The 70,453-nt window shown below is 40.6% G+C and overlaps 6 protein-coding genes and 2 pseudogenes across 13 annotated transcripts; 3 read left to right on the top strand and 5 right to left on the bottom strand.

Annotated features, from left to right (window-relative positions):
- Positions 1-17,830: 17,830 nt before the first annotated feature.
- Positions 17,831-19,988, bottom strand: LOC127762227 (leucine-rich repeat receptor-like kinase protein CLV1B). The gene is given in 4 exon segments (XM_052286658.1): positions 17,831-18,174; positions 18,177-18,413; positions 18,512-18,753; positions 18,755-19,988. Coding segments are annotated over 4 exon segments (1,704 nt in total). The 5' UTR covers positions 19,846-19,988; the 3' UTR covers positions 17,831-18,040.
- A 112-nt stretch (positions 19,989-20,100) lies between these two features.
- Positions 20,101-21,731, bottom strand: LOC127761810 (receptor-like protein 52; annotated as a pseudogene).
- Positions 21,732-30,244: 8,513 nt separating this feature from the next.
- On the top strand, positions 30,245-33,698 carry LOC127762229 (receptor-like serine/threonine-protein kinase At1g78530; annotated as a pseudogene).
- A 3,808-nt stretch (positions 33,699-37,506) lies between these two features.
- On the bottom strand, positions 37,507-43,473 carry LOC127762225 (nuclear poly(A) polymerase 4-like). 4 transcript variants are annotated; one of them, XR_008015450.1, is made up of 12 exons: positions 42,880-43,473; positions 42,685-42,762; positions 42,104-42,211; positions 40,900-40,962; positions 40,658-40,819; positions 40,121-40,234; positions 39,980-40,042; positions 39,535-39,867; positions 39,292-39,456; positions 38,297-39,143; positions 38,137-38,188; positions 37,507-37,964 (listed from the first exon to the last, which is right to left on the bottom strand). XR_008015450.1 is itself a non-coding variant. In XM_052286654.1 (10 exons), exons 1-10 carry the CDS (start codon positions 43,015-43,017, stop codon positions 38,316-38,318), a joined length of 2,052 nt encoding a protein of 683 aa, XP_052142614.1. In that variant the 5' UTR covers positions 43,018-43,473; the 3' UTR covers positions 37,507-38,315. The 4 variants fall into 4 exon arrangements, 2 of the variants coding, with proteins under 2 accessions (XP_052142614.1, XP_052142615.1); XR_008015451.1 differs by having other exon boundaries at positions 37,507-37,605; positions 37,737-39,143; XM_052286654.1 differs by having other exon boundaries at positions 37,507-39,143.
- Positions 43,474-45,804: 2,331 nt separating this feature from the next.
- LOC127762231 (uncharacterized) lies at positions 45,805-48,417 on the top strand. The gene is made up of 4 exons (XM_052286662.1): positions 45,805-46,051; positions 46,550-46,611; positions 46,919-46,994; positions 48,037-48,417. Exons 1-4 carry the CDS (start codon positions 45,820-45,822, stop codon positions 48,126-48,128), a joined length of 462 nt encoding a protein of 153 aa, XP_052142622.1. The 5' UTR covers positions 45,805-45,819; the 3' UTR covers positions 48,129-48,417.
- Positions 48,418-50,178: 1,761 nt separating this feature from the next.
- LOC127762230 (protein OXIDATIVE STRESS 3-like) lies at positions 50,179-51,566 on the top strand. Its single transcript, XM_052286661.1, has 2 exons — positions 50,179-50,564; positions 51,107-51,566. Exons 1-2 carry the CDS (start codon positions 50,179-50,181, stop codon positions 51,426-51,428), a joined length of 708 nt encoding a protein of 235 aa, XP_052142621.1. The 3' UTR covers positions 51,429-51,566.
- Position 51,567: 1 nt separating this feature from the next.
- Positions 51,568-56,848, bottom strand: LOC127762228 (endoribonuclease YBEY, chloroplastic-like). Its single transcript, XM_052286660.1, has 13 exons — positions 56,420-56,848; positions 56,007-56,258; positions 55,823-55,918; positions 55,497-55,671; positions 55,321-55,401; positions 55,136-55,233; positions 54,764-54,856; positions 54,006-54,077; positions 53,567-53,686; positions 53,424-53,474; positions 52,476-52,658; positions 52,045-52,333; positions 51,568-51,919 (listed from the first exon to the last, which is right to left on the bottom strand). The coding sequence occupies exons 1-12, from the start codon at positions 56,768-56,770 to the stop codon at positions 52,277-52,279; spliced, it is 1,629 nt and encodes a 542-aa protein (XP_052142620.1). The 5' UTR covers positions 56,771-56,848; the 3' UTR covers positions 51,568-51,919; positions 52,045-52,276.
- Positions 56,849-57,092: 244 nt separating this feature from the next.
- LOC127762226 (nudix hydrolase 8-like) lies at positions 57,093-67,879 on the bottom strand. Of its 5 annotated transcripts, none has more exons than XM_052286656.1 (9): positions 59,704-59,902; positions 59,124-59,356; positions 58,990-59,055; positions 58,546-58,683; positions 58,350-58,427; positions 58,105-58,155; positions 57,981-58,015; positions 57,769-57,877; positions 57,093-57,661 (listed from the first exon to the last, which is right to left on the bottom strand). In XM_052286656.1, the coding sequence occupies exons 1-9, from the start codon at positions 59,801-59,803 to the stop codon at positions 57,446-57,448; spliced, it is 1,026 nt and encodes a 341-aa protein (XP_052142616.1). In that variant the 5' UTR covers positions 59,804-59,902; the 3' UTR covers positions 57,093-57,445. The 5 variants fall into 5 exon arrangements, 2 of the variants coding, with proteins under 2 accessions (XP_052142616.1, XP_052142617.1); XM_052286657.1 differs by lacking the exon at positions 59,704-59,902 and adding an exon at positions 59,909-60,003 and having other exon boundaries at positions 57,094-57,661; XR_008015453.1 differs by lacking the exons at positions 57,093-57,661; positions 57,769-57,877; positions 57,981-58,015; ... (3 more) ...; positions 58,990-59,055; positions 59,704-59,902 and adding exons at positions 59,990-60,063; positions 64,251-65,845; positions 67,027-67,879 and having other exon boundaries at positions 59,239-59,356.
- Positions 67,880-70,453: the final 2,574 nt, after the last annotated feature.

The following is a 70,453-nucleotide window of genomic DNA, read 5'->3' as shown; positions in this document are numbered from 1 at the left end:
AATCCATATGTAATAGGCCGGAGCAATGGTGAGAGAGAAGAAGATCAACATACCAGCAGGGCCGCTATGTGCAGAGCACTCACTTCTGCCGCCGATCGGCTGCAAGGACTGCTGGTGTTGCGAGGTCGGCGATGGATGCTACCCGACTCTCGAGGAGTGCCAGGCCAACTGCCCGCTGCCATCGCCACCGTGATCACATCACATCACATCGATCGATTACTTTGATGCATCGTTAATTTGCATGATAATTAACCTGATCAATATATATATATCAATCTCGAATAAAAAGAAATAAGGCTTTGGTTAATTTTAAGTATCGTGTGCTCTGTTTGTTCTGGGAATAAAAACGCTGATGCGATCAACGGATGCATGTCTGCCATGGATGTAGTGCGAGTTATTATTCTTTTTTAGTTATGGCCGGCCGGTTGATATATAGTGCCTTGATTACTTGAGATCAAGGGAAGATCTTTTTTTTTATCAGTAGTGTGGCATTAAGTTTAAGACGATTTCTATTATCATGGTTATCTCGGTTAGAAAGGATGACACGCACAAAATAAATTATACTTATATAGACTTTTCTTTAACGAGACAAATGGTCAAGCCCTATGTGAAAAATCAGTAATGTCATATATTTAAAAATAAAAGTAGTACTTCTTTCCAATATTAATTATTATTGAAGAATCGTAAAAATATGCACTACATTATCTGTATATGGTGATGCTCACGCAGTTTCAACCCACAGATCACAAGCTTAACTCCAGACCCTTGCCAAACAATTTTCAAATTTGAGTTTCCATGGTTTTTAATTTTTATTTCTTCCCTGACCTCATCTTGAAAACGACCGAGAAAAGAATTGTTTTTCTTCCGCGTATAATTTGATGAAGATTCAGGCACCAGCTTTTATTCAACTTTCCCTCTCCTGAAAAAAAAATCAAATACAAGTATGTGACAATGCATTCTGTGTATAAAATATAAGAAAGACAACAAAGGAGGTGGTGGCCTATGAATCTGGCCAAATGGAAGCCGATCCCGTCGGTTCGTGTTTGGTCGTTGGCTATTTCCGACTAAACGACGAATGACGACGGTTGAGAGTGGGCTAACAAGCAGCGTGTGGCGTCAGTTCACCTGAAACGGATGAAGATGGCACCAATGGAGGTTTGCATCGACGGCGTACTAGGGGCGGCGGCGATAGGACGACCTCCACTCGTCAAATCTGGCCGTTTCAGGAGAATATGGCGGGACATAGAGAAGTAGGGATGTGCCGAGGTCGTTTGGTTTTCTTTTCGTTTTTGGTTGTGTTACTCCTTGTTGAGATGTGAGTCTAAGTATTCTTGTAGATCCTTTGGATCTGTATATCCTTTGTGGATATAGAGGCCGGATTAATAAAAATCCATTATTAAAAAAGAAAGACAACAAAGGAACATTTTAAAAGTGGTCTCCGACTTTTTCTTTTTACCAGACCTCCCACCCACCTATGGTTTATTTTTTTCTCTTTTTCTCAAAGTCCCCTCTTCTCTTGTTTCTCTTTACCGTTTTGCATTCATTTTTAACTAGTTATATGTTTATGGACAAATCTTCCCATGTGTAGCGTTGATTACCATTCAAGACTTGAAGTTATAATACATGTTATTTTTTTGGGAGTTATAATAGGTGTTAGGATAGTAGAGTCGGACTCCGTTATAGGTTCTCTTAAATAGATCTTAAATAAAGGGGTACACCTATCGTAACCGCATGATAACATTAACATAGACATGACTGGCTAGCTGGTTAAGGGTTGTGGTCTCGTAGATACCTAGATACACTGCAATATGTTGGATTGGGATGAGTGATTACAGGATGAGTGCCTGTAATCAATGCTCCGGAGGTTGACATGAACCAGAACAACCAGGGGTAAAACAACCCTTCCAAGCCTCAACTCTTTCCTCAACAGGTGAAATATAACAAAAGAAAAGGTGCGGTGTCCAGTAGCAAAGAACCAACTTTTGGGAGTGTGTTTTTCAAAAATTTCACTTTTGCAGTGTTCTACTATTAAAATCTTGAAATCTTGAAGACAGCATATCCTACAACAAATTTTGCCCAATCGGAAAATAAAATATGTAAACCTGCAAGTGATCTGCTGCATATAATTATTTAGAACGTGGTTACTTGGACTACAAAGTACATAATTAATCTTACATTGTTTCTACCATTTAATTTGTCTATTTACTATATTTATTTATACTAATATAAAAAGGAGGAGTCTCCTTGCAATTCTACAGGTGAAATCAATCTCTCCATCCTATCCCATAGCCGTCAGATTCCTCAATCCAACGGCTCAAAACATTACTAGCAATGCGACAGTGAAATCACAGGATCCCACAAAGCCACGCGCGAAACGCAAATGTCGCTCGCCCCTATCGCCTTTTCCTTACCCAAATCGCGCACCCCGAGCATTACACCGCACCCACGCTCCGCCTCCCATCGTCATTCCCCCCTTACCTGCATGAAGGGAAGGCGTCATCCGCTCCACTGGCACCAGAGCCTCGCCCCACTACTGCTCTCGCCAGAGCCGACTTCTTCTCCAACTGCCGTCGAGCTGAGGTCGTCCCCTTCCACTGCTGCGGACCACGCCGACTTCTTTTCCAGCCGTCGTAGGATCCTACTTCTTCCCCGTCCGCGGCGGCCGGAGCCGAGGTTGGCCCCTTCTGCCGCCACAGCCACCGCGCACTCCACCGCTGCCCACACCGGAGACGAGGTCGTCCCCAGCCACCGTCGGAGCCGTGATCTTAACTCATACTTAGGATGTGCACTAGATTCACACTTTCATCTTAAGCATGAAAATACATAGCAAAATACATCCAAGAAGAAAGTGAGCTAAAATTTACAACTACTTTATAGATACAAGGGCCGACCGGCCAAATAAATATATATAACAACAGAAGCTTCACTACCCAATCCTCAAGCACACCGACTAGGGGTTAAGTTCAAGTCCTAGAAGAAGTTTTCCCGCATCAATCAAAGACTGAATCTAAAACTTGCAAGCAAAAGGTTAATTCAACAGCAAGAGTTAGTACATTATTAGAAATAATGTACTGGCAAGCACCAAGATAAGCCTAACACTTTACTTGCAAGGCATATAATCAAGGAAGGCATAATATGGTTCTTTTTAGCATAAAGCAAGTTTTATTTGCATAAAACATTTCCAAAATCATATTTGCTTTCAAATAAATTTCAGCAAGCTAGTACTTGACATATTGGGCATCAAAGTAGTCATTAATCATGTATCAATATACACCTCATTGCCATCCATGGCAGCAAGAACATCATTCTCAAATCTCAATATAATTTGAAGGTAAATTTCAGCATTTAGAAGAATAAACACAGGTCTATACTCAATGCATATCCCCACGCCGCTCATGACCGCGAGCACGGCTAATCGATTAGTTTTTACTCTGCAGAGTCACTTTACCCATATGATACAAAATAATAATCATGCAAGAGCATGGCATGCGATACATAAGTATCCGATTTATTACCCACATCAAAGCTATTTCAAAATTCATGATTTAGCCTTACACCAACACGATACGTGTCTCTCCATCCTAAGCCATACACGTTATATGACCTAGAACCGTTAAGTGGCGGGCCCACGCCTTAAACTTAATGCCGTGGTGGCGAACACAACGGGAACCCACCACGTGGCATAATACCGTTGTATTGGACACGCTTAGTCACCTAAACTACCATATCGGGGTAAATAGGAAGCTCATCTGAATTATTCGAACTCATACACACCGGCCTACCAGAATGTAAGGCTAAACCATAAATAATTTACTAAGTTTGGGCTATCCCATACTAGCACATGTGGTTGTACTGTATACGAAATGAACTGACATTGAGTGAAGTCCTTAGGTCGGTTTGGGCACACTCTCCCTCTATCGGTACACAACTAATCACCATATGTGCACCACTTGAGGCCCAAACCTAAAATCCAAGTTTTTCATCATTTTATTTGTCAAATACTTTATTTATTCATCTCTGTCCAGAATCTTAATAAAATCATTCTTCATGTTAATATGAGTCCAAGTGATAAGTAAAACCATTCTAAGCATGGCTAAGCAATATAGTAAACTAGTGACAATGTAACTCATATTCCAAGTATTAATAGGATATGATTCCTAAGGTTAGAAATGAGGGATATGGATATATGTGGGGTTAAGGTGATAATGCAAGTAATAGGAGTTTGTCTAACAAGTTTAACAAAATTTTAATGTATTAGTGTACAATCGACATGCAAGATTTGCAAACATTTTCAATAACCTCCAAAGCATAGGTTCAAAGTGATCAAAGAAAGAGGGAGGTGGGACTTTCCTTGCAACTGGAAAATGTCAGCACCTAATCACTTCTTCACCGTTTAAGCAATCATCTATATAAAGTACACGTTATGCAATCAAACACCGAAATATGCGAAAAATCTAAAATGCTCTAAAATGCGTGATTTGTGCACAGTGGATATGTACTGGTCTAAAATGAATTTAGGTGAAAGAATTTCTATTTTATCTCTTTTTATTTGTGAGTTATGAATTTTAGAAGTTTGCTTCGGTATAGGATAGTATTTACTTAGGTAGTGTTATAAAATATTTTTATAAAGTGATGTTTATTAAGTTTGAATTCAGAGGTGTAGAGAAGTGTTTTCTAAGACTAACACATTTGGTTTCACAATTTTTGGAGTTAATATGAATTCTTTATGTATTTTACAAGTTCTAACGTGTTCTAAGCGTATAGTGTTTTATATGCACATGCCTTTGGTATTTGAAGTCCAGAACTTATTCTACTTTGATTGTGATGAATGAAGCAAATAATTTTGTTAAATAATCTACCCTTATTTCACAAGTTTAGGACCTTTATGATTTTAGTTCATATCTTTATAAACTAGAGGGGTCCTGTGTGAATAACTCTATAAATATCACCCTAGGAATTATTATATGTGTAAAGTGTACTAAGTTTTGGTGGAAGGGGATGGATCTATGCCTTCACTGGTCTAACAAGTTTTATTTGGGTTTCATTATAGCTAGAGCGTATTTCTATATACATTTATATATACGTATTGCTTAATCAATACTATGTGATTTAGCACCTATCGTATAAATTTAAAGTTTAGAGCTATAATCTGCACAGAAGGTGCCATATTTCATTTTACTATGTTGAAGCCCACTATTTGCTGGTCCTATAGAAACTTGATTCACTTTGATTGAGCTAAGATTGAATTTTCTACAAATTTTTCAAATTGAAGTATACACTAAGTTGTTTAATCCTTATATAAATATTTAGAGGCTTTTATTGTACTGTAAGCATATAAATTTTATTTTATAACTTGGAAGTATATGTTTTGGCGATTCTACATAACTTGGGTTTACTCAAAAAGGATCTAAGATGAATTTTATATAAACTTCTAAAGTTCAGCCTACAGAAAACTAATTATTTTGATTATACTAGTTTTAGAGACATTAGATACAAAATAAGTATATTATTTTATTTCACTTTACCAAAGAGTGTAAATTGGTGTATCTGTGGAATGTGAGTTTTACCCCAAAATAAGTTTAAATGAATCTTCCATATATTTTATAAGTTTGTGCATGCTTTATGTATAATTTTTCTTAGATGAATTTTAGAGAAACAATTTGTACTGTGAGTGCAAGTTTTTATGCAATAACACTAAAGTTCATGATTTGATGAGTTAACAGAAATTTGATTCACTCTAAAATGATTTGTTTTCAATTTGTTATGGATTTTACAAGTTTACATGTTTTTCTGTTGAAAATATAAAGCTTTAGGCCTTTCATTTAGATTTTTTTTTCCAGAATTTAAATATATTTGGGTCCACAGGTCAGTGACTGAGACTAATATACAAAAAGGTCCCTGAGGTTTCTAGAAATCAACCCACGGTCCTAGGCCCATATGTCATTGAGTGGAAAAGTTACATATTGAACCTTATAGTTGTTTAAATTCTCAGAATGAGGTCCTTGTAAAGTTGGGGATATGCCTTTCACTTATTTAGGGCTGCCAATGCATGTGGACAAAGTTGGGATGAGGGAGTTGTGTACCATCTATCAAAAGGTGGAAAAAAGATTGCAATCTTGGAAGTGTGGCTACCTGACTTATGGAGGAAGGGAAATTAAGATTAATTCTTGTCTGTCAAGTATTCCAATGTACTCCATGGGGTTCTACATGCTCCCTGAGGGGTTTCATCTCAAAATGGATGCAGTCAGAAGTAGGTTTTATTGGCAGGGTTTGTGAGAGAAAAAAAAGTATCACATGATAAAATGGGAGGCACTGTGCAGACCTAAGGAGTATGGGGGGCTTGGTTTTCTAGATACTAGGGTGATGAATATGTGCCTTTTGAGTAAATGGATTATGAGACTGGAACAAGGTGGTACAGATATGTGTTTGCAGGTCCTTAGGAAGAAATACCTTCATAATGGCAGTTTCTTTCGATCTAGTCCTGATGGAGGTTCTCGGTTTTGGAAGGGCCTCCATAACTGCAAAAAATGGTTAGAACCTCTGATTGAAAAAGAGGTCCATGATGGGAGGGGCACTCTATTTTGGAGAGATGTTTGGTGTCACAGGGTTCCCCTTAAGGTTCCTTTCCCTGATTTGTATGAAATCAGTTATGATCAGGGGGCTACTGTGAAAGATTTGTATGAGGAAGGTGGTTGGAAACTGGAGTTTAGAAGAAATCTTAATACTGCAAGGGGGATTGAGCTTAATACTTTGAAATCTCTTCTCAGTGGGTGTCATCTGGATGGTGAGAGGGATAGTTTGATCTGGCCTCATAACAAGAAGAGACTTTTCTCAACTAAATTTATGTATAGGACTCTGAAATGTGGGAGATTTGGAAGAGCAAGCTCCCCCTGAAAATTAAGCATTTTCTATATCTTGTGGGGAGAGGGAGACTTCCCTGTGCAGAACAGCTGGTCAAAAGAAAATGGAGAGGGGGGATGTTCTGTGTAAAATGTGTGGTAAAACTGAAACAACCAATCATATTCTGTTTAAGTGCCCTTTAGCTGTGCTTGTGTGGTGTGTTATCAGGGATGCTTTAAATCTTGGTTCTATTCCTTCTAATTTCTGGGAGTGTGTGGGTTTGATGAAGATCAAAGGGAATTCTAAAACTTGGTTCACTTTAATTGGTGGGGTCTGTTGGGCTGTGTGGCTAGTTAGGAATGATTGGGTTTTTGAGCATAATCTTGTTAAGTCACCTCTGCAAGTGGTTTATAAATCTTTGTCCTTTATACAGAAGTGGCGTCCTTTGCTCAGGGAGGGAGATCAGGAGCAGCTGGGAAGATGGTGTGAGGCTATCAGGATGCAGTTGATTCAAGTCAGGCCACAAGCTTTACCAGTGTCTCTGTAGTGTTAGGCCTCTCACAGTGCACCGAGCTGGCGCGGATCCTAGTTGCGCCAGCTCGGATTTTCGCTGATGTGGAGTGAGCGACCGCGCCTTAGCTAGGTTTCTCGGCACCTAACTGAGCAACGCAGAACCTCGCCAGGACCAAGGCGCTCAGCGAGGAGAAGACGTGGGACGCGCGCGCTGTGGGCAGCGTAGCCTCGCGCTCGCGTGCCCCTAGCGCCCAAAATCCCCGATTCACCCTCCCAAAATCCCCTCCCGCCACAGCATAATTTCTCCCGCCACAGATCGGATTGGAAGAGAAAAGAAGAGAAGAACAGATCGGATTCAACAAGATGAAAAAGAAAACAAAAGCAAAATCATCACAACAAGATTCAACGGATCGGACTCCTCCTGCAACACCACCCCCGCCTACTCCGATTCCGATGACGAGGACGACGATGACGAGGTGGGGAGTGACGCTGACGGCGGAGGACTCGTCGCTCCCGCCGCCGGCGGAGGACTCGAGGAGGACTTGCTGCCGCCCTCCAAGAACCGGTATGGGAGGCGAGGAGGAGGACCAGCTCACTGGTGCTCCAGATCCTGCCGCCGCCACCAAGAACCGCCTGCTGCCCACCGCCAAGAACCTCCACACCACCCCCGCTGCTCCCACCGTCGGGAAAGGCACGATGGCGGACCGGGAGGAGGCGCTACGGCGGACTCGGAGAGGAGCGGCGTCGGAGAGGTGTCGGAGAGGAGCGGCGTGGGAGGCGAAAGTGGGAGGCGAGGCCTCGCCGCCGTCCGCTCCCGCACTTCTCCCGAGCACGCTTCCTCCTTGGCACGAGTGAGGGAGGAGAAGCAGAGCGTGGGATATAGAGGGAGGGGAAAGGCTCGCCGGTGCGTGCGGTTTATTGCGACGAGGCGGCGTTGACGTGGGAGGCGAGGAGGCGCCGCAGCGTGGCAGGAGAGGAGAAGGCGCGGCGGTGCGGGAGAGAGGAGGAGCCGAGGAGGCGGTCGCGCCGAGGAGGGGAGGGGAAAGGGTGGTGCGAGTAGTAGGCGAGGGTAGTTGAGAGAAATAAATGTGGGGTAACGCGCCTGGGGTCACGCCCACTGTGGGCTTGGTACCCTTTACCAGTGTCTCCATTCAATTAAGCTACACAACTAGAGGTGCTTGCATTGTGGGATGGGTGTCTCTGGGCCAATATTTTGGGCTAGGGGTACGGGCCCTATGGCTTGTATTGTGAGAGGCCTTAGTAGTATGTGTCTCTGATGTTGGGGTTGTTCTTTTCTGTCATGTCAATACTGGATCGTAAAGCTGGTTGTCCCAGCTGTTTGTTTCGTTTGTTTCTGTCTTTTGTTTCTGTATAAGACTCTGTTCCCATTTTGGCTTTGTTTAAAAGCCGGGTCAATATATTGATCTGCTCTCAAAAAAAAAAGAAGGAGGTCCTTGTCTTCTTCTCCAGTTGAACAGAGACAGAGCAGAGCCATGGCTGAGCTCGATCTCTAGCTCGCCGGCGGCAAACGGCGGCTCGGTTGGGGTTGAGGTTAAAATACAAAATGAAGAGCATGTTCTCACGATTTCATTCCTCTAGTTTTCTTGGTCAGTGGAGATCGGAGTAGCGCCGATGGCGAGTCCGAGCGAAAGATGGTTTCGGGTGGTGGTGCATGTGGTTTTGGGGGGCCAGATCTAGATGAATAAAGTGCATGCATGCGACACTAAAGCCCCAAGGATGCTCACCGTGAGTCTAGCGAAGGTTGCCGAGGTCTTGGCGGCAGCGGTGGCTTGCAGAACGGCTTGGCGACATCGCTCTACTCCGGTTGAACGGAGTCGGCTCGATTCCTTCAATGGACTGCCATGCATGTATGTCTGGCATGTTAGAGAGATCCTAGGGAGGCTATAGGTGCAAGGAATCGATGCGGGGCTCACCGAGGCTTGGACGAGGTACGGGTAGGCCTGGACAGCGATGACGATGCAGAGGATGTCCCGGCGGCGGTGCGCAGCTCCGGGAAACGGCGACGGCTCGATCCACTCATCGAAGTGACATGCATGTGTCTATGAGGTTAATGAGGTCACATGGATGGTGTACGAGCAAAGAATCGATCAATGGCTCACCAGAGAAGGCAGAATCGACGATGGCGATGGCGGCGGTTTCAGATCGGCGCTGAGGACGAAGGAGCGTGTTCTTCGTGCTTCGTCGATCTCTGCTTGCTGTTCTTGAGGGTCTTGAAGAGAAGGTCGAGGAAAGCTTCGTGGCGCGCCGGCTTGCTCCGGGATGGACGGGAATGGCCGGACGACGATGATGCCGAAGCGGCGGCGCTCCGGAGCGAGCTCCAGGAAGACAATGGCACGACAGCGTTCCAATCTCTGTGGTGAACAAAATGCGACGGGGTCAAAAGAGAAATGGTTCGGCATAGAAAAGAGATAATGGAACGTGAAAGAGATGGGGATGACCGTGGCTTATTGACGAGGACGACGGTCGTCTTCTTCACGGCCGGCAACGAAGAAGAGATGGAAGAAAAGAGCTGGAGCTCTCCCCCTCGGTTTCTTCGGCTCAGGGGTGGACAGTGAAGTTTGGCGACGCGTCAGGGAGAGGAGTAGAGGAGGAGCTCGGTGTTTTGAGGGCGTCGACATGTCGCTCCCACGCGTCGAGCACTGCCCAGCGCCTTCGATCTCTCTCTCTCTCTCTGTCAGCTGGTTGTTTTGGAGGAGTTGAACAAGGGGTGGAGCAAACCAAAGAGGCTGCCATGTGGGCCCAGGGCGAAGGGAATAAGGCTGGAGTGAGAGAGGTGGGCAGAAGATTGGGTGTTGATTGATTTTGGACAAATTTCAGATTAACTAGCTGGGTGGCCCACGCAATTGCGCGGCTAGCAACCAAACAATATTTTTCAGTATAATTTTATAGCTATCTCATTGTCTTAAGACTTTGAAAAACCAAACATTATCATCCCCGTATTTCTAATTATATAATTTTTAAAAGTCGCACCAGCTGCTACCCCTTACTTCTATCATATCCTTCTTTATTTTGCTTGCTCGATCTACCACTATTTTTATCCATTTTCTTTGAAACCTTTAGAAATTGGATCTTAGTTTTTAGAGGTTATTGTCTCACTGGGTTTCGTTTTTATAATTTCTAGAAGTCCCGCCAAACGCTGCCATTATACTTCTCTATGGCCCGTCCACTGTCTTTTCTCTTTATTATCATTGGGATTTTAAAAATCAAACATAACTATCATTCGAGTTCATTTTTTACTTTCTAAAAGTCCCACCAAACCGTCAGCGGCTTTGCCATTGTACTCCTTTATGGCTCACCTATTGTCTCCCTTCTTTATTGTCATTGAGATTTTAAAATTGAACATGATTATCATTAGTTTTTTTTTACTTTTTAGAAGTTCTGAACCTTAATTGGACCTTGTAGTTTTTAGAGTTTATTGTCTTGTTAGGTTTCATTTTTTGTAACTTTTAGAAGTCCCGTCAAACGATGCCAGTATACTCCTCTACGGCTCATCCGCCACCTACTCTTTATTATCATTGGGATTCTACAAATCGAACATAACTATCGCTGGAATTCATTTTTTTATTTTCTAGAAGTCCCGCTAACCGTCGGCGGCTCTGCAACTATACTCTTATACACCCCGCCCGCTGCTTCTCATTTTTATTGTTATTGAGATTTTAAAAATCGAATATGATTATAAATGGGGTTTATTTTTTTACTTTCTAGAAGTCCCGGCAATCGCCTTGCTCGTTTACTTCACGTTCTGCCTGTCGTCCCTCCTTTTAATCGTCATTAGGATTCTATTTGGTGTTTTATTAACAATTTTTATATGTAGTATCAACCGCTACCACTCTATTTCTTTATAGGCTTGTTACTTAATTTATCTCGTTATGTGTTTTAGATGGTCTTTTCTTTCAAGGGTTAAGTCCGACTTACCCCCGTAAACTCTTGCGAAAGTACGTTGTACCCCCTAAACTATAATACCAGACATAATACCCCCTTAAACTATTTAATCCGGACACTTAACCCCCCGTGACCAATTTCGGCTGGTTTTACCCGTTTGATCCGACATGGCACATCCACGTGGCAAATGATGTGGCAGTAACAAAAAAAAATACCCCTCCCCTCCCACACACACACACTCTCTCTCCCTCTCTCCCGTCAAAAATTCCCCAACCCAAACCCCTAACCCTAGCGGTAGAGGCGGAGCTTGGCGGCGTGGCGGCGTGGTGAACGGCGGCGCAAGCGAGGCTCTACGGCGCTGCAGCGCAGCACACACGCGGCTGTGCAGCAAACAGTGCTCGCGCGACGGCGTAGCGGCGCGAAGCTCACATGGTGGAGCGGCGCTCGCAGGGCGGTGCGGCACACACGCGGCGGTGAGGCACACTCGCAGAGCTTCGATCTGCACTTACTGATGCAAAGGTGCAGATGGAGGCCAATGCTGCTAGGCACAAGGAACATATGGGAGTAATGGGAAGCAAAAGGATACTGGAAATGCTAATCTAGTTAATACATTAGAGAATGAAAGATGTGTGGTTATGTATGCATTAGTAGCATGCGTGACTACTTCTCCACAAAACACATCATCGAGATCAGCAACTTGACCATCCTTCAGCTTCTTCTGAAACTCCTTAAATGATTTCATGATCTCATTTGCTTCCTCATCCTCCTTCGAAGAGCAGCTGTCCCCACCTAAATAATCACTATCAGAATCAGAATCACTTTCAGCACTATAAGGAACCAACTGATCACTTTGTGCTACCACTTGTGCCTCTTCCTTGTCCTTCTTAGCAAGATTATGGCACTGTCTCAGTGACTCAATTTGTCCCTGAGTCTTATCTGGTATTGATGTTACTATCATAACAGGCTTCTTCCCTTTAGTATCCACTTCAAAAATTTCAGCAGCCTCGTCATCTGAAGAAATTTCTTCAATTTCATCTTCAAAATCACTGTCATTATCACTTCCTACATCTTCTGCATCTGAACTGTCTTCTTGTGCAACTTGTGTCTCGACATATATATCTGCAACCTCTGCTTCACTAGTACAGTTTGACATCAGTTGGCAAACCTTGTCGTCCAACAAAACACGAAGACCATCCTTCAGCTCTTTCATTGGGAACAACCAAAGCAAAAGCATTGGTTCCTCAACTGCACAATGGTCCTTCAAATGGCCCTTAACCTCTGGCAACGAAACTGTCACAGTCAATGTCTGATATTGCTTCAAATCCACCACAGTAATGCTTTTGCCTACCATCGTATATGAACTCTCCATTATAGTGGAACCGTACAACCAAAAAATTCAGAACATCCATCGCAAAGACTCTACAACCAGAAAAAGCAAACCACTAATCATCCATCCACAATTAAATACTCAGAAATCGATAAAGTAAGCTCAACATCCCACTGGGCAGCCATAAACAAATCAACAAATGAGAGAATCATACGAGCATCCCAATCTCACTGTCCTAAATTGACAAATAAATAAGCAGCTCACAACTGAAGGCCGTGCCACGCCGCCGCACGAGCGCTGTTTGCTGCACAGCCGCGTGTTTGCCGCGCAGCCGCGCGAGCGTCGTGGCTCCGCCTCCACCGCTAGGGTTAGGGGTTTGGGTTGGGGAATTTTTGATGGGAAAAAGGGAGAGAGAGAGAGTGTGTGTGTGGGAAGGGAGGGGTATTTTTATGTTACTGCCACATCATTTGCCACGTGGATGTGCCACGTCGGATCAAACGGGTAATGTCGAGGGATGACCCTCTATAGCGGGAGGTCGTGAGACCCCCTTTCGTGAGTTCGGCCGGGGGAAGAAGCTCGCCTCCAGAAACCACGTATCCGTCCCTAAGGCCCCTGGCTGACTCGCACACAATCAAATTATACAGGTTCGGGCCGCTGAGAAGTGTAATACCCTACTCCTGTGTTTGGGATTATGGTTGAGTGTTACAAGGGTTCCTAAACTCCGGAGAGCACTCTCGCTCTTCTTCTCCTAGAGTTCAGGCCTACTGAGTCTCTTCTCTCTCGGTGAGCAAGGTCCTCCTATTATATCTCAAGGGGACACCACATGCACCGCCTCTACCTACCCTTCTTTCGGGTGGAGACCCACCCTATCTTGACCGGACTCGACCCGTGCCTTCGCCTGGAAGCTAAGCCACAGCTTGTCCTTGAGTGGGGCCCAGCGCCGTCCCTCGCCTGACACGGGGGACAGCCCTGTCATTCCCTCATTAATGGGTGAAGACTTGTGGTGGCCGCCGTCCGAATGACCCTCCGATGGGACGGGTCATACCTACCTCCACTCCGCCGGAAGCAGACGCGAGTGGGAGCACGGTTGTCAGTCCAGTCAGACGTGACCGGCGTCAGGCCGGTCACAGACCGGTCATTCTTGACTATGGCGCGTCAGTTTAGTACGCCGCACGTCTGCCTTACTACATTAAATGCGACAGGGGGCAGTTGGGGCGTTGCGCGCATTAAAGGAGGCTCAGCCTGGGCCCCCTCCTCGCTCGCTCCCCCCGCCAAATGGCGGCTGGGCGAGGGCCTCGGGGCAAAGCGGTGCAAGGGCCTGAGGGGCATGATGTGGCACCCCGAGGCCCCGACCCCCCCGGCCACTCCTGCGGTTCACGGACTGCGGGGGCAGGACCAGGCTGTAGGAACACACGGCAGGATGGGAAGGTAGATTCCCCACACTTCGCATATCCTCGGGCCCATATCTCCGACAGGTAAAACCAGCCGAAATTGGTCGCGGGGGGTTAAGTGTCCGAATTAAATAGTTTAAGGGGGTATTATGTCTGGTATTATAGTTTAGGGGGTACAGCGTACTTTCGCAAGAGTTTAGGGGGTAAATCGGACTTAACCCTTCTTTCAATAGTCTTTATTTTTATCACCAATTTTAGTTATTTATAAATTGTATTCCTAATTAAAATCTTTTTTCTTTTTATAATTTCAGAATTTATTTTTTAAAAATCTTTTTTCTTTTAATATTTTAATATTTTTATTTTTGAATTTCAGGTGTTTCAAAATTGTATTCCTACTTTGAACTCTCTTTTAATTTTCTAATTTTGGATATTATTTTATTTTTTATTCTGAATTTTAATTAATCTTGTATTGGGTTCTTATATGGATTCTTCTTTCAATATTTCTTATTTTTAATTCCGAATTTCAGTTAATTTTAGACTGTATTCCTACTTGAACTCTTTTTTTCTTTTCGCTGATTTCAGATTTTATTTTTATTTTTATTCCGAATATTAATTAATCTCGTATTGGGTTCTTATATGGATTCTTCTCTCAATATTCCTTATTTTTTATTCCGAATTTCGGTTATTTTAAATTGTATTCCTACTTGGACTCTCCTTTTCTTTTCTAATTTCAGATTTTATTTTATTTTTATTTTAGATTTTGATTAATCTCGTATTAGGTTCTTATACGGACTCTTCTTTCCATATTGCTTATTTTTAATTCTGAATTTCAGCTATTTTTAAACTGTATTTCTATTTGGACTCGCCTTTTCTTTTTTCCGATTAATGTGAGAATTTCTAGCCCCTACAACGAACGTGGTGCCTCCTTTCAAAGCTGTTTTAATAATATAATAGATTCTCTCCCTCTATCTTTACATCTCAATATTTTAATGTGTGGAGCATATAAATTAGTGTGGATTTTTCTAGAAGTAGATGAATATACCTAGTTTCCATTTTATTTGGTTGCACTCAAAAATTATGAATAGATTGCTCACAGAAAATTGGAGAAGATGGGCTTATTGGAAACTAGTTTGAATTTTTAGGAGATCTAAACAGAGGAAATAAATTCTGTAAAAAAATATATTTATTCCTGATAATTAACATATTATTTGAATAAATTATTTCCCCTATACACCTCCATGCAGTTTACTGCACATTTGGTGAGGGTAGGTTTTAGGCGATTAAGGATTATAATTAACCTACAATTTGATTGGTTTGACTGATTTATTTTAGGTATCAAATTTAGTTATTAAATTATACCAAAATTAAAGTGAGTTGCATGTATTAAGTAGATACTACATGAATTTTCCCATGATTTTACCTTGCACAAATTATTTTAGATATTTAGCAAGACTTATCTTGTGTTTTCCTCCTTATAAATGCATCTAGCTATTTTAAAAAAATATATATTTGGACTCTCTCGACCTAAGGTGATACTGTTTAACCTCATTTTCATGTCTTTATAATTATTGCTCAAGTGGGGTTATAGGTTTGCTTAGTGAAACCTTATCTTTTATTTATGCTCATAAGTCCTAATATGCAATGCCAACCAAAAATCCAAAAGCACAAAGAAGACTCAAGTCAAAACATGTTTTATGCAAGTTTGCATGCTTTTACTTGTGTTTGCATTTTTGTCCTAGGTTATAAATGAAAAGGTTTTAATTTGCCCTCAAATTTTATTCATGCAAGAGTTTGATCAACTTCACCTAGGTTTAAAACGAAAATTTTTGGTTCACAAAATTGAAGAACTTTCCTTTCAACTAGTTTTGATGGAAATTCCTTAATCCTAGAATTCGGGTATGTTACATACTTGATTATGTATACCATATTAAATTATAACTTAAAATGTTAGCCACTTAAAGATATAAACATATTTATTAGATATTTAGATTTCAATAAAAAGTGCACTGCCGCATTCTTTTTTAATGATGTATTGGTATACTAAATTTGTTCTTAAATAGATAACGTTTTGATTCTCCCTTATTAATAAAGTCTATGAATTAAGGTGTTTGTTAGGATAACTGCAGCTAGCGCTCTCCGTGAGGAAGGACTACTGCTCGCATTGATTAAAGGCCCTGTTGTTTCTTTCGGCTTAAGATTATTATAATCTAGATTATTGAGTCAGATTACTATAAGCTAGATTGTTATAATCTATAGTAGAATAAGCGGCTAGTTGTTTCTTCCCTAGATTATTGGGTTTGCAAGTCTAAAGAGGGAGTGGGGTGGCATAGTGGGTAATTTTTCACCCAATAATCTGGAAAAAGCTAAACTAAATGAGCTTATCAGATTATAATAAGCTACTTCAATAAATTGTCTGTTTCTTTCAGCTTACTCCCAATAATCCGAATTATAATAATCCCAAGCTAAAAGAAACAGGGCCTGAGTAGTTGGATAGAAGTTAATCAAGGTTAGTTAAGAGCAGGTAATCAGGGTTAGTTAAGCAAATGGGGCTATGTTAATTAAGCAAATGAGGAGGTTATATGGGGGGTGGGTAGGGCACTGGCCAGGCCTCCCTGGCTTCGCCCCTAGTTTCAAGTTATTTTTTTATGGATATAACAGGTTGCATTAGATAAAATATAAATACAGTGACATCCAAAATCCTTGTAATGTTTTAACAGCTGCAGATGCTCATTTTCTAGACAAGTTTTTTTTTACCATTTTTATATATCACAGTTTTAAGTTATATTTTGATGGCTATAACAGGTTGGATTAAACAAAATATAAATGTAGTGACATTTAAAACCACAAGCATAGTGTCTAATTTTTAAATAAAAATAAAACATGCAAATGTTGTGTTTGGTTTACCGATTGAAATACCAAGTCTGATAACTGTTTCACAAGATTCGCCACCACCTCTCTTTTCTCCGGCCAGCATCGCACTCACCCTTATTTTCCTCCGTCCTTTATGGAGAAATCGCCGAGCCTTACGTAAGACATGTGGCAGGGAGCTAAAAGGTCGGATTAGGTAATCCGCGTTGTGACGCTTTCTTGAATGAATTAGGAATCTCATCAGTAGAATCTCATCAGTGTCTTTCAATCTCACGCAAGTTGTTTAAATTCTTAGCTGGCGCAGCTAATTGGTGATGCTTTTAAGGTGGATACTGTTATTTTTTTTTAAGTTTGTTTTTAGCATGGCCAATTTCGTTGCAATCGGGCGTTATCGCAATGTGCAAAACCCATTTTCCCTTGTGACTGTAAACCAATCTCTTTTACATTTGACTTACTAACAATCTTATTACTTGGTAGAGTGCTGGCGAAGTTGTTAATATAAATCTTGACAGTAGTGAGCAACTGGTTGCCGGCGAGGTTCAACATGGTGAGGTTGGCGAGCCTAGACATGTCAGTTGGCAGTTCACCGGAGAACTGGTTGTTCTCCGCAAGAAACTCTTCAGACCGACGGCGGCCGACGGGAGGGCACCGGAGAAGCGATTGTTCCCCATCTCAATCCTTAAGATATTAAATGATATCTCACTAGGTAGAGTGCCGGTGAAGTTGTTGTTGTAAATCATGACATTGGTGAGCAACTCAAATGACCATATCTTCTTGAGAAAGTCCCCAACAAAGTGGTTGTTGTATGCCATGATGTTGTTGATGGTTTTGCAATCCCCAAGGTTTGTCGGGAACACGCCGGAGAAGCTATTGTTGAACACCACAATATCAAAGAGCTTCTTATTGAAGCAAAGTGTATCCGGTAGCTCACCAGAGGTTGTTGTTGGGAACCTCAAAATTCCCCAATTCCGAATGTAATCCGCGTTGCTTTATTTGAATTGTGAAGCACAAATCCAGAACCTAAACAGTGTATACCAAATTTGTTTGTCCTCTTCTGGGTACAAAGATTGTTTCACTACAGCAACAAACGTTACTTCATAATCTACAGCTAGCGACTCATGCACGGCGACCATCAACTTTAAACGGGATGCGCCAGGTAGCCAGGAAGCAACTATCCTCATTGCCTTGCCGGAACAGCTCAATCTCCGGTTCCCGCCGGCGAGTTCTTCCCGTCGGACGCGGTGGCCACGCTGGACGTGCGGTCGTACTGGACCAGCTGCTCGAGCACCTCCTTCATCGTCGGCCGCGACGCCGGGTCGTCGCGGATGCAGCTACCCCGAGCAGGAACACCGCCACGGCGTCCTCCAGGAAGGCCGCTCTGTCCGGGATCCTCATTTCGATGACATCGTGCAGGTGCAGCGCGCCGCTGGCCTTGTACCACCGCCACGCCCAATCCACCAGGTTGCAGTAGTCGTCGTCGGTCGCCGCCTGGCCAGTCGTCAGCTCCAGTAGCACGATGCCGAAGGCGTACACATCCACCTTCTCGTTCGCCTTCGCTCTGCACCCGTACTCTGCGACCGCGAGACAGACATATCGTCGAACATTCTCATGAGCTCGATCGCGAGCAAACCAAACGAACAATTGAAGAATAATTTTGTGATGAACTCACCTGGAGCCATGTAGCCGAAGGTGCCGCTGATGGCGGAGACGGAATTCGGCTCGCCGGACTTGACGAGGATCCTGGCGAGGCCGAAGTCGGCGATCTTTGCGCGGAAGCCCGGGTCGAGCAGGATGTTGCTGGACTTGACGTCGCGGTGCATGATCGGCTGCACGCACTCGTGGTGCATGTAGCAGAGCCCCCTCGCCGCGTCGATGGCGACGCACAGCCGCGTCGGCGCCGTCGTCGCGGCGGTGCAGCCACCGGTCGAGGCTGCCGTTCTCCATGTACTCGTAGACGAGCAGCTTGGTGTCGTCGCTGGAGATGCAGCAGAGGAGTTTAACGATGTTGATGTGGCGTGCCTCCCCGAGGATCCTCACCTCGGCGTCGAACTCCTTGTCACTCTTCGCGTCCGACTTGGCCGCCGTCCGACATAGCCGCTTCACCGCCACCACCTTGCCGGCGCTGCCCTTGCCGCCGACGTGGATGCGGTACACCTTGCCAGAGCCGCCGCTGCCGATCATGTTCTCCTCGTGGAGATTGCCGAGCATGTCGCACTCGGAGAAGTCCAGCTTACTGAACGACGTCATCTTCCACACGGTGAGGTCTTGCCGCCGCTTCTGGTGCCGGAGGATCAGCAACCAGATGGCGACGGCGCCGATGAACACGACGCCGGCGAGCACCGAGAACACGATGATCAAGGTCGTCGACAATTTGTTGTGGCCTTCGAAGGAGCAAGCCGGAAGATTCATGTTCATGTTCACCGTGGCACAAAGGCCATGGTTGCTGAGGAAGCTACGATCGTAGGCGCCGTTTTGCAGCGTCTCCGGGACCTCGCCGAAGAGCTGGTTAGAAGAAAGGTTGAGAAAGTTGAGATGGAGATTGCTGAAATCTTGAGGTATGTCGCCGGTGAGATTGTTGTCGGAGAGGTCAAGAATGTATAGGCCCATCCACCCGACTGCGGCAGGAATCTCACCGGAAATTTGGTTCCTGCTAAGGATGAGGGAGGTCAGACTTGTCAATGATTGGATAGACGGCGGAATCGTGCTGGATAACTGGTTGCCGGCGAGGTTCAACTTGGTGAGGTTGGCGAGCCTAGACATGTCAGTTGGCAGTTCACCAGAGAACTGGTTGTTCTCCGCCAAGAAACTCTTCAGACCGATGGCGGCCAACGGGAGGGCACCGGAGAAGCGATTATTCCCCATCTCAATCCTTGAGATGTTAAATGATATCTCACTTGGTAGAGTGCCGGTGAAGTTGTTGTTGTAAAACATGACATTGGTGAGCAACTCGAATGACCATATCTTCTTGGGAAAGTCCCCAACAAAGTGGTTGTTGTATGCCATGATGTTGTTGATGGTTTTGCAATCCCCAAGGTTCGTCGGGAACACGCCGAAGAAGCTATTGTTGAACACCACAATGTCAAAGAGCTTCTTATTGAAGCAAAGTGTATCCGGCAGCTCACCAGAGAGGTTGTTGTTGGACACCTCAAAATTCCTCAATTCCGAATGCTTTCCAAGCTCTGCGGGTAGGGGCCCAGAGAGCTTGTTATTGAAGAGACGGATGTCAGTGAGGTTCAGCATCATACCAACACCAGCCGGGATGGGTCCAGTGAGATTGTTGTAGTACAAATATAGTAATCTCAACTTCTTCAGGTTTGCAATGTCCTCTGGTATTGATCCAGAGAACTTGTTCATGGACAGATCAAGCTCCTGCAGGTTGAGAGCTGTGATGTTAGGACCAATCTCGCCACTCAAATTGCTTGCATAGAGATATAGATTCTCGAGTTTCTAGTGCTTCAATACCCACTCGGGAATTTGTCCCTGCATCTTATTTTGTGACAAGTCCAGCAGTGTGAGCTCTGTCAGTGACGATAGATCATCAGGGATGGTCCCAGTCATGTTCATACATGATAACCACAACAACTTCAGCTTTGTGAGATTGCCAAACTCTTTTGGGACTGGACCCGGCTCAAACGGGTTTTTCGCCAGCGTCAGCGTCTCAAGCTCCAAAAGCCCTCCAATGGCGGCACCCAGGTAGTTCCCATTGAAGCTGTTAGTGTCAAGTACCAATGACTTGAGCTTCGAGAACCTTCCAATAGCCAACGGCACATCGCCGGTGAAAGCATTGCTGGATAGGTTGAGGTGTTGCCTCCCCAACGATAGCCTGTCAATGCGGTCCGGAAGTTTGCCGGATAATTGATTGTTGGATAGGTCAAGGAACTCCAAAGCTGAGCAATCGTAGAGCACCGTGGGGAAATCACCGGTGAGATTGTTGAAAGAGAGGTCTATGTAGGTCAGATTCTTAAGGCTATAGATGGCCTTTTGGCCCGCCCGGCACGGCCCGGCCCAGGCGCGGCCAGGCACGGCCCACCAGACATCGGGCCGGCATGGCCTGATCGACACTTCGTGCCGGGCCGTGCCGGCCCATGGGCTACGCCTCCCGCCCAGGCACGGCCCACCAGCCGTCGGGCCGTGCCGGGCCGGCCCGAAGGCGCGGGTGGTCCATCGTGCCTTTTTATATAAGTCTATATTCCATCCCTCCTCTTTGGGCCGTGAAATATATATAGCGAAAATAAGTCTATCTTCCGTCCCTCTTCTTTGGGCTATGGCATATATATAGTGAAAATAAGTCTATTTTCTGTCCCTCCTCTTTGGGTTGACATATATATAGCTAAAATAAGTCTATTTTACATCCCTATTCTTTCGACCGTGGCATATAATATGTCTATTTTTACTCCCTGTTGTTTATGTGTCGGGCCTAGCCTGAGGCCCATCGTGCCGTGCCGGCCCGGCCGTGCCGGGCCGGCCCAACGTGCCGGTGGAGAGGCCCAGGCACGGCCCGGTAGTCGGGCCGGACCGGCACGGGCCCGACCCCTGACAAGTCGTGCCGTGCTTGGGCCGGGCCAAAACGCCGTGCCATGGGCCGGGCCATCGGGCCTCGGGCCTTTTGGCCATCTATACTTAAGGCTACAAACGGAGGCTGGGATTGGTCTGGCTATATGGAGACTTGGCAAGGAGAGGCCAGTGACCTGACCTGTGCTGGTACTGATAACACCAGTCCAGTTGCCGGTGCTGCTCCATGAACTGAGTGGAGCTGGGTTGTCCCAATCTTGCTTGATTGCTAGGAGTAGTGTTTGCTCGTCGGCGCTGGGCTGCGCCGCCGATTGGGAGTTGGAGATGGAGAAGATCAATAATAGTAGAAAGAGGATGAGGATGCTGTAGACAACCATTTTTGCGAGTGTGGTGTGTTCTTGGATGTTACATGGCGTCCACTTAAATAAGGTTGGCGGAGAGAACGACAAAAAAGTGGTCACTACCTCACTGGTGAAGTCTTCGGCGTGGTAGCTTCAATCCTCCAGTGAGCGAAAGTCGAAAGATAACCTGGTAGAAACATGTGAGTTGTCGGTTGAGCACTATGCTATCCTCTTTGGTCCAACTTGAATGTATTTAAGATTAGAAGAATGAAAAAGATGATCACCTTCTGGTGTGGTACAAGACAATTACTTGGAAGGAGGGACATGAATTGCCTTTTCCTAGTCGAAATGTTCTTATTCTGTTCTGTCGAAAGTCTTTTTATGCTTTACATAATATGTGTTCTGTCACGAGAACGGGGCTTGCGCACGTTTGTGTCAGCAGGTTGTGGACAAAGAGGTGACTTCGCCCGCTTATCCTATTGACAGGGCTTGATGACTGATGAGTGAACGGTACGGTATGGGCCCTTCAGCGATCAGTTTGCCCCCTCTCCCTCCTGTACTCCTCCCTCTTCTCCCCCTTCCTCCTCCCCTTCTTCTCTTTACTACAGTACACCACACAATTTTTTTAAAAAAAACAAAAGTTAGAAAAATTTATGTATAGAAATACTATATATAGAAAATTTGAATTCAAATTCAAATTTGAATCGGGTATGTAAACTTTTGACTTCTAAACTTTGGGTCTATAAACTTTAGATGTATAGAAATACTATATATAGAAAATATTTGAATTCAAATTCAAATTGAATCGGGTATGTAAATTTTTGACTTATAAACTTTAGGTGTATAAACTTTAGATATATAGAAATACTATATATAGAAAATATTTGAATTCAAATTCAAATTTGAATCAGATATAATTCAAATTCAAATTTGAAACGGGTATATAAACTTTAGGTCTATAAACTTTAGATGTATAGAAATACTATATAAAAAAATATTTGAATTCAAATTCAAATTTGAATCGGATATATAAACTTTTGACTTTATAAAGTTTTGGTCTCTAAACTTTAGATGTGTAAACTTGAGGTGTATAAACTTTAGGTGCATAAATTTACTAAAATATAAAAATAATGCGGTGCCAAAAAAGGAAACAGGTGGAGGGAGGGAGGGGGAGGTGGGGAGCGAATCTGATCGCTACCCCATCCCCAGGGCGATCGATCGCCAAACAGCATTTCCAGAACGGCATCGGTTGAACTCGCAGAAGAATTCTCTAACGCCGACGATCCAGTCATAGTAACAGTGGAAACTTGAAGCATTCTGCTATTATAAATTGGGCCGGAGGGAGTATTTCAGAGGGTATTACTGCAAGTAAAGTGAAACCATTTATTGGATTTCACAAATTTCCATACACCTAAAATCCAATAATTAATACCCTCTTGAGAATTATTACATCATGCCATGCCTGTAACCAAATTATTGCGATTTTTTTATTGTTATTGTAATTCTAAAAATCGAACATAACTATCGTTGGAATTCATTTTTCATTTTCTAGAAGTCCAGTCAACCGTCGGCGGCTTTGCAACTATACTCTTATACACCCCGCCCGCTGCTTCTCTTTTTTATTGTTGGAATTCATTTTTTATTTTCTAGAAGTCCCGTCAACCGTTGACGGCTCTATAACTATACTCTTATACACCCGCCCGCTGCTTCTCCTTTTTATCGTCATTGAGATTTTAAAAATTGAATATGATTATCAATGGGGTTTGTTTTTTTTTCACTTTCTAGAAGTCCCCGCAACCGCCTTACATGTTTGCTTCACGGCCTGCCTTAAGTCCCTCCTTTTAATCATCATTAGGATTATATTTGGTGTTTTATTAATAATTTTTATATCTCGTACTCCTTTATAGGCATGTTACTTAATTTATCTCATTATGTGTTTTAAATGGACTTTCAATAATCTTTATTTTTATCACAAATTTTAGTTATTTATAAATTGTATTCCTAATTGAAATCTTATTTTTCTTTTTCTAATTTCAGAATTTTTTTAAAAAAATTATTTAATATCGTATTGTGTTATTTTAATGTTTTTATTTTTTATTTTCAATTTCATTTGTTTCAAAATTTTATTCCTACTTGAACTCTCTTTTAGTTTTTCTAATTTTAGATATTATTTTATTTTTATTCTAAATTTTAATTAATCTCGTATTGGGTTCTTATATGGATTCTTCTTTCAATATTGCTTATTTTTAATTCCGAATTTCAGCTGATTTTAAATTGGTTCCTACTTAAACTCTTCTTTTATTTTCTTTTGCTAATTTTGAATTTATTTATTTTTATTCTGAATTTTAATTAATCTCGTATTGGGTTCTTATATGGACTCTTCTTTTAATATTTCTTATTTTTAATTTCGAATTTCAGTTATTTTTAAATTGTATTCCTACTTGGACTCTCATTTCCTTTTCTAATTTTGGATTTTATTTTATTTTTATTTCATTTTTGATTAATCTCGTATTGGGTACTTATATGGAAACTTATTTCAATATTCTTTATTTTTAATTCCGAATTTCAGCTATTTTTAAATTGTATTTCTACTTGGACTCTCCTTTTCTTTTTTAATTTTGGATTTTATTTTATTTTTATTTCGAATTTTAATTAATCTTGTGTTGGGTTCTTATATGGAAACTTCTCTCAATATTGCTTATTTTTAATTCCGAATTTCAGCTATTTTTAAATTATACTTGTACTTGGACTCTCCTTTTTCTTTTTTTTTTCTTTTTCTCCAATTAATATGGGAATTATTTGTATTCCAAATTTTAATTAATCTCGTATTGGGTTCTTATATGGAGTCTTCTTTTAATATTCCTTATTTTTAATTTCGAATTTTATCTATTTTTAAATTGCATTTCTATTTTGACTCTCCTTTCCTTTTCTAATTTTGGATTTTATTTTATTTTTATTTTGAATTTTGATTAATCTCGTATTGGGTTCTTATATGGAAACTTCTTTCAATATTGCTTATTTTTAATTCAGAATTTCAGCTATTTTTAAATTGTACTTCTACTTGGACTCTCCTTCTTTTTTCTTTTTCTCCAATTAATGTCGGAATTTCTAGCCCCACAGCGAACGTAATGTCTCCTTTCAAAAAGTTGTTTTAATAATATAATAGATAGATACTTCCACCGTTTCACAATGTAAGTCATTCTAGCATTTCACACATTCATTTTGATGTTAATAAATATAGATAGATATATAAATGTCTAGATTCATTAACATCATTATGAATGTGGGAAATGCTAGAATGACTTACATTGTGAAACGGAGGGAGTAGATAGATATTAATGTAGTGACATCCAAAACCACAAGCATAGTGCCTAATTGTTAAATAAAAATAAAACATGCAAATGTTGTGTTTAGTTTACCGATTGAAATTACAAGACTACTACCAAGTGTCCAAGTCTGATCACTGTTTCACGAGATATGCAAAGCAACGTTTATTTAGCTGCTTAGCTTCGACTTGAGCTTTTGGAAGGTCAAACGAGTGACGGAGAATCACACCGGAGGCCGACTAGATCATACGTCGCATACGCCGTGATCGTACGACAGTCGAACGTAGTAGTCGTTTGTCTAGCATTTTCAAAAGCAACCCGCGGCGCCGGCTCCTCCAGAGATTCAGAATATTCGCCAGGTCACTTCGCTACCACCGTTCTTTTTCTCCGTACAGAAGCTTCTTTTCCTCCGTCCTTTTGGAGAAATCGCCGAGTAAAAGGCAGCGGGTGCGGTAGTTAATCCGCGTTGTCACGCCATAGTGAATTAGGAATCTCAGTAGAATCAGTGTCTTCCAATCTCACGCTAGATATTTAAATTCCTAACTAGCGCAACTAATTGGTGATGCTTATGGCCTGACTCTTTTAAGGTGGACACTTTTACTTTTTTTTAGTTTGTTTTTAGCATGGCCAATTTCCTTTGCAATCGCTTATCGCTATATGTGCAAAACCCATTTGCCCCTGTGAGTGTAAACCAATCTCTTTTACATTTGAGTTACTAACAATCTTTAATTTGTTGTACCAAACACCACGTACATTATTTAGGGTATACACTACACGGCCTACATGCCATTGCCACAGTGCATGGCAAGAAAAATTTCCACGCATGCGCAGAAATCAACGCACACGATCGTAAGCAAGCACTAATTTTTTCTCTTCAGATGATTCCAAAAAAAGAAAAGAAATCCCCTCTAGATGAGGGATGGAATAATCTACTCCCTTTGTTTAAAATATATTTTCATTATTTAATAATTATAAAGCTAATCATATGTTTGGAAAAGAAATATAAGTACTTAAAATTTAACAATTCAAATGATTATAAAGGAATATTTTGACTTTACCTTCATATTTTTCTAAACAACCTATAGAATCCTTATATTTTCCAACGGGGAGGGAGTAGCTTGTGGAAGCCACAGCCAAATACAATATGAAAATTCCAACGATATGTGAAATACATTAGTTAATTTCAAATGATAGCTATCTGATAACTTATTAAAGTATTAGAAAAAAGAGCATCTACGTTCGCTCTCACAGCTTAAAAGTTCTCATGCTTATCGGAGAAACAGAAAAAAAAATCCAATCCATATATAAATACAATTTAAAATTAGCTAAAATTTAGAATAAAAAAAAAGAAAATATTGGAAGAGAAGAATAGAGTCCATACAGGTACACAGTATAGAGCTAATTGAAATTCGGAGTTGAAAATAAGAAAATTAAAAGTAGATGTTAGAAACCATATAGAAATACAATTCATAAATAACTAAAATTCAAAATTAAAAAATAAGGAATATTGGAAAAGAGTATAGAATCCATATATGAATACGATTTATAAATAACTAAAATTCGAATTTAAAAATTTATGCTCCAAAGAATAAATTGTTTGGTCAATTTCATACATAATTTGAAATTATGTTTGTGTGTGTGTGTAAGAAAGTATAATGATGCTAAGTGTGTAATCTGAACGGTTCACCATGCTAGTTTAGACTAAAAGAATAGTCCGTATAATTTGGAAGAATTCTTCCCATAAGACTTTTATGATTAAATAAGCAATTCCAAATGTCATCAGTAAATATAAATTTTTCACTTCTTTTCAGAATATGCATTATCATTTTACGATGGTTTAATAACTCTGAGGTTCAAAATTATTATTAATACCTTAATAATTTTATGTTTTTCATTAACATTTACCAAGTTGTACTTTATACCAACTCATTTTACTTATAACGGTTATTATTTAGTCCTAAAATCAAAATTACAAATATTATTGAATACAAATATCAGTCCCTTGGATGAAAAACCTAACCACCACTTTTACCAGCTGCATTCATATATTAACTTATTAAAGTAATAAAGAAAGGAGCCTCCATGTTTGCTCTAACGGCCTAGAAATTCTCATATTAAACAGAGAAAAAGAAAAAAAATAGAGTCCATATAAAAATATAATTTAAAAATAGCTGAAATTCGGAATTAAAAAAGTAGTGGAATAGGAGACTAGAGTCCATACAAGTATACAATTTTGAGCAAATTGATATTCAGGATTAAAAAATAAGAAAATTAAAAGTTAACGTCCATATAGAAATAAAATTTAGAAATAACTAAAATTCTAAATTAAAAATAAGCAATATTGAAATAAGAGTCTACAATCCATATAGAAATATAATTTAGAAATTACCAAAATTCAGAATTAAAAATAAGAAATATTGAAAGAAACATCTAGAGTCCATATAGGAATTTAGAACTAATTGAAAGTTGGAATTAAAAAAATAAGAAAACTAAAGTAGAGCTTAGAGTGCATATAGAAATACAATTTAGAAAGAATCAAAATTAAAAAAAAAGAAAGATTAGGATAAGAGTCTAGCGTCCATACAGTAATACAATTTAGAAATAATTGAAATTTGAAGGTAAAAAAAGAATATTAGAAGAAGAGTCTATAGTCCATATAGGAATACAAGTTAGAAATACCTAAAATTTGGAATTTAAAAATAAAAAATATTGAATGAAGAGGTAGAATCCATATATAAATACAATTTACAAATAACAGAAATTTGGAATTAAAAACAAGGAATATGAAAGAGAAGACTAGAGCTCATACAGAATTACAATTTTGAAATAACTGAAATTCAGGGTTTAAAAATAAGGAATATTGAAAGAAGGGTTTAGAGTCCATATATGAATAAAAAATATAAATTGTGAAACTTAAAAATTTTAAAATAAGGAATTTATATTAGAAGAGGTGTCTAGAGTCCAAATTGGAATACAAGAATCCAGAAATAAAAATAATAATGAACCACTATCACATATATATATAATACATTATACATTGGTTAGTTTGGTCAAGTTCATACATAATTTAATATTTTGTTGCCATTTTAATATATTTTAATAATAAAGTGTGAATATATATGCTATTATGTGAAAAAATGTAACGATGCTAACCACACAATCTGCGCGGGTCACCATATATGGTAGTTTACATGATGTGATTACAGTTTTTAGATAATACACGATGTGATTACATGATCATGATGTGATATATATTGTGGTTAATTAGATGAGAAATAAGTTATTTATTTTCCTTCCAAGTGATAATCATAATATATTCCAAGTGATTGTCTTCCACTACTCCAAGAAAATGATTATGATTCGCATGATGCTTATTATCACTACTAGAGAAAATGACAGTTTTGGAACCGGCACTGATGTGTTCCCCCCGAGTTAAAAAAAAGGAGGCCACCTTGAAGCATCGGCTCGAATCGAGCTGATGCTTCGAGTGCCCCCATTCCCAACCCCATTTGCAATCTCCCCCCTCCCCCCCCCCCCCCCCCCTCTTTTTTTTTTGAGGAGAACGATGGCAGGAGATCTGCCGGAATTTAATTAGAAAGGGGAAAACAGTACAAAGCCAGTTCAGTCCAGAAGAAATTAAAAGAAAAACAGTACAACAATACACGGCACGAAACAATAAAATTTATGGGGGCCTAAAAGCCGAGGTATGGAGATCAAGATCTTGCTTTACGATATATGCCACTGCTCTCTCTGAGATTGAAATATTGTTGAAAACTCTTCTGTTTCTTTCTAACCAAACGTTCCACCAAGTGGTAAGCAGAGCTCCTCTCGACGTCTTCTTTTGCTCCTTCGATCCCACGCAATCAATTTGAGCCCACCAATCTGAGGTTCCGACAGGAGGGCCATGCAAAATCAACAAGAGCACACGAGCATATGCACACGTCAAAGAAGCACATCACATACTATGAAGACAAGAACAAGCTAATCACATCATATATCAGAACAATTCATAACATAGATCAAAATCTTGCGCTATGGCTGACCATTGCATGTTCAACATATCGGACTCACCATACCAGAGGATCTGTCATCGTCGTTGTAGATTCCCTTGCTGCTCATCTCCTTTGAGTCGCCGCCGTCGCCATCAACTCCTTCCGGTCAGACCGCCAGCCCCCAAGCACGTGCGAGGTGATCCATGGCGGTGAGGTCAAAGGCGGTTGGATTCGGCAAGCCCTGGCCTCAAGAAGAACAAATCCGGTGGTCCCGACCTCCAGGTGACTGGATCCGGCGCAGCTACGGAGAAAAAGCCCGAAGGCGACGAGGAAATGGCGAGGAGGAGAGTGCACCGCCAGGGAGAGAGCTCGGAGGTAGCAAGGAGGAGCGGGCACCGTTATGGAGAAAGCGTGGAGGAGCAGCGATGTCCCCGGGGGAGACCTTGGAGGAGAGATCTGAGGAACGGTGAGAAGATGTTGGGATGGCATTCGCAAAAAAAGGAGATGGGGAGGGCGAGGAGATAGGATGAGGCTAGAAGACTTGGGCTCTGTTTGTTGGGGAGACAGGGGAGATTGAGTCTCGTTTTCCACGCGCACGCTTTTCAAACTACTAAACGGTGCGTTTTTTGCAAAAAAATTTCTATAGGAAAGTTGTTTTAAAAAATCATATTAATCCATTTTTAAAATTTAAAATAGTTAATACTCAATTAATCATGAGCTAATGGCTCACCTCGTTTTACGTATCTTTCCAATCTCCTCAATCATCTTCTCCTCAAACACACCCTTGGGGATTGACGAAAAAAGGAGTAGGCCGGAGTTAATTTTTTTCTCGCCGCCACCTATTGATGCCGGTTTTTCTCTCCATTTAGTCCATCGGTGCCGAGTTTTTTTAAAAACCAGCACTGATGTGATCGGGGTCGGGTTTTTTAGAATGCACACGAGTTTGGAGGGTACGAAATAATCTTTATCAGTGCCGGGTTTAATTAAACCGGGAATGATAGAGACAACACTGATAGGATGTTCTATAGTGGTGTTATCTCATGAAAACTAGATAGCGTAGTGCTGAATTCACATGTTTCCATCAGATCGAGCATCTTTTTTCCTTTTGCCTTGGCAAGTTGGCATCAGAGTATCATTTACTGGAGTATCGGAGAAAAAAATGGGTTCGTCTTCCTCGGCAGTGCCTATTTAAGCTCACCCCACCCCACCCCATGTCTTGAGCATCCAAGAATGAACATACTTCACACAAAAATTGGCTATCTACAACATTCTCGCCATCTTACTACTACTGTTTCTCCCCTTAAAGTCCAGCTCCTAATCGACGGTGCAGCCCAACACCGACTGTTGAAGTGTATAAAGTGAATTGCCCGCCTTTCCCTATCAGTTTAGGCTTTTAGGTGCAACTGGCTGGGGGTGTCTGGACTGGTGTTATATGCAGTAGTACAGGCAGGTCACTGCCCAATTCCTCCCAAGTTTCCACATAGCCAAACCAATTCCAGCCTCCATTTGCAGCCTCAAGAACCTGACTTCCATAGACCTCTCTTACAACAATCTCACCGGTGATTTCCCCACTGTGCTCTACGCTTGCTCAGCTTTAGAGTTACTTGACCTATCCAATAATCAATTATCCGGCAGACTCCCTGACGACATCGACAAGCTGTCCTCAGAGATGCAGCATCTCAACCTGTCCAACAATGGTTTCAATATTGGCGTTGTGCCGTCGGCTATTGGACGGTTGTCGAAGCTCAAGTCACTGCAACTTGATACTAACAGCTTCATTAATAATGTGAGCTATCCGGGTGCTGCCATTGGAGGCCTTGCCGAGCTTGACACGCCTGCCCTGGCGTCCAACCCGGCACGCTGGACTACTGTTGCTTGCATCTACCTCGTGACCCTGACGCAGCTTCACGATCTCAGGTACTTACTTACTCTTTCAATTAAATAGAATTCATCCAAAGTTTTCTTTTTGCAAAGCATGAATTCCATAATAATATATATAAGTTAGTGCGGTAGTTTGGGCCTCAAGTGAAACGGACAAGAAATCGCACGTAAACTTTACGCGCTTTCAACTTTTCTTCTATTTCGGCGTAGCACATGGTGCAACCCTTTCTTTTCATTTTCTCTTGTTTCTTCTTGATCCGTTGCTTGCACGTTGTTTATTTTAACATATTTTTTCATGGAAAGTTTATCAATATGAGAATTTATATAATTCAGAAATGCTAAAAAAATGATGTACGGTTCCAACGAAATAGTTTATGTGTGTGACATAATCCAATTTTTTTGCTTGTGCTCGGACGACTGCTAGAAAGCATTCCCGAAAAGTCTTCCTGTTTAACACCTAACCCATCCACCATTTTAAACTGGTAAAGTGATCGCTTACTTTGAGACGTACGTAGGGAGTATATAAGTTTATAATAGGCATGCATCATCATACACCTATAAAAGAAGTTCGAAGTAACCAACATGATCTGCACAAAGTTAACTTTAACTTAATTCTCGTTGTTCTCTACACCTATAAAAAGCAGCAAAGCATGCTAGAGATGGACTCGTTATTCTCTCAGCACTTCGTTGACATCAAATGCATGTGTGACTGTGGTGATGAACAAAGTGGATTAATTAAAAAGGGTAATAAAGGAGATATATATATATATATATATAATGAGAGGTGGAATTTAAGGGCCAGAATAATCTTAGCTAGTACTATTACAAATCTCAGCCGGCCGTACTATCACAGTCAGGATTAGGTGGAATTAATGGTGGATCAAATCAAACATACTATGAGTCAGTGGAGTATTAGCTACGTACTAACGTACGGTGTATCAAACATAAGTCGATCAGGGATTAGCTAGTTTAATTTCATTGTCATTGTGCGTTGAACAATTTAATACGTATCTCACTTGGAAAATTAATTATTCGGTTTATAAGTAGTAAATTAATTACGTACGTACACCTGTCACTGTATAGCACTAGTAAAAGTTGCGGTACTGATTATATCCACGTATGCATGTCGCTCCATCTTGACCACAGGAACCTTTTGGCTGCAACCAGCGGCCAGCTGGGCAGCCTCGAGAAGCTGACGGCGGAGAGCACAAGCCCGTTCACCCCCTCGCCGGCCGTGACCGTGAAGCTGTTCCAGCCGAGGAAGCTGATGATGGCGATGGCCCTGCAGTCGCCGCCGCCGTCGCCATCGCCGTCGGGTCTGAATACCTTCATCATCAACGTCCCCATCGTGCCCATCTCCGTAATCGCTGGTGGCGTGGTCATCTTTGCCGTAGGATGTGTTGATGCAGGGCTCGCAACGACGACATGACTCCTATAGTTTTAAGTGATAAAATGGAGGATCATCTAGTCCACAACGCTGTGGACGTAAACAGGATCATCAGTAGCACAGGCACAACGACAGGAGACCCACTGTACCGTTTGGGGGTTATTGACGACAGCAGCGACACCTACAGGAGATTAACTGTGAAGAAGATGCAGAACGAGACCAGGAGTGTGGACGCCGAACTCGAGAACCGGCGCCAAACGGAGGAGACCACGCTCGGCATGATCGTCCACCCCAACATCATTATCCTGTTAGGCTACATTCGGAGGAACGACATGATCTTGATTCTGTACGAGGACATGGAGAACGGCAGCCTGGACAAGTGGATACACCACAACACGCAGGCCGGCGAGAGGCGCCTGCGCCCGCCGCTGGGCTGGGCTGGCCATCGTCATTGACGTCGCCGGAGCAATCCTCTACATGCATCACGGTTGTCGAAGGCCGATCATTCACGGCGACATCAAGCCGGCCAACATCCTACTTGACGGCAACTTCAAGGCCAAGATCTCTGGCTTCAGTTATGCCCGGATCAATCTTGCCGGCCGCAACACGCTGTTGGGAAACGTCCGTCTTCATGCAGGGGCCTTCGGGTATTTTGCTCCAGGTGAGGCAGCATAATTAACTAATGCGTACGTTCCCAATTCAGAAATCGTTAAACTAGTTAACGATCATGTTACTTCAGGATTGACTGGCTGCCATTTAATTTTGCTGCAGAGTATACGGACACCGAAGTGAGCGAGAAGGTCGACGTGTACAGCTTTGGCGTCGTCCTGCTGGAGATCGTCACGGGAAAAGTAGTCAACGATCAGCACGGCCATCTGACGACATGGGCAAAAGCCTACTTGAATACATGGGCACGGCACGGCTACGACGATAAGTTATTCACCGACGATGTCCTTGACAACGATATCGCCTCTGACGCGGCACGGTACTTGAAGGAGATGAAGGCCGTGTTCAAGCTCGGCGTGGAGTGCACCATGATGGACCCGCAGCGCAGGCCGTCCATGCAGACTGTTCTTCGACGCCTCCGCCAGTGTGCTCGCTGGTGGAGACGATTCCCCTGTTTCGTCTGATCGATCACTTCCATATCAAATCGTCTTGTTTATTACCCCTCCGTCTAAAAAAATCAATCCTACCTACGAACATGTACACACGTGTTCACTAGTTGCATCATTTTCTTTCTGTTACAAGCAAACATTCTCGTGCATTGAGGAGGACGCGTAAAATGTTCCCCTCCATGCTTTAGCGTATTCAGATTTCTAGTGTCAGTTAGACTAGATGTTACCTCGTGTATTGCTGTGAGACTTTGTGTGAACAAAATATTATAGGATTTGTGAAACGTGAAAACAAAAAGGTGAAAAAGAAGCCGTTCAATAAAGAGTTCTACATATTGGTGGGAACATAATATGCAACTCTGAGTTGTTTGTGCTTGCGTGGTTAGCGTGTAGTGCTTGGACATGTACTGGTGTACTGTCGTATTTTTTCTTATAACTTTTTCTCTTTCTTAATGTATCCGGATGGGCGGTCTTCCTGGCGAAAAAACTTAAGCAATCTCTTAGGGTTGCCAATAAGCATAAAGGTAAACTGTACTGTTGAATTTAAATCAGAGATTGAATAGAAATACATCATGCTAATTTGGTAAACAGCGAATGGTAAAGTGGCAATCACTTAAAATTTTATTGAATGAACGGATGTCAATCCATATCATGACTCATGAGTGAAACTAGCAGGCTGCCCTGCGCAATTACGTGGCTAGTATCCATATAAAATTATCTATTTTTTAATATATGATATTACTTAAAATTTGTTAAATAGCCTTCACGTTGTCTTAGAACCTTAAAAGATTGAACCTTATCATCCTTTAATTTTTAATTTTATTGTTTTTAGAAGTCATATTAGCCGCTACCTCTTACTCTTGTATCATCCTTCTATTTTGTTTGCCCGATCTACCACAGCTTCTACTTATCCTTCTTGAAATCTTTTAAAAAATGGGTTAATTAATTGGACCTTCTAGTTTCTAGAGTCCATTGTCTCATCGGGTTCTGTTATTATAATTTTTAGAAGTGTTATCAAACGTTGCCATTGTACTCCTCCATAACACGTCCGTTGTCTCCCCTATTATTGTTATTGGGATTTTAAAAATTAAACATAATTATCATTGGGATTCATTTTTTTACTTTATAGAAGTCCCGCCAACCGCCGCTACCTCCGGCACTATACTCCCGTATCCATATGGCCCGCGCATTGCCTTCCCTATTTATTATCATTGAGATTTAAAAATCGAATAAGATTGTCATTGCAATTTATTTTTTACTTTCTAGAAGTCCCGCCGACCGTCGTGACCTTGCTACCTACCGGTCTATTTATCGTTGCTCCAGTTAATCATCATTGGGATTCGATTTGTGGTTTTGCTTATAGTTTTTAGATGTTCCATCAACCGCCGCCATTTTACTTTTTTGAGAAAATCCCTTGTGTACCCCTAAAATTTTAGCTAATCCCTTCTATGCCCTTGAATTTTGCTTACTTCCTTATATACCCCCATAATTTGATTTTGATCTCTTCCATGCCCCTCCCGTCAGTTGACCGTCTAATTTCTATAAAAATGATCATTTTACCCTTTGGATGAACATACAAATTTATGAATTACATTATTGCAAATGTAAAAGTTTGTCGCACTAGACTATTATAGTCATGAGTTTATGTGTGATACATTATTTATGACAAAATTTACTTTTAGATAATGAAATAAAATATATGTATTTATTTTATTTTTAAAAAATTCATAAAAATGAGGAGCATTCATACAAAGATAGGACTGCGAGTGCTCACCATATTCTTTTTATGAATGCTCCCGGTAAAAAAAATATATTGTCCTATTGAATTTCAAATAAAAATTCTTTTTTTATTTTCAAAACTTTTGTCAAAATTTTCCGCACTAATTATTTAGTTTCATTTTCTACCTAAAATGCACATATTGTGCACTCAACTGAAATTTTCAATCGTTTTCAAGCTTATATTCAAACCTAAATCATCAAGGGCATTAAAGATATTTGCCACCAACTTAACGGTGAATTGAAGGAAAATGTGATTGTAGGGGCATGGAAGGGATCAATTTAAATTTTCAGGGGTATAGAAGGGATCAGGTAAATTTGAGAAGTATAAAAGGGATTGAGTGAGTTTTCAAGGGTATACAGAAAATTTACTCTACTCTTTTACGAGTATATTGCTTCTCTCCTTTTTATAGTTATTTGTCATTGTTGAGTTTTAGATGAACTACTTTTTTTATGAAAATTTCTTATTTTTCATTGCAATATTTTTTATTACTTATAAAGTTTATTCCTACTTGAACTCCTATAATTATTTTTATATTTTTTAAAAAAATTTATTTTTTATTTCAAATTTTAATTAATATCGTATTCCGTTCTATATAAACTCTTCTTCCAACGTTACTTATTTTTAGTCCGAATTTCAGCTATTTTAAAATTGTATTTCTACTTGAACTCTTATAATTATTTTTTCTATTTTTGAAATTTATTTTATTTTTTATTCTATATTTTGATTTATCTCCTATTCGATTCTATATGAAATCTTCTTGCCGCCTCTCACCCCGCTGCTGCCGGTGGGTAAAGAAGAGAAGAGTAGACAGAACAAAAATGAAAAGAGAGAATAGAAGAAAAAAGAGATGCTGACTAGGATATGGGTCCCACATACTTCTTTTTTTCTTTTTGCTATCTAACATGCCACGTCAACGAAACCGGGCATCCAAACTGCCTTGGAACCTTTTTTTGAACGGTTTTACATAGTTGAGGGGCTCACCCCTATGAACACACACATGCACACCCTACCCCTATGAGCACCTCCGGAAGACTGGGCCGGCATATCTTACCCCTATGAGCACCTCCGAAAGACTGGGCCGGCATATCTTGAGATTGTTTTTTTAGAAACACAGTACAAACGCAGGCGCACACTCACCCGCACACATGCACACCCTACCCCTACGAGCACCTCCGAAAGACTGGGCCGGCATATCTTGAGATTGTTTTTTTAGAAACACAGTACAAACGCAGGCGCACACTCACCCCTATGAACGCACACATGCACACCCTACCCCTATGAGCACCTCCGGAAGACTGGGCCCACAGGCGCCTCGCAGCGCACACTCACCCCCTACCCCTATAAGCACCTCCGGAAGACTGGGCCGGCAACGCACACATGCACACCCTACCCCTACCCTATAAGCACCTCCGGAAGACTGGGCCGGCCGGCATATCTTGAGATTGACGAAGTCACCACAGGCGCCTCGTTGTCGGGAAGACTAGGCCGGCCGGCATATCTTGAGATTGACGAAGTCACCACAGGCGCCTCGTTGTCGGGAAGACTGGGCCGGCATATCTTGAGATTGACGAAGTCACCACAGGCGCCTCGTTGTCGGGAAGACTGGGCCGGCATATCTTGAGATTGACGAAATCACCACATGCGCCTCGTTGTCGATAGATACGTCGTCTACGTGCACACCCTACCCCTACCCTATAAGCACCTCCGGAAGACTGGGCCGGCCGGCATATCTTGAGATTGACGAAGTCACCACAGGCGCCTCGTTGTCGGGAAGACTAGGCCGGCCGGCATATCTTGAGATTGACGAAGTCACCACAGGCGCCTCGTTGTCGGGAAGACTGGGCCGGCATATCTTGAGATTGACGAAGTCACCACAGGCGCCTCGTTGTCGGGAAGACTGGGCCGGCATATCTTGAGATTGACGAAATCACCACATGCGCCTCGTTGTCGATAGATACGTCGTCTACCACTGAAAGAATAATTAGCCGTAAATGCGAGCACCCATGTCAAATCTAAGATTTGAACCTGGGTGGGCTGGTTCCACCACAAGAAATCTAACCAGTTAAGCTATGCTCTTCTTTAGAAGGATTTAATGGTGGTAACAGTGAATTTTCTACCCAAACACTCCTATTGTAAATTTTACAAAACACTTCTTAAACTTTTTAATACTAAAAAAATAAATCTAAATGGATAGCCACATATAAAATCAAAATAAGGTGAATATTTCCCTTATCAAATACATAGGTAGCACACTTCAAAAAGATATTTTATTAGTAGTAAAGCACGGATATTTAGCTAGTTGAAACTGAAAAAAGAAAAGAGACATGGTAGAATCCAGGATGAAAACAACCTTCATTCAAAATTAGATATCACTTTTTCCCATCAATCTTTCACAAACCCTGTGAAGTACCACCAGTACTTCATCAACGAATCTGAAACAAGTATAGGAAAGTGGACACAGTGAAAATGGATAGCCAAGAATAATGGCATTCTATTTCTTTTTCTTTTAAAACTACCAAATATACTGACCTAGACCTAACTAGCAGCCAAGGAAAGGCACTACCTTAACTGATACACTGGTGCTCGCTCAGTCTCCTCAGTCCTCCCACAACCACAAGTCCATAACTCCAGAGCCTTGCCTAAGAACTTCATATTTGAGCTTCCATGGTTTCTCAATCCCAGAGCTTCTCTTATCCTGAAAGCAACCGAAAGGCATCCTTTTTTTTCTTTCAGCGTATGATTTGATGAAGATTTGGCGCCATCTGTTCAAGTCTCCGTCTCCTGACAAAATCTGTGACAAAGTATTCGGTGTGTCAAGGGTGGTTGTTCTCTTCAACTCCTCGCCAATTGCTCAGTTCATGACAGACGAGCTCTTCCATGGCAGAGAAGGTGCCAAACAACACCGGATAGACAAATAGAACATTTTAAATGTTAAATTTGAAGGGTGAGAGTACAAGACATGCCTCAAGAATGCTTTCAAACCTGGGATGCATCCGGTTCCACACCTGAAAAGATCTTTGCAAACCAATCCAACACCATATTCATATTTATAGGTCAGTCAATTTAAGCAGAACGAAATGAAAGGATAAGCACAGTACAGAGTGAGTGCACAGAAAGCAAAACCTCCATCTGGAAGGCCAATTCAGATCACTTCATGTCCACTTAAGCGTATATCACCATTCTCAGTAAGGATCGTCCCAGCGACCACTTCTGCAACCTCCATGAATTCAGTACAGTTGCTACTTGCCAAGCTTTCAATTCCTTCTAGTTTTCTTTCATCCTTCTCAACCACACTTTCTGAAGGCGCCTGCTCTAAAATTGTTCGAATTGGATCATTTTCAACATTGGGCATCAAGCAGCCAGGTAAGCTAGTTTCATCAACCAAACCAATAGTGCCAACTGCTGCACAGCTGTTGCCTGATACAGTGGACCCCTCAGATCCATGTGGTGAAGTGGAGCAATTAGTCAGTCCAAAATTTGCATCATCATGCAACTGAATTGATGCTTCCTCACAAGCCGGGCTAACTGAAGCCCTTCTAACAGATTTGAATGAGTCAACGTCAGCACCTCCAACAGAATGATACTTTCGCTTGAGCTGACCCACCAGAGATGCTGTCGTTGTGCAAACTTCAGAGTCATTTTTATCAGACTGGTCTTGCTGCTCTGCACATATTGGCGTTGGTGGACGAGTTTTCTGGCAGCCCTGTTCAAATACATAAAGGGGGATCTCCTTCTTACGGACATGAGTGACAGCTAGATCCATCCCGGATTTCCACTGTGTATACATTCCAATTTCATGCATAAACTCGTCTACTGTTCCACGGATATCAAATTTTTGACCACGTATTTTCATTCCCTCTTTCCTTGATAAGCCCATGTAGAAGGCACAGTGAGCACACTGTATTGAAGGATCTGCATATTCACATGGGTTAGGATGGCATTGCAGCATCCCTTTAGTGTCCCGCTCAATCTGCATGTTAGAAAGACAAACTTGCATAAGTTTCTAAGTATGGAATATTCATAGACCTCATTTTAATGTTCACTTCAAATAATATAAAAATTGCAGTTTATCCATATATAGGAGTAATAAGAAACTACTGCTACTACAATACAGCAACCTTTAGAGTCAGCTGTCTCAATCGAGATTCAATCCATCCCTTCCAAAGCCGAAGATCATCATCATCATCTGCAACAATGTCAACCACTAGATATCTTGTATATGCCTCGAAAAATTGGAAAGGCTCAAACAAAGAACTCCAGCTAGCCTTGTTAAGCTCAATTTCCTGCATCAAAGATAGGCAATGAGACCATATGCAGAATTTAGTGCTCTGAGGCATAAAGTTGAGGCATAGATAATGCACCTGACAAATCTTATTACCAAACTGAAATTGCTCCATAATAACCCTCAATGTGCTAGTTGAAACATTGTAACTAGAGTTCATGCATGGATATGCTGGTGTGATGATAGGCATAACATGTGATCTATCACGAGGATTCTTACGTGGATCCCACACAGCAAAGCCAAGGTTATCATCGTTCTCAATGGCACAAAGCATCACAGGATTTGGCCACTGCCACTGGGTGAAAACTCTGAAGAATCTTGAAACCAGCATACTTGGCACAGCATTGGGATAAAGTTGGCAGACACGAGCAACCAATAGGGCCCAGCTGACACCCCCCAGCAAACCAGTAACCTAACAAGGAAACCATTTGGCGTCATAACGATTCAGCACCTTTTGATGCTAATGGTTTTGATCCAAGCACAAACACATTTAAGTGTATCATAGATGATAAAACCAGGCTTACATTAGAATAAACTCCTCTTCTCTGTGCCCAGTACTTCAAACATCTGAGTGTTTTCCGGAAGATCTACATAGCATATATTTATTACAATGACATGGTTTGGACTGTATAATAAGAGAAATGGTGATATCATAATTAAATTACCTCCGCATTTGGAACAAGTCGAAGAATCTGGTCTGCCACCCTGCACCCATTGAGACTTCGAACAGTTGCTTCATCAACATCACAAAGTACAGATCCTTGAGAGATGTCAAAATCCTGCAATGGTACATTAAAAAATAATAAATATACAATTTAACAAGTTAAAACTCCCTCATGAAGTAAACCATACAGATTAATGTAAACATTGTATAAGATGGCAAATTAACTTTTGCCTTTGGCGTCACCTATAGGCTATAGCTGCTAATGCTATTAAAGTTAGCTTAGACATTATATATGTCCTTCAACAACACTTCCAAATAGCAGCCTTACATAGTCAACACATTGGTTGATAAAAAGTTTCAACATAGCAGATCCATCCATAGTTGCAGAAACTAATGGGATAGGCAACCAATGAAGAGAATGGAAATGGGCAAACTAACAGATGTTGGATTAGGCAATCATAAAACACCATCTCAAGCGTGTGTTATGCATAGCATGCATTTCAGTTCATGTACGAAATCCTAGGAAATGAAAACTTACTGGTGGTATTACTGGAAGAGATACACTGGCATAGAGAAGGTCAATTGGTAGCCCACGAAACTTGAATTTCATAACTGGTACATGAGCATCAGGTACAGGTTGCAGTTCAGTCACTTCTTCCATTTCTGATAATGCGCCATATAGCATGACAAAAAATTCCTCCTGGAGAAATAATACTGTTAATGTCCATCATGAAGACCTAAGTAATCCATAGACAGCATGCAACAAAAAGAAGACTTCACCTCTCGTTTCACATATGAGGGTCCAATACATAGTGCATCAATGTCTGCTCCAGGCCCATGAACCTAACAAAAGAGGCCACTATTCATAAAGTACACAAAGGAAAATTGATCTACTAGGAAAGTACTTACAGCAACCAAAAAATATTATTAAATACACACTCTTGTTACTGTGAGTTCCCGCTGATAAACAGAAACACCACTTTTCAATTTTGGCGGTTTAATAATCTTTAATAGGTATCTATGATTTTATTTGTGCCAAACATGACCAGGAATGATTCTCAGCAATTTGTGAGATTATTATTGCACTAAACAGTATATTAGGAATGTATTGTTAGAGAAAAGGATGAAAAACTTTAAACTGCATAAATATAGCAAATTTTATTCCTGTTTTGGCATGTTAGGCTTTTAGACCTATCCAGTGAAGGACAAGAGAGCTTTCTAGTTATTAATCAGTTATAGAAACCATAGGAAGAGCTTCCAAAATACATTAGTACGTGATGGAGCTAGTTTCGTTTGTGGGGTTTTTTCTGTTTTGGTGCAAAAGGTCTTTCTCTACCCTTGGGTGGTTGTGTCGAAATAAGAATCGTATTTCTTCTTATCCACTGAAGATTACTTTTTTATTCTTTCTTTCTTTATTTTTTATGGGTGTTATTTGTTCTTTGATGTCAGCCTCTTGGACATCTTTTGCTTAGGTTCAGCTAAGTAGTGGACAAACGGAAGGAAATGAATATATGGATCTTTCCCAAAAAACAGGAGTTGTCCACACTATCAGGTTTCCTTACAGGAAAAAAGCTACCATCAACCAAGCAGCATCTACTACCTATGCAATAGATTGTGAACCACAAATGAACAGACTCTAAATTCTTTCTACACAGCTCTTGTCTCAAATAATAATTATCAGATATTGTTCTACTCCAGTCTATCATCAATCCAGTAAAAGCTGCACAATTTGAAAATAGTTGCTAGCTCCAAAGAACCAAGCTAGGGTATGTTATTCTGCTTGAACAAATCAAGAAACCAAGTATCAGCAACAACAGTACTTCCATAGTTATATTCAAGTTGTATATATATCTAAATGGAAGCTAAAAAGACTGACAATTTCAGGTGATAACGAATTGGTTGTGCTTGACTCACTCTAGAAAGAAACATCAACATGATCATTTAACTGTGTTAGAAGGAAAAAGGAACAAAAAGAAGCATTTACCCCCAGTCTGTAAGATCCAAAAGTGAAAAGGACTGCATTTGCCTCTTTAACCATTTGCTCACTATATCCTTTCTGAATAGTGACCTTCTTCACCCATTCCTTGACTATCTGCAATATCGCAGACGCAGAGAAGACCTCATAAAACAACAAGAAAGGGCTAATTCTTATACAAAGAAAACAACATGTGAGCATATACAAAGTTAATCTGCATTACCATGCGCAGGTAATGGCAAGCTCCAAATCAAGAATATTTTGTTCATATATTGGTAGTTAGGACTTTTGTGCCCCAGAGGAAGCACTAGCAATTGGTATATCGTACTCACGCAGGCATCAACACATTCATGCACAGTAAATCATTTTGGTTAGAATAATATAAAACCGAAACAACACAAGCACATGAAAGCAATGCTGCCTAAGCAAAGTCCGGCAACAAAGTGCATGAATTTAAGCGATAATTACATATCCCCTTCTGCGCCCACCGCCTAACTCGTATAATATTCAGAGATATCAAGTTACATTGGGTTAACAAATAACTAGCACTAGCCATTGATAGCAAGTAAGAGTGGAAGCAACTTAATTACCTGATCAATCTCCCGAAGAACCTCCTCCCGTTTCGCGGACTCCTCCTCCCCTTCATAAAGGCCGGCTTCAACCAAGAACTGAAAAGCAAAGTTTTCTTAGTGACACAAAAGCAACATCTATCACTAGTAAATAACATATGCATACACCTACGCCGCAACACATAATCAATTACTAACAGTGGATAGATAAATAACCTTCTCCAACTCAGCCGTCTTGTGGAGATCGGCGACGGTCGGCATGGCCAGAGACAAGGGCGGATCCGCGCCGCCGCCGCCGCTCCGCTTCGGGGACGACCGAGGCTTCCCCCTGACCGCGACGAAAGATCCCGCCATTGAAACCGCCACGGAACCCACCCAAACAAACACACAAACAAACCCTAGACGCGCGAGATTAATGGAGTCTCCCCCCCTCCCACGCGCAGCAGCTACCTACCTACCTACCTACCTACCACTCTACCAGTGCCTCAGAGACCACGAATCCCCGCCGGGATCACGGCGAGGCCGTGGATTTTCCTCTCACGAAAAACCGAAGCCACGCGCCTCAAGCACACCCCTCCCCCACCCCCTTGGATGGCGGAACCCTAACCCGGCCGGGTTATCCCTACCGCGAGCGAGCGAGCGAGCGAGCACTCCGGTATGACGAGTGTGCAAAATCGCGCCGGCGAGCAGCGGTGGTGGGGTGGTGGCGGCGGCGGCGGAGGAGAAGGTTTCGGTTGCGTTGCGGGCGGAGAAGAGCATGAACAGTGGCGGCTGGATTAGGACACGAGGATTGCACGTGACAAATTTTCATTTTTCCTGTTAAGAGTAAGACCCAATTTAATTTTCACGCAACGCGATTCCGACTTTCCTAGCTTTGTTTTCCCTTCTTATTTGGAAATGCTGTTTTTTTTATGGAACTAGCTCACGACTAAAATAGTATTATAACATATCTTATAGTGAAAAAAAAAAGCTTATACTCCCTCCGTTTTTTAATAGATGATGCTGTTGACTTTTTCTCACACGTTTGATCATTCGTCTTATTCAAAAAAATTTACGTAATTATGATTTATTTTGTTATGAGTTGTTTTATCACTCATAATACTTTAAGTGTGATTTATATCTTATACATTTGCATAAAATTTTTTAATAAGACGAATGGTCAAACATGTGAGAAAAGTCAACAGCGTCAACTATTAAAAAACGGAGGTAGTATATCAAAACTCTAAAATCAAAATAGTTCTTTATTTGTCACCCTAGTTGATGGCTTGACGCCATTACAAAACCAAAATAGTCTTCTAGTTATCATTCGCAACCATGAATGGATCGCGGGGACTTTGGGGCTGTTTGGTTCGTGTCCTAGGGGCCATGCCTGAGAAAAACTCACGCCGAACAGGCAGCGTTGGGAGATGTAACACTTGCCTCATCAGGCAGCCTGAAGCTTTGTGTGTTTGGTTCGCACACATGCCTGAAGAATAATAAAATATCAAAAAGCAACTTTTACCAGAGCAAAGTATGGAATAAATGACACATGCATCATTAAGAGTAGCTGCCTGAAGCTCAGGCGTCCAAATTCGATGGCCTGGCTCAGGCTAATGAAGTTGCCTGAGGATTTAGCAAGCTAATGAAGAGTCAGGTCAGGCTAGCTCAGGATATACCAGCGCACAAACCAAACACATAGTTGTTGGAGCTCAGGCGGCGCTCCGGCCAGGCATACAAGCATCAAGACGCGAACCAAACAGCCCCTTCCTCCCTATAAAAGCAGACCAAGAGGAGTTGGTCTCATTTTCTTGGTAACAACAACCACAATACTCCATCTATCCTATAATATAAGGTATTGTATTATTTTTTAGAAAAATGAAGTAAGTGCTTTGGTTTAGTGCTAAATCTTGCCCTACCAAATTGTTTGTACATGTGTAATGTTTAAATTGATTCCAAAACTTGCCAAATCAATAGAAATATGTCCTAAAATATTGGTAGTTCCAAAAATTATCTAAAACTTGGCACTAGGTAAAGTGGCAATCCAAATATGCTCATAGTAAAAGGATATTCCTCGAAAAAAGTAAAAGGGTATGTGATGTTACAAAATGTGTTAGGTGAATAAATAAAATACTAGTAAAATAGTGATAGATGTGAAATAAACTAGTATAAAGATGATAGGTGGGGGAGTAAAGTACTAGTATCTTAGGACCTTAGAGCAAGTAGAATAAAAGAATTGAGTAGGCTATAATATCTCCACCATGATAAAAATGATGAGCCGGAGAGAATAAGAAGAGAGAACTTGAGAGGGCGATCATATTAGTGTCGACTGTATTTAGCCTTTGAGACTAGGTGAGACCGTTGTAATTGGCTAAACTTAGCACATGTCGGTGGATCTGGATCATCTAATTTACTAAAGGAACGTTACATGCGTGCAGTTATGCTATATTTGCCATCCATTTTCATCTGACAGCTCCTGCTGGCTCTCCTCCTTGTTCATATGTACAAAAGAACTTCTGACAACATTTGCAAATGTAACAGTTAAATTGGACTTAGGTTAAATCATTTAGCATCATCTACCGTGAAGTGCGAATAAAATTACATCACGATATTGTCCCAAAGAAAAGGCAGCATTTTAGTTCATGTACAAAAGAACTTAAAAAATTAATTAGTGTAACTTAAAATTAGATTAAAAAAACCTCTAGCCAATTCTAAAATTAAGCTCTAAAATTTAAAATAGATGTCCTCTTTGTAATGTTACTGGTGATATTTATTTTGACAAGTGCTTTTATTTGTAAGTTTGATTTACAAGTGCTTTCATATGTATGTTTGTTTTAAGACTATAATCACAGGCTACAATTAAATTTTAACTATTAATATTATATTTTATAAATATTAATACTAGTTTTACCCGTTACAACGCGCATGAGCAATACTACTAGTATTAAATAAAATACAACCATTAACCCTGAAAAAGAAAGTACAACTACAAATTGGCCCTAATTTGTTAATCTCGGGGTAGGAAAACCAAACAAACTCTAATCCCCCTGTTGCAATTCCAAATCCCCGAATTTGCATCGCCATTCGCACATGCCACAACATGTGTAGCACTAGTACACCGGTAGACGTGACGTGAGCAATGAGCTTTTCGGCCGTCGCGTGCGCGAGCCGCCGGCTGCTATGCCTATGCTAGCTAACCCAAGTCGAGTAGTAGTAGCAAAGTCCGACCCGTTCACACCATCACCATCACCAAATCGATCTAAAAATACTCGCCTTCTTCTCCACCCGAGCCGAGCAGAGCAGCGAAGAGGGCGGCGAAGTCGCCGACGAGGAGGAGGAGGAGAAGGAGCCATGGCCGCCAGGAGCTTCCAGGCCCGGTCCCCCAAGGAGGAGTCCGACGCCGCCGTCCATGGTAATCAAATCCCATCCCACTCACCAAGCTCCGAAATCCCCATCCATGGTAGCGGGATTTCATCTTCTTGCGCGGAGGAGGAGGAGGGATGAGGTTTAGATGTAGTAGTAGTAGGAAGGACGGTGTGAGATTTCTTGGGAGAAAGAGAGAGAGATAGATATCAGATCACACCCCTTGATTGGGGGTTTTTGGGTTCGCCGCGTTGTCTTCCCAAGCTGTTTATAGTGGCTATCTGATGATCATGGTTCAATTCGGTTCTGTTTATCTAAGGCTTCCCACTTCTGGGTGCCTCAAACACAAATTCACTTGTGATGTTGCTAGATTGTGTGTGATATATGGTATGCATTGTTGGTTGAGGAGAAGGCAATGTATAATGTATGTAGTGTGCGTAATGGTTCGGTGAAGTAAGCTGCCTGAGTTCCCAATTCCGATTCATATGTATGCGCGGTTGCGCACGATGCCAGTAAGGTTGATTTCTTTGTGTTCTGTTCATTGCAGAGGCAGTCACGCAGGGATTGAAGAACGCCGCCATTTCTGGTACCGTGGTTGCGGTCCCCACGGTATGTACTAGCTGTTTGTCATGCCAATGTTATGTAGTTTCATTCTTTAGATCAATAGTATGTAGTTTCAAGTGCAATTTCTTCCTAGGAGAAACATATATACGTTGGCCACACATTATGTTTTTTTTTCCCAGCTTTACAACTCATTTTCATTTCAAGTATTAATAATAATGAAAATGGGCTTCTAGTCTAAATTACTACTACTATTTATTACAATCTGGCTCAATACCTTGTCATATGTTGGAACACTTTGATTCATCTGGCTGCATATATTCTGACATCTGCAAAAATAACATTTCTGCTGCAGTTGGTTGGTTGCCGTGTCCTTCCTTGGGCTAAGGCTAATCTCAACTACACCGCACAAGCACTCATCATATCAGCAGGTACGGTTTACTATACTACTGAAAGTTATCATTTTTCAAATTATATTATACTAGATGTTATGACCGAAGACCTACTATAAAGTGCTAGCATCTCGTACAACTTATTTTACTGGTACCTTGGATATTGGGCTAAACCTAATGGAGCCACTGTCACTACTTTAACTTGCTGGATATATACTGTTTTACAATACAGATTTGGCGTATTTCTTAGGATTTAGGACATGCATGATTTGGCTTGTTTCTTAGGACATGCAAGAAATTTGACCTTTATAAAATGTAAAGAAGTCAAGTCTAAGGTTGATTGTGTTACTGTATTGCACTTCAAGTATTTCATTATCAGATTTTAGGGAAAATGAAAAATGGTACTGTCTCAAGTTTAACTGGTGTCACAAGCTCACAGCCTGGCTTTCTCTATTTTATTTTAATTTGGAATTATTATCTTTCAATAGCCTCATCCCTCATGCCCTCATCAGATTCTAGGATAGGATTCCCATTAAATTTTAGTACTGAACAAGATGCTGCAGGGATATTCTGCTTAGTACTGACTACTGACAGTAAATGAAACTTGCCAGTATTTCTGTCTGTTCAAGTGAAGTACCTGAACAAGTACTGATTAGCGACCACTTGCATCCTTTTTACATTCTTCTGTTCAATATTTCCTAAATTATGAGTCGCATATATCAAATCACTTTAACTTTAGCAGTTGTTTTGGTGGATTTATCCCTGTTAATGACATCGAATGATTTCAGCTTCCAATGAGCTTGGTAGCATTTGCCTCGCAAGGACACAGTAGGAACTAGCTAACAGATTAATATTACCTTGCTGTTTGGAACCATGGAAGTTAACATGTTGTTATGATTCTGACCATTATTTTAAGTTTAGGCATATAACAACTTAGCTTTCACTACTAATTCTGTTTCTGTAGTTTCTTTTCAATACAGACTTTATAACCCCATTTTCTTATTTTGGCATTCATGTGCAGAACAAAATTGAATTGAAGACCACACTGGAAACCTTACATGTCTTCCTGTTTATTTTACAGCATGCATCGCTGGCTTCTTCATCACTGCTGATAAGGCCATTCTGCGGAACGCAAGACAGAACACCATTGGGAAGATTGACAGGTCAACCTGATGCGCAACTGTACATATGAGAACGTTGTACTGATTATCCATTTCTTCGATAGCAGGCAAGGTTGATGGGAGCAATAGGAATCCATCTCTATTATTCCGTTCATCCATGGATGATTGGACGTGTACTGCAATGAATCAGCATTTTTTATGTTATAATCCTCAATTCCTTATATGAAAACCTAACCTCGCATTGTAAAGACTAGGGCTGTTGCCTTTTAGACCAGTGAATCCAGTTTGGTTCCAATTTGAAGTTGAATAAAAGATGGAAATGTAATGCTCTTTTATGCCCATGTGAACAGCTATGCTGTGCCCCCGGTTCATCATTTTGTGTTCTTCCTTGTGACAAGTGGTGATACTGTGAAGTTATTATCAGTTTGGAGGGTTAGATCAGCTCTAGTGATGAAGATATATAAAGAACTGAAGCTTGGGCAAGGTATGATAGATCACGGCTTCGGTGTCAAGAGGAGTGGTCGCATCTGGTTGAAACAAAGAAACAGAACAGGTTCTGATCTTTGTAACGCAAGAACAGACGACGTACGTAGTACGTACCACTAAAAATTTAGAACATATCCAGTTCACTTGTGCTGCATACAAAAGCACAATAGTGATGCCTTTTTTCTTCCCTGCTTGCTTGATTTTTAGGCTACTGAATGAAGAGAGCGAGGTGTAGTGAAGTGTTCTTCCCTCTTTATCCATCCCTATCCGACTCCTCCGTTCTAAGCTTGCAAGAAAAAGTTGAAAGGGTAGCAAGTCTTTCGGGCATTACAAGTGGAATTCTTGTTTGGTAATACATGGGTTTATCAGGGAAACGGCATATAAAATGCATTCTTTTTTTTGTAGCTTTGCTGCTGACAAGACAAGCATCGTATAACTAATGGTAATGGATTTAAGAATTTCACGTGGTTAACCTTTGACGTGAGAATCACTCTCATGAGATGTGTGCAAATGTAACCTGTTCATTTTTGCGATCATACGGCACATCATGAGAAGGTAAAGCACGCAACACAACTGTTCTTACCGTGAGCTAACCAAATTAGAATCTTATTCTGGTAATTTTCTTCGTGGATCTCAATACAAATCGTAGTGGAACCTGCGGAATTCAAGTGAAGTGACGTGTCGGTCAAAAAATCGAGTTAATTAAGTCTTAAAAAGGGAGAGATATTTTTCTCCAGAGAAGATCAGAAGAACAGTGCGTTTATCTCACTGGAGACTGGAGAACAATTTTCACCTTATGAAACAGTAACTTCACCAAAAGAAGAAGAAAAAAACGTAATGGAGGAGACTTGCAAGTAACATGATCAGGCCAAACCTCCAGGAACAGGAACAGGATGGAAGCATTCATGGGAACGTGTAGGGATGAAAGGGAGCAACAAGGGGTTGCTTTCACAGTTCCATTAACAAAAAAGAAAATAAACAACACGACTTGACCGATATCGAAGCTGACTGGCTGCAACCATGTAACCACCTTACCAGAGACCACAATAATAAACAACCTAATCCGACACTCAAATTAGCATAATCAACTCCGTAGGCAAGCAGGCATACCAATCTCCAGCTGCATGCCTTAGCCGACACCACCTTCTCGCCACCGTAATTTACCTTATCTATCCTAATCCTCAAGGATAAACAGATCAGATAAGATGCTCATCTCAACCCCCATAAGTAAGTTTATCCTCATCGTTTTCACATGCTCCCCTATAACTCACACACTACTACCACATGTAGATGCATCTAACTTATAAAGCAAAATTCTCTCAATATGTGATTGCATGATAAATATGTTTTTACTTTATCTATCTACATTAATAAGTAATAACTATGTAATAATATATGGCGTGTTTATCACCAGCCTGTCTAGAAGACCTGATGGAGCAAGGAACTTGAGGATAGCTTCGGCTTACTTTTCGGCGCCAGAGTCCATGAACCCTATCTGAATATACAGGAAACCTATGTATCTATCCATGACCCCATCAGCCCACCGGAACGGCTGTTTCTTTTTTAGTTTTATTTTTTTTATTTCACCCTATCTCTTCCTTGCGTCTACTACATATATGCACATGGGGAAGAGAGGGGAACTTAACTTGGATACTTGCCTTTGCCTTCCAAAATCTGGAGTCCAAAAATACACAGGAGATAAGCAGCCATTTGCTCCTGGAAGAATGAGAGAAGCTTGCGCGCCGGTGCCTCCTGGGGCTCATGAGGAGGCCTGCATAGAGCAAAGTGATGATCGATCTGAAGATGGTTCCTTCTCGGGTTCGTCCATCGGGTCGTCGTGCTCATCGGCATCGGATCTGAGTGATGATGGGAGTTCTTACCGTCCTGGTGATTATCTTGAGCCGTCATCGTCGTCGTCATCAGCATCTTCGAGCACATTGCAGCTGGATTCTGAAGGGCCGCTCTGTGACTTGTCCTCACTGATAGCCCAGCTTCCTATCAGGTGCTTTGCTCCTCCCCTGCAGAAGTACTCGTAGTTAGAGAAAATTGCACCGTGCTTATATGAATTTCAAGTTTCGGTAGATGCTTTAACGGTGTGAAATTTGTTGCTTGTGTTCCCAATTTGTGCCAGCAAACAAGGATTTATCACCTGACTACTGTAAACTATATTAGTTGAATGAACACATTTGCAAATGATATAGTAGCTACTAGCTAGTTCATTTTTTCAACTAGACAATGATTTTCTCCGAACAGCTTTTCAGATTTGTTGGTTGAATTTCAATGATATTGCCTACCTGCTAAATTGTAGAGATTCTATTTTGCATAACATTTATGACAAGCAAAATGTTCAAATTGGGCTTGATCTATGTATGTATGCAGCATCAGGTCTTATTTGAACATTTTGTTCGAAAGACGAAATGACTGGAGAAAATAATGTCGATATTAAAAGATCAAACGTTCCAGACCACTTCCATAAAATCTACTTCAATTGCAAAATTGACACTAAATCATATGTTTTCTAACAAGTAAATTTGTTTTCTGCAGGAGAGGGCTGTCCAACTATTACCAAGGAAAATCCCAATCATTCACATCGATATCTGATGCTACATGTGTTCAGGACCTTGCAAAGAAAATTACCTACAATAAGAGGATGAAGGCGTGCAAAAGCTATGCAGCAGGACTAGACATGAATCAACGATCAAATCACTTGCCAAAGCCATGCAACAAGATGATAGCGAAGAGGCCCTCGAAAGGATCATTTACCTGTCTGCTGTCAAGACCAAGCAGCACCAGCTTCCTGTGCAGCAGTGCTAAACCACCTACACACCAGAGCAAGAAAGATGTACAAATGCATATTAACTCGTAACAAAAAATATGACCCTGGAAAGTGGAAACAAACAAGTACTAGGGTTTCAGGTATCCAGTTTCAGCTAACATGTTGTGCTGCGCTTGTACTGCTCCTTTTCACAAGGAAACTCAACTATTTTTTTTCTTCTGGGATCAACCTGGCTTCTTACATTTCCTTAAGTCCATCCATTTGAAATTCAACTACTAAAAACGGGTGGAATGAAATACAGCTAGCTAATAAGCAAAATCCTATCAGCTGGGAACTAGAGTACTCTTGCATTACATGATCGAGCAACAACTAGCAATGCTTTGTGCAGCGCAGCTATACAGGTATTCTACAGAAAAACAAAATTGGCATGAATTTGACACGTTTGCTCAGAGCAAAGGAACACTAATAGTCTCACATAAAATTTTCACTAGTTGCAAATTGCACTTTCTTGATGTTTGTTTTCTTGACATCACAGATGGGCTGGTCTGATTTTATTTCCAACACACCTCCATAAATGAGATCTGTGAAGTGTGAACAACAAAAGGATGAGTTTCATGCTATTTAAATTTAAACAAAAGGACAAATGGTTCTCACACAATCCAATGTAAATAGAGTAACGTAATCTAAATTTTAAAAAATACATTACCTGAAGGAAGTAGCAAACTTTCCATCCACACCCATATCCCTTTCAAAAGTTTAAGGGTACAGTAATTTCTCTTCCAGCCCAAAAGGACGGTGGTATGAAGTTTGTCTTCTTACATGCTTCAAAATAGACATGTCCAATGTGGAATCCTTGTTTGTTTTCCTTTTTGTGCATCACATATGCATGCCATTTCTTCTTATCTCAAGCTTATCACCAAGCTTTTGCTTAAGAATGGTTAAGTAAATATGTTGCTTAGCCATCTTGTGTAGTCTCCCACAGCATCAAGATCAGACTGCATAGGAGAAACAAATTTGTAAAAGAAAAAAAATATTGTTAGCAGCGATGTTCCCTTCTAAGAGAGCACAATCTAGAGAGCAAAATTACGCACAAAATGAAAAAGGTAAATGCTTTCTTTGATGGAAACAGATACATACATCAGTTATTCCAAGATGATCAAGTAAAATCCTTATACCACCACCCTTTGAAGCATTAAGTGGAACAATCTCAATCGTACTTGAATGCGCTTTGATAACACGTGCTCTTCCTTGTGTTAGTTCTGACCAATGCTGTCTCAGTACAGATGAATCCCCATCCACTTTGTCAAGGAAAAGCAACTTCTGCACGTGCAAATAAATTGTGTAACTCCAATCCAAATAAAACTGGTCTAAATATCTATCTGGTTGACTTACTGAAGATTCACCGAGGATTGTTAAATAGTACTTCCTCCGTTTCACAATGTAAGTCATTCTAGTATTTCCCACATTAATATTGATGTTAATGAATCTAGATATATATCTATCTAAATTCATTAGCATCAATATGAATGTGGAAAATGCTAGAATAACTTATATTGTGAAACGGGGGGAGTAGTTTTCCAGCCATATTCTAGAAACCCCATCTTCAAGAGATTTGTGTAAGCCCTCCTATGGGTTAGCTTAACTTTTTATGGATTTATTTTTATGTTGGACAGCCAAGAAGGGAGCATACATCAGGAATTACTCCATTTAACACTACTGGTTGAGTGGCTGCAGTGATTAGAATGGCAGATTTTTGTCTGTATTCCAGAATGCTAATAGAGAAAGGCTTTCAGAAAATAGCAGCTCTACTGCTATTGCTAGTTCCGGCAGTGGTTATCCAGTCATGGACTCGAGTCGTGACGATAATGTGGATAATTCAACTACAATTCTGTCTATTTTGGAAGGGTCCTCATGCTATATCACAAGTTCCCAGCAACAGCTGCTCTTTTACCACATCGCAGTGTTACTTCAAAAATTGTTCAACTAATATATACTAATGCATTTCACAGTAAGATAGAAAGGCATACTATCCTTAACAGATATGATATGTAAACTTTTGCATGCCAAAGTTACGGATAGACAAACCTGAAAAGATGAATACCCCAAGAGGTCCTCAACTGAAGGCACCACTTTTACCTATGAAGAGAATTTAACATTTACTCAGCTGCCGACCATTGTTAAAAAGGAAGAAAAGATAAGTTTGCGTAGCAAATATCTTTAGATCAGACCTTGGTCTCATAGTGAATTGTGTGCAACAAATCAACCAAAGGATGTTCAAAGAGGGTCAAACATTGTTCCTCATGGTATGCAACAAGAGGCATACTATACTTCAAGGAGTACAAAAATGCCTGCAAATGGAGGAAAAGACACATCAACATGACATCTAACAAATGTTAACATGCAAAAAAGAGACACATTACCAAAGCGAACACATTTCATAAATCCAAAAAATCCAAAATCAATGATAGAGAAGAGAAAAGTTTCAACAAACTCAATCAGTCTCAATAAGATGCCCAGAAAATTATCCTGATAAAGAAATAGTATGTAAAATATTAACATTTCAATGATAAAGTGCAGATCTGATGTAACATATAAGTAACTATACTGCCACAAAAGCACACCTGATAGTAGAAAACAAGAAACAATTAGTTGGCATCATGATTGTACCTCCTTGCAGATATCCAAACCTAAGTTTGCTCTGTAAATCTCTTGGCCGTGCCTTCCATAAACAAGTGAACCCTACAGGAAACAGCGCATTTTTTAAGAAATCTGTAAGGGTAAAATGTCATAGCAAACATAATAAATAATATGATATGACTAGATCAAATATGAAAAGAATGATGAGATCTCAACATTCACTTCCTTGTATATTATGCTCTCATATAGGCTTGCAGAAAAAATCTTAATAAAATCCTACTTCCATATGTAACGAATGAACTATGGAGTACCTTTTTACATAACTGAGACAGCTCACATGGATTGGCAAAACCTTGAGCAGTTCAATTTAATTCAAGAATTTAAAGATGAACGAATAAAGCAACAATATATGGCATCCTATCTTTTATGCTATGTCCTCTCTAGAAGACCAGTTCTATATAGAACCATTGCATGTTATATATAAAGCGTGTGCTCAAAAGCAAGAGGTACACCAAACTGCACATACTGGCATATCCACACATTAGACCACTGGGATGTTTAACCATAGAGTAACATACAATAAACTGAAGCCTAAACTGAATGGTCCCGAATCCCGATTCCTGATTCTAATAAATGTTTTATTAAAGAACAGGTTGTGATGGAAAACATCTTCACCAATCACCATTATATCGCAGGGGAACAGATAAGGTAAGATAACATGGCCACAAAGCTCTGATAACCAAAACAACTTTTCTCAAATTATTCAGGTGAAACTGGAGAGTATGTACCTGTAGAAATACACCAGGTGAACTCTCTGACATAAAACGATCTTTCCCTCCCAAATCAAGAAGCCTGAAAGTTCTTATTGTGGAAGCCCGGGTCTAAGGGAAATAAATCAAGAGAACATTATTACAGTGAATACTGATATACTCAGCTGGCTTGCAAATAAGAAAATTGATTCCTTTAAGCACTAAACATCCTCCTGCAGTAACTCCCCTTTCATCAGGGAACTTTAATATTCCAAATTTCTAATATTCTGTTCTTCTATAAGAAAGCTAGAAATAGCATTGATAATATGTTGAAGAAAGCAGTCTACAGTTTAGCATTCACTTCAGATAGGTGCCACATTCACTTTGCATGCACGAATACATGAAACCCACCTTTCCAGTCACCGTGATAACGTTTATTCCCCTTGAAACTGCCTCTCTCAAAGATTCTATTGATTCTTCATGCGGGTATCCTTCATTATCCACAATACCTTAACATTTATATAGAAGAAGTTACCTGCTAGAACTAGGAAAGGTCCAACACAAACAGCATACTTCTATATGCTCCATCAACTCACCATCTATATCACATATGATATGGCTCAGTTTTGGTTGATGAACTTCCCGTAGGTTAATTTCATCTGAATCTCTACTGGCCTCTGCATGCAATGGGGAAATCAGTGGGAACTCCAATTAGAAGAAATTGACTGACAACATAAAGAAAAAACATGCTAAAATGTGTGAAGATACCTACCAACATAACTTTGTGAATGATCCATGTCATGAATGGAATCATATGCACTCTTAATAAGTCCTTTCCCTTTCCAATCTAGAGAATTTAAGATATGTTCTTCCCCGCTCTCCATCTCTTCTTCAGCCACTTTGCTGAGCTCATGATCAAAGCCCAATAAATGCAATAATCCGTGCACCTGTTGGAGTTCGTTAGCATTGAATAGGATTACAATCTACTCCGAAATTGGAAATTAGGAAATAAAATAAGATGATGAAAATGCACCGGATCACCACATTAGACCAAAATAATAATAATAAAAAGTGATGCTAGAAATGAGCGAAACAAACCATGAGAATTCTTATCTCATCATGCAGTGTATGGCCCCTTTCTTCCGCTTGCCGTTGTGCAGTGTCAATAGAGATTACTATGTCACCCAACTGCAGCTGTCAAACAAACACAAACATATCAGAAAAAAATGGTAATCAAACAATATGTTAGTCATGGTATTCATCAACTCAATGGTACACATACAATGGGAATGTCCAGCCCGGGGATATGCTGCGACATCGATAGAACATCCGTAGCGTGATCCTCGTCCCTCCATTCCTTATTCAGTTTCCGAATGAAATCGTCATCACAAAGCAGTATAGAGACCTCAACAGTATCGTACTTATTCACATCGCTTATACAATTGTCTCTGGTTTTGTACTCCGAGTTTTCGAGGTGGTCAAAGGCCACCTTCGCTGCCTTAGCAACATCCATTTGAAGCGCTTCTGCAATGCTCTGCATAGCAACTCAGGTCATAAGAGGGACAAACAATTTCAACATTTTTCAGTGCAAGAACCGTATATAATAAACAGAGCAAATTAGCTTCAAATCATCAAATGCGATAGATAATTTTATATGGAAATGGTGAGAGAAACGCACGCAGAAGCTACTATTACCAGGATAGTGGGGTCGTCGGGGAGGGCTTCCTCGATGCCAATCTGCACGTTGAGCTCGGCGGGGCCCTCCCGCGGCGGCCGCCTCGCCCTCCTCCGCCTCAGCAGCATCGGCGGCGCTCGCCTCCGGCGTCCAGGTGTCGACGACGCGTAGTGCCGCGAGGCCGCGGCGAGCGAGGAGTGGGGCACGCCGCGACCACCGGGAAGCGGAGGAGGAGGAGAAGGAGGACGCGGTGGCGAGGGGAGCAGCGGTGGGCGGAGGCTGGAGGAGGGCGGCGGAGACGGGAGGAGGTGGTGGTGGAGGGGGTGGGAGGCGAGCGCGCGGGAGAGGAGAAGGTGGTGGAGGCGCGCCATGGAGGAGCGCGAGGGGTCTAGAAGATTCTAGAAGGTTTTTAGCCGGAGGAGGAAGACGGTGGCGGCAGGAGGGAGGAGGGAGATAAGAGAAGGGTTTAGGGCCGGGCCTCCATTGGGCCTCCTAAATGGGCCGGTTTAACTAACGGTTTGCGACACAGTTGGTTGAAGGAACAGCGTGGACACTAGACAGTGCATGATTGATTTTATTTCAAAGTATTTTTGTTTTACTAGATTTGAAGTTTCAAACATATCATACAGGAAATTTATGTTATGTATTAACGGTACACGAATACAAAGAAACATTTCATTCATTTCAAAGTTTAATTTTTGTTTGTAGCACAGTGTACACCATAGGAGTACTTCTCATGATGGCATGAGTGCATGAGACATAGACCTGCCTGTTCAAATAAAACCCATATACTCTGAGCTCCGTATAATAATGTAATCTCAAGCTTTATTACTTAGTACAAATGTACAATATAGTATTAATTGGTCAGAACAACCATCACTGTTATTGCCAGGTTATAGACTGATACATGGTGACATGTTTTGCTAATGGATAGAGGACCAATTGTTAATCTTTGCATATAGGACACAGATAACTGAACTGACCTGTGTACTACAATGATAGCAACAATACTACAGACTTTGCTGCTCACCAATTAACCAAGATTATTACGATTTATAATCTCGGGGACACATCCCAGTTGCTTCCCTAGTATCCCCAGTGTAGAGATAAGCCACCCTGTTGTCGAGCATTGACATCACCTGATGCGCGGCGAGTCCTGCGTAGCACTTGTGATGTGCAGAAATGCAGATGTCAGTGATGGCCCTGGACATTTCATCCTCCTGATGGAATGGTTGGCTGACAAATTCTTCGACCGGCATCCACTGAAAATGATTATAGCGGGCATAACCCAAAAAATCATTAGTGAGAGCTCAATCATCTAAACTAGTAGTACAAACTACAAAGTATCTGAATTATGGTTAGGGAGTACCCTTGCTGCTTCAATCTCGGACTCGTCGATCGATATGTCAGATGAGAGTGGCTTGAGTGTGCATATGAAGAGTATATCCGATTTATCGAAAAGGACTTGATGCGCATGTCTGTATGAACAGAGGCAGAAACGTGAAGAAGAAAAAAAAAACATGAAGGAACTCTCAGCAGTAAAAGGTTCGAATAACTCCATTGATTGTACTTGACAATTACCTGAAAGCAACGACATCCAGGAAACAACTTTCGATCTGAAAAGTGGAGTTCTTGTAAAACATCAAAATAACATTTCATCTTAAGTAGCATAGTTCAGTAAAACAAGTCAAAACAGTGTAATTACCCCAGTTTCTTCTCGAACTTCTCTTATGGCTCCAGAAAACAAATCTTCAAACTGATAGCAGAAAAAGAAATAATATAAGATTAGTAAAGCCAACATAAACAGCTTAAACAAAATATAGACCTTTTCTTGAATAAGTTTGACATGACTTGGCTATTGGTTTTTACACACAGAAAAAAAATTGGCTTTTGACTTATCATAGATCAATAATTTGTTTTACTAGGGAGTCTCCGCTCTGTGTTTTGTACCTTATCTACAAAACCCGTAGGGATCTTCCAGATGTCTGAACAGTGCGATGGACATTTTCCTTCTTTGACAACAAGCACCTAAAATCAAAGGCATACATTACAAACACAATACATACGCAGATAAATGGTTGCTTTTTTCTTTCGTTCAGAAAGTATATGACTAGGCAAATAGGCATAATCCAGAAATTATCAAAACCTCGTTTTTGTCATTCATGACAAATGCTCCAACACCAATTTGATGCAATGAAGTGGAAGGCAAACCGGGAGGTCCATCTGGAAGCCAGAAAGTTAGCATCACGTACCCTGGCTCTGCATGATGATAAACAAAGCCCGCCTAAAAAAAATGTAAAACAAATAAAGTTAAGGTTGCCCGTCTAAAAAAATGTAAAACAAATAAAGTTAAGGTTAACTGCAATTTTTAACTGATTAGTTAAGAGGTAATGAGGTATTGTTATCAAACAAAAGAATGTAAGAGACATGAAAAGAAAATTGGCATAGACGGTTTTTTTTTTCCTTTCCAGCAATAGTGGCATACATTAGCCAGCCTTCAGTGAAAAGAATATTATGCTCTTTCAGATAAGTCTGATGCTAAACTAAGGTCGATAAGATAAAAGAACTTATAATAATAAGATTAACTTGCCTTTATTGCAATTGGAACTAGATCAGCTTGATCTTCCTGTATCTTCAACCAAACCCCCCTTTTCCCCTGCAGTAATGAATTAATCAACCCCCTTTTATATCCATCTACTTTCTAGCAATATGTATGTGTATTACCTGCTTATTCCAATAACAAAGTGAGGACTGGAGTGATGAAGAAAATGCATTGGATGTATTTGGTAAGGAAGTAGAGTTAACAACAATGCCACCATAATCATCCTCAAAGGCATCCAGCACATCAATAGTTCCAAGCAATGGTGTATCTGAAATAGCTGCATTAGTTCCCTTGCTTAAGGTCTTGCCACCACTGAATATTGACAATTTCAAGCAAGGCTGTCTGAACACTGAACCTGCAAAATATAACACTATAAGATACAGCTACCAGAATCTGAGAAAAAATTATGCATAATATAGTAAGGTAGTTTGGCGAAATACATTGCAAAGCTGAGAAAAACTATCACACTGAACAATGAGTTAGGAGATCAATCAAATTGCCAGACCCTCAGGTTTGCTATTCCAAACAAACCAACAAACAAGTAAAAAAATATCAGACTAATAATACTTAAATAGCACAAATCAACATGAAAAACATAAGAAACTGATTGCAGCTTCTTGTTTCTCTAGAAGCAGATGCAGTAATGCACACTAACATTTTTTCTTTATTAGAAAGTTGAATAAAGATTTCACACGTCATCACCTGCTGCTATGCCAAAACTAACTTGTTTTGTACTTGAAATCCTCGGATGAGGCAAAGAAAGATAGCTCTTTGAATATGATGAGGGCACAACAAATGCCATTGGTTTTCACTCGCTGAACTTGAAGTTGTGGCAATCCTAAGAGACCTATGCGTCTTAAATAGATCTGGGAAATATACAAATCACATAATAATATACACCACCTACACATGTCCAAGTGGTGTCCCCTGCTGTTATTTCAAGGAGAAGCCATCTAAAATCTCACTCCAATTTGGACCAGAAAATAACCTTTTTAAGTGGGAGTACATGCCATATTAGCCTCCACAACGGAATGATTCCCAACTTTGCATATTGTTAAGGACCTATTGGGATCACAGAGAATTGAGATCAGAACTCCAATGGAATACACGACTATATTGCAAGTAAACCTCACATAATTCAAAATAATTGGGTGGAAGTCTCCGGAAGCATGTTCTATCAACTGTCACCATTGGCAATTTCATGGTCTACTTGTCAAATAACTGTAAAATTCTTTAAACACACACATTATAAAAACTTATATTACATTTAACTTAAATTTCATTTGACATTAAAAACGACCTTAGCAAGTATCAAATTTTAATTTGTACTGGAAAAATATAGCTTATTAACTTCCCAAATCTGCAGATTACACTCTTAAGATCGTCCTTTCTTTGCTTAGTAGTAGTGGTTATTTGTCCTTGTCTCCACAAAATAAGGAGACATGCTCAGCTCAAATAAATATTAACAAAAATCGAGTTCCATCATATAGTTCAATTCCTTGGATTGAGAAAAACTAAACATAGTTTTGATTAAAGAGCATTTGAAGTTATGTGGCGATAACCTTTCTTGCTGTTCCTACAATTTTGACAATGTGGTAAAGAGTCCAAGACCAACTGATTCACTATTTGATCCATGTCTGGAACATTGGGCCTTACAAACAAATATAATGGCAGGTCCCAAACCATCAATAAATGCAGTAGAAAAATGATGGCCAAAAGGTACCGTTGATGAACTTTTAACAAAATACAGTGAGTAAAGAACAATATTCTGTACTGAGTATGTTGTAAAAGATTGAAGTTGTCATTGCATCACTCTATTCCTGAATGTATTCACTTTTACAACATATACTCAGTACAGAATATTGAGAATGTGTTAGGCATTCCCTTTTAATATGCATATTCCCCAACACAATATTCTTACGTAAGCCACTGAGCCATCCAGAATCAGGCAACTGCAGCCACCATTCTTTTGCTATGCTGCTTCTTTTTTTTTTTTAAAGAGCACTATATCAAATATTATGGTAGAAAAGATAGGATTTTATGTTCTTTTGAACTTTGTTTCGACCGCAAAGCAATAAAGAATAGTTAGAAATATATATATTTTTCAAAACGTCTGTCTCCCTGAATAATATAGCATCAGTAAATTGGTAATGATCATGAAAATCTAGAATTGATGGAAGGGAAAAACAACTTAACATCAGATTTGTCCATAGAAACATGTTTGTATAGAACGATATAATGCAATGCTATTGCAAGCAGCACACAAGTTCAACCAAGAACAGGACATGGATCATGATGCAAAATGAAGTATCTGAACTTAAGATTAATCAGCTGTTTCCTTCACCAAGTTACTAGTTGTGATTATAATACTTGTGCTAGCAGTTGTGTCTTCTCAGTACAATTTTCACTGAACAGATGCTAACATTTAGCCACATATTTTGCAACACCCGGCAACCTAAATTGAAGCTACGCCACTAATCCAACAGAGTGCTACAACTCTAAAATTGCAAGATTCGGTATGCATGGCTATCATTCATTTCCAATGTCCAACTTGACTCCAGATGACATAAGTGAGGAGTGAGCCTCACTTACAAGCAACTGGCCTATTGGTGCAACTTACTAAGACACTCCGACCATCACTACTCACTAAGTTACATTGAGCAACCATTACATCTGACAAATGGAAACAATACTACCATGGGAAGACACAGTATGGCAAAATTTACAGTGGCCTGATTAAACATAGAGAATTGAGCTTCATAGTGTGACAAACTACATATCAAACCAAAGGCTTGTCTGTATGGAAACTACTGATGTCCAGGTAACAGTAACATTTTCAGCAACAGAAGCTCTTTTAAAATAAAAAGAAATCTTCACCAGTTGGCAGATTACCTGACAATTTGAAAGCATATTCTAATGTTGTCCAGAAAGGTTGACAGAAGCAAATCCTACCCACACAAAAGGTCATCCATATCTTATCCTATTGAAACAGAAAATTCTTGTGGCAAATTGCAAGGATTGAGAATACAATGAATTAAGATATTTACAATTGTTTGGAATACTCTTTCTTTTCAAGCTGAAACTAGTTGGGAAGGAATCTGGTTTCATTCCTCTTGATTGCTACCTGAGTGGTGACAGCAGGCACAAGAATATGGACTACTGCAAATGTTGGACTAATGGAAAAGATACTGGACAGTGAAAGTGTTACATTTGTTCTGTTTTATTAATATAGTAACTTGAGGTCATACAATAGGAAACACAATGGTATTAAAACAAATTACCACTGAGTGCCAAAGGAATTCTTACTTTTTAAGAATAATTTATACAGCTATTGTACATACTGCAGAAAGAAATAAAGGGGGTTTAAATAAATGCTACAACCAGTAACCAGGCTTGCTACAAACTCCAAAAACAGCTTTCATAGCCAGCAATAGAAGCATTACACAATAGAAACTAAATGAAAAAATTAATAGAAAACAATGTAGCAGGACCAAACATTTGTGGACATAAATAATACAAAGGCTACATAGGAACGTTACAACATATTTTATAATGTTTGGTTGATTACAGTAGACAGTAATTACTCAGTAACAGGCCCCCAGGGTCCCAGACAGCAGCATCAGTATCAATGAAAATTGAAACATGGAATGTTCTATATACTACTACAATACAATGTTTGGGTAACCGTAAACATTTGATCAGAACAAAGCAACAACAAATAAAAAATTGCAAAAGAGGATCCTCTCTGTGGCCACATTTGGGACACGGGAATTATTTCCTGATTCCAGTAGGTGAAATGTTCCATTTAAAATTCCCATGATCCAAACAGTACCTAAAAGAAACAATAGATCCATGTTGTTTCAGCCCTTTAACGTCAACAGACCTTATAAGAAAAACACATTCAGGACAATTAATAGCTAAATGTACAGTTGTACGTATCTACTTGACTATTTGACACAGATTAAGGATGTGTTCGATAGTAGGGGTTGGGATCTTCTCTCACGCACACATAAAATGGAGCAAGTTATTAGTGCATGACTAATTAAGTATTAGCTAAAAGAATTTGAATATCGATTAATATGGTTTTTTTTCAAGCAACTTTCCCATAGAAAAGTTATGCAAAAAAACATACCATTTAGCAGTTCGGGAAGCGTGCAAGTGGAAAACGAGGGAGTAGAGGTTGGTAAAGGGGAGAAACGAACGCACCCTAACATTCTTTGCTTGAAATTGTGTGGCTCCATTAGGGCTACAACTTGGTTACTTTGTTTTATGTAACCAGCTAATTTCTATAGTAAATCATCTATGCAAAGGGATTTTTTTTTTGCGGGGAATTGAACAATGAAAAAAAGGGAGAAAGGTGGGAAAGAGAAGAAAAAAGAAGAAAGGAACGTATGGTCCTACTCCTTTTTCAATTAGGCATATCTCAAATAGTGTTTTTTTTTAGTCGAACATTTCAAAGGAAAAACTTTTAAGTGGAAAATCTAGAAACCGGACAGTCTAGATTGCCATACATCTAAATACCACTTTCCTGGCCTAATTGGGAAGCCAAAAAATCCTGGTCCATCTAACATGGCGGGTCAGGATTCTGGGCCTTCCCAAATGATCCTAAAATATTGTAGCATAGTATATTGATATTGTGACAGTGTTACTAAATTATTTCAGAATTACATATGGCCTTTCCACTGTATATTGAGGTGGGAAGCATAGGTATATTCTCATGGAATATCCCGTAAAAACACCATCACAGGGCAATCCAATCAGCCTAATAATTATCTGACGGGAAAGGCAGCTTTTGTACAAAATGTACTCATCAAATATCTGTTGATTAGTTATAACTCGAAGAAAAACAATTGATGTCTCCATGTCACCTTAAATATTTCAAATTTCACAAATACATCCCAATAAGCGGAAACAACATGCAACTTCTACAGGTAATCCGTAATCAAGTAGTAACCTTGTAGGTCAAGTTTCGTATTATCTGTGATATGTACATCAAATACTACAGAAACAGTTGGCTATAATGTTCTCCATACTATAATCATCCTCAGAATATAGGGAAGAAAGCAGCAGGGTTTACATCTTAAAAACAAATTGGCTGCATAATCAGCACTTAGAGATAGTGAAAAATAATAATGAATACTAGTTCATAACCAAATCATCTGGTTACTGTAAATATGATCTCCAATATTTAAAAGATAGCTTGTTTGCATGTTGTAGAAGCTTATATGACGTCAAAGCAGAACTCTTACCACTTTTGGAAATGTCTTCAATATCACACCAGAATTTTCTCTTGTAATATGATGAACCTTAAAAGATACGAAGGATGCATTCATTACATCTGCCATTTCCAAAGCATTGTAACTACATGAATCTGCATGCCCTTTGAACTTGAAATGAGGACACTTTAACATTTTGAAAGTCGATGGCACATTAAATGCTTAGAATCAGGGTGTAGGTAGCTGCGCAGTATGCCTGATCCAGTGATCCTTAGCTATCATTCTGGAGGAGAAAGTAAACCAAAATTTTGAGTTGATGGTTAGATGCCAATCTGGAAATTATGCACAGTCCCCAGATACACATCACAGAAGGTATGGACCTGAAGAACTAGGGAGCTCCCTGGAAATTTACCAAGCCATCCTCATCTCAATGGGCTGACAACCCAACCTGAAATCCGAGTTGGCTTACGTATTCTTACTGTTCGTTGAGATCTACTTTCCAGTCGCTCAAGTATTGAGTAAGTTATTGAGTCGGGGATTAACCCTTGTTGCTTCATAGTTTCATAAAGTTTATGAGCTTCTTCTGTCTTTCCACGTCTCTCCAGACAATCAAGTAAAATGTTGTAAGTTACAATATTAGGGGTGCATCCCTCTGATATCATCTCATCGAATAAGCTGCATGCCATCTCAACCTTATTGGATTTTCCAAAGCACTCGATTAATATGCTATAAGTAAACACATCAGGATCATATCCTTTCTCTTGCATCTCTTTGAAAAGCATATGGGCTTCATCAAGATCTCCATGTTTTCCTAGACAGTTTATCAAAGAATTGTATGTGACAACATCAGGCTTACAACTGCTAGCCTCCATCACTTCAAAAAGTTCAGACGCTTTATCAACTAAGCCAACTCTACCATAACTTGAAATCATAATATTGTAGGTAAAAACATCAGGAATAATTCCATTTGTTTTCATCTTGTCAAAGAGATTGCTAATGAAAGAGACCTGCTTGAGCTTTCCAAGAGCTGAAAAGACCATATTGTACATGCCAACATCTGTAACAATCCCTTTTTCAGGCATCATATGTAGCAGGTCGATCGCCTCTAATGTTTTCTCTGCATTACATAACACCTCAAGCATTGATACAAAAGCATCCCTGTCCCCTTTCTCATGGGAGTTCCACATGCGACAGAATACATTATGTACCTCACTTGCATGACCAGATTTGCAGAGTGACTTCACCAAATACGAATATATTGATCTGTTCATAAATCTACTACAGATATCTAGAACCTCATTCAGTCTGTGCAGCTGCCCTTCTGTTGCCAAGATATCCAGTGTAATGCTGTATGTGAATTGATTGGGTTGGCAGTCATTCTCAACCATTTTGGAGAGTACAAAAATTACCTTGTCCACCATTTTGTTCTTGCCAAGAGCCTCAATAATAGTATTAAACGCAATCAGGTTAAGAACACATCCTTTTGATACCATTTCATCAAAAAATGAGAGAAATTTTGAGGTCCTCCCAGCCTTTCCAGACATTCTGATAAGTATAGTATATGTGTATGCATCCGGTACACAGTGTTTTTGTTTCATATCTTCAAAGACTTGGAAAGCTTGGTCAACCTAATCAACTAACAAAGGTCAGCTGCCAAGTTTTGAGGAATAAGCACTGAACGATATGCACTTTCAAGATTCATGGTATGTCAAATATAAAAAAATATAGAACAGGATGAGATACAAGAGGCAAGATTCTTGTTGAACGGCAATGGTTAGAATCAGACAACCAAACAATTTTCTGTCTGTGCTCCACTACCACTCGATTCATATTTCACAATGTGCAAGTTATCAAGAGAAATGCTTCTCCACATGTATGCACACATGGCTACATGTACTATACTAAACATCCAAAAAAAGCTTCAATATTTGGCAAGGACACCTCAATGAATTAAAGACGAGTTGGTTACTTTGCATTTTTGAAAGTTTGCATCAATTTTGACGTGGTGATAGTGCATTTACCAGCATGTACATGTGGAAAACCCATTCTCGGTTATCAAACATAATCTTCTATGTAATTGGAACAATATTACACAAAAGAGATATCAGAGTCTACTATTTTTGTACAGCACAACCAATTTCCAGTATTACTTTTAAAATCAACCTTGACGTGATATTCCTCTATGCCACCCTAACAAGGTACTCTGCCTCTTCCTCTTCCATTCCCTCCCCCCGGTTTGCCACTGTTCACCACCCTTGTCTCCTCTCTCACTGCCTCAGGCTACAGCGATGGCATAGGAGTGTCCATTTTGCATCATCCCAATGGCAAACGAAAATACTGTTTTGTCAACTATGCAAACCAACCATGCTTGATCTTTTAGTACGTGAGGAACTGATGCTCAAAACTTAGCAAATAGCTATCTTAACTTAGACTACATTACTAGCAATATATGCTAGTATGCCAAAACCATTGGCAACGGGAGTTTTTTTCTTAAAAAAAAATTAACGGGCTACCATCAATCCATCATAGAGCGCAATTTCAGTTTATAAGCAAGGGCATTATATTGTTGCAATTTCAGTTTGATCTTGGTATTGATGTCATCTTAGGTCACATAACATTAGATTTGCATGTATATCAAGCCTCTTCATACCTAATGTTTGCAAATATGACTCCAATTCTAGGTCAAACAATCAGAGAGAAACATATCGACAGCATGAAACAATGATTCCACAGAGACATTCCTAGATTAGCATTCATTCCACAAACACCACCAATTTAAACATATGCAAAAGTTAGCCGATTATCGTACCATTCCAGCCTTGGCAAGCGCGTCGAGAAGCATGTTATACGCAAAGATATCCAGCTTGTAGCCCTTCCTCCGCATTTCCTCATACACCTGGAACCCCTTGGACACCTCCCTGCTCCTCAGATGCGCCTGCACGATGCACTTGTAGGTGTACCCACTGAGCCTGAGCCCCCACTTGCTGGCCAGCTCAAGGCACCTCTCCACCTCCACGCCGCCGCCGCCCATCCCAACCAGCAGGTTGATCGTGGAGATGTTGCCGGCGACGCCGTCCCGCTCCATGTCGGCGACGAGGCGCAGCGCCTCGGACGGGCCGGCCCTGGTGCGGAAGAGGAGTGCCAGGATGCGGTTGTAGGAGAAGGCGTCGTGGCGGAAGCCCGGGAGCGAGGCGGCGGCGAAGCGGAAGAAGGCGAGCGCGAGGGGCGGGTCCCCATAGAGCGCCTTGACGACCTCGGAGGCCTCGGCGGCGGTGAGGGTGAGGCGGAGCCCGCGGAGGTAGTCGGCGAGGTCGAGGAGCGGGGACGGGGAGGCGTGGGAGCGGAGGATGCGCGCGGCGGCGCAGACGAGGTGGCGGCGCGGGAGCGGGTAGCCGCGCGGGTCGAGCGGCGTCGGGGGAGGGGTCGGGGCGACGGTGACGGTGAGGGAGGGGCCCGCCGGGGATGGCCGCGCGGCGGCGATGCGGCCGGAGTAGGTGGTCGCGAGGCGGCGGGGCATTTTTTTTTTTTTCGTCGGCGAGGGGGGAGACGCCGGCGGAGTGGGCGCCGCCGCCGTGCTTATTACAGGCTTCACTGACAGGTGGGGCCCTTGTATTTCGGCCAAGTGAGGCTCCTAAAAGGGCCGTTCGTGGGCCTGTAGCAAATTACTGGATTGTTGTTGAGTGGGCCGAATCTAACCCATCCATGTGTTGCATGGGCCCTCAGTTTTTTTCTTTAAGACAACTGTTGTTTTTCTTTGTTTGAATTCATTTTTTATTTTATTTATCAAAATATTTAGAAATAAAACAGAAAACAGAGTAGTCTATTAATTAGCGCGTGATTAATTAAGTATTAGAAAAAAAATTGGAAAGTGAATCAATATGATTTTTAAAAGCAACTTTCATGTATAAATTTCTTTTAAAAAAACACACGTTTAGTGTTTGAAAAGCATGAGGATGGAAAATGAAGAGAGTGAGTTGTTAACTCAAAGAAACTAACTCAGCGTAACACCCTTCCAGAGGACCACTATGGAGCTTCATGCCTCAGCAATCTTCCGAGAGCTCGGGCGTACGATAACGTTGCAAACGAGTGAAATGTGGAGGTGATGCAACGAGGGTTTCTAGGAAGTCGATGCCGCGAGGTGAAAAGCGAGTGAGGAATTCAGGGCCGGTTTAGATCCCACCCTAAAATTTTACACCCTGTTATATCGAACGTTTGAATACTTGTATGAAAAATTAAATACTATAGGCTTAAAAATAACTAATTACACAGATTGTGACTACTTTGCAATACAAATCTTTTAAACCTAATTACTCCATAATTTAACAATGTGGTGCTACAGTTAATATGTGCTAACGACATATTAATTAGGCTTAATAAATTCGTCTCGCGGTTTACTGACGGATAATGTAATTAGTTTTTTCTATTAGTGCCTGAACAACCTGTTATATCGAACGTTTGAACACATGCATGAAATATTAAATACTATAGGCTTAAAAATAACTAATTATACAGATTGTGACTACTTTGCAATACGAATCTTTTAAACCTAATTGCTCCATGATTTAACAATGTGGTGCTACAGTAAATATGTGCTAACGACATATTAATTAGGCTTAATAAATTCGTCTCGCGGTTTACTGACGGATAATGTAATTAGTTTTTTCTATTAGTGCCTGAACACCCTGTTATATCGAACGTTTGAACACCTGCATGAAATAGTAACTACTATAGGCTTAAAAATACTAATTACACATATTGTGACTACTTTGCAATACGAATCTTTTAAACATAATTGCTCCATGATTTAACAATGTGGTGCTACAGTAAATATGTGCTAATGATAGATTAATTAGACTTAGTAAATTCGTCTCGCGGTTTAGTGACGGATAATGTAATTAGTTTTTTCTATTAATGCCTGAACACCCTGTACGACACCTTATATAATAACTGATGTGACACGCCAAAACTTTACGCCCCTAAATCAACGCCCCCTCAGTTGGGTACTGCGGATACGATTTTGTCTGTGGATCTAGCTCACTGCCCAAGACTGAACCATTTGAAATGCCACTGGCACTGTGAGAGCCGTTGGCAAACGGTTTTATTTTAGAACAAACAAACGGTTCTCTGGGCCTATTTGGCACATGAATTAAGTTTCTGTATGTGTGGCGCGGCCTACACAGCTACACTCACAGCTACACTCATCGCACTAAAATTTCAATCTATCTTATTATAAAAAAAGTTATCCTCCACTAACTACTTAAGCTTATCATATAAAGATGCCACATCATCATCCACTAACAAGATGCTACATCATCATCCACTAACAATCATCACATTTAAACATTATGTAAACATGCTGTAGTTTTATAATTTTTATAATTTAAGAGAGCTTTTCAAATACAAATATGTTAAATTATCATCCAAGATAATTCACATAATGTTTCAATGTATATCTTTATTATGTTTTATGATATCCTATATACTTATATAGTTCATCCTCACTTAGTTAGTGCTTAAATGATTAATCTATAGTCTAAATTATCTTTCTCCTTTTTTCCTCTAATTAAGTAATATCACATCAATTGTTTTTAGTTTTTAGATGAGCCAAACTATCTCCCTATTTTTCTTCTTCCATAAAATCATACCACCTTACTTTTTACGTTTGAATCACTATTTTACATACTATTCAAATTTAAATTTTCATAAACCACATTAATTTACTTAATCTGATGTTATCTAGCTATTTTACACGTGTCATGGTTATGGATACCACATACCTAATAGTAGTTGACTAAATCTCGGCAGGATCCACCACATACCATGTCCTATACGAAAACAACCTTCGGATATAGGAGGAGTTCCGATAAGGAAAGACAACCAGAGTTCTACATGGAAACGACAAGGACTACTCGGATTGTATCCATATTGGTTTTCCTAGTTCTATTTGGACAAGGGGATACCTATGGGAATAAATACAAGACCCCCTAGGAGGAGAGGGGACAATCCACAGACACCCACCATGGGACAATCAACACCCAACGGGATCAACACCCAACACAATCGACATAGAAGCCATAACATAGAAGCCACATACGCCAAGACACGCCGCCGGATATCGACTTCAAGGGTAAGCATGGCTAGTACCCTACGGTGTCTCTGGATACTGTCAGGAGAGACGAAAGCGCTATCTCTGATCTTGCCGGGCACGGATTCGAGGTGGAAGGCTACCCTGTTGT

Source organism: Oryza glaberrima, chromosome 2, assembly GCF_000147395.1.
Source record: "Oryza glaberrima chromosome 2, OglaRS2, whole genome shotgun sequence".
Taxonomy (NCBI): Eukaryota; Viridiplantae; Streptophyta; class Magnoliopsida; order Poales; family Poaceae; genus Oryza; species Oryza glaberrima.
This window is presented reverse-complemented; position numbering and strand designations above follow the sequence as displayed.

Excerpts from the sequence above, each read along its gene's own strand:
- LOC127762225 (XM_052286654.1), bottom strand. The coding sequence starts at position 43,017 with ATGGCGGGATCTTTCGTCGCGGTCAGGGGGAAGCCTCGGTCGTCCCCG. Across the intron at positions 40,963-42,103 it reads TTGGATCTTACAGACTGGGG|GTTCATGGGCCTGGAGCAGA; the intron begins GTAAATGCTTCT and ends CTCTTTTGTTAG. Across the intron at positions 40,820-40,899 it reads CCTCATATGTGAAACGAGAG|GAGGAATTTTTTGTCATGCT; the intron begins GTGAAGTCTTCT and ends TTATTTCTCCAG.
- LOC127762228 (XM_052286660.1), bottom strand. The coding sequence starts at position 56,770 with ATGGCGCGCCTCCACCACCTTCTCCTCTCCCGCGCGCTCGCCTCCCAC. Across the intron at positions 56,259-56,419 it reads CCGACGACCCCACTATCCTG|AGCATTGCAGAAGCGCTTCA; the intron begins GTAATAGTAGCT and ends GTTGCTATGCAG. Across the intron at positions 52,659-53,423 it reads TGGGGTATTCATCTTTTCAG|AAGTTGCTTTTCCTTGACAA; the intron begins GTTTGTCTATCC and ends TTGCACGTGCAG.
- LOC127762230 (XM_052286661.1), top strand. The coding sequence starts at position 50,179 with ATGCACATGGGGAAGAGAGGGGAACTTAACTTGGATACTTGCCTTTGC. Across the intron at positions 50,565-51,106 it reads ATAGCCCAGCTTCCTATCAG|GAGAGGGCTGTCCAACTATT; the intron begins GTGCTTTGCTCC and ends TGTTTTCTGCAG.
- LOC127762231 (XM_052286662.1), top strand. The coding sequence starts at position 45,820 with ATGCCTATGCTAGCTAACCCAAGTCGAGTAGTAGTAGCAAAGTCCGAC. Across the intron at positions 46,052-46,549 it reads GTCCGACGCCGCCGTCCATG|AGGCAGTCACGCAGGGATTG; the intron begins GTAATCAAATCC and ends TGTTCATTGCAG. Across the intron at positions 46,612-46,918 it reads CCGTGGTTGCGGTCCCCACG|TTGGTTGGTTGCCGTGTCCT; the intron begins GTATGTACTAGC and ends TTTCTGCTGCAG.
- LOC127762226 (XM_052286656.1), bottom strand. The coding sequence starts at position 59,803 with ATGGCATTTGTTGTGCCCTCATCATATTCAAAGAGCTATCTTTCTTTG. Across the intron at positions 58,016-58,104 it reads AAGTTCGAGAAGAAACTGGG|ATCGAAAGTTGTTTCCTGGA; the intron begins GTAATTACACTG and ends TCCACTTTTCAG. Across the intron at positions 57,662-57,768 it reads CCGAGATTGAAGCAGCAAGG|TGGATGCCGGTCGAAGAATT; the intron begins GTACTCCCTAAC and ends AATCATTTTCAG.